This window comes from Cavia porcellus, unplaced genomic scaffold (assembly GCF_034190915.1).
Source record: "Cavia porcellus strain 051 isolate PalLab524CR breed Dunkin Hartley unplaced genomic scaffold, mCavPor4.1 scaffold_6, whole genome shotgun sequence".
Lineage (NCBI taxonomy): Eukaryota > Metazoa > Chordata > Mammalia > Rodentia > Caviidae > Cavia > Cavia porcellus.
The window spans coordinates 967,764-1,039,611 of record NW_026947489.1 but is presented as its reverse complement, the minus strand read 5'-3'; the positions used below and the strand labels follow the sequence as shown (position 1 = coordinate 1,039,611).

Below are 71,848 nucleotides of genomic sequence, written 5' to 3'. Positions count from 1 at the left end.
ATCGGACTGGGGACCCCCCAGCACATTTTACAGAGAGCCTCCCCTTTGCCTTATGAAGGACCAGACCAACAAAAGGGTTTCTTTTTGCCTTAGGTGGCACCTATTCCAGTTAACTTGTGGGGAAGAGATGTATTACAAAAATGGAAATTAGCTCTGACTAATGATTCTGATTTTAAAGCTGAACAAAAGAGTTCCAATTTGGAAACTGAACCAATGGATTCAAATCCTAAAATTATGAAAATGATGATTAAAATGGGTTATCAAAAAGACAAAGGACTAAAAAAAAACTTACAGGGAATCAAAGAGCCTGTTAAGATTACACCAAAAGATGACAGGCAAGGTATTGGATATCAGCAGGTGCTTGACAAGGGCCACTGATGCTTCTCCCCTCAAAATAGCTCTGCTTTTATAGTGGAAAACTAAGGAGCCTGTTTGGGTAGATCAATGGCCCCTTAAAAAGAGAAGCTAACTCAATTACACAAATTAGTTAAAGAGCAATTACAACAAGGCCATTTAGAAAGCTCAGTTAGCCTTTGGAATACTCTTGTCTTTGTTATTCCAAAGAAGTCAGGCAAATGGAGGTTGTTATAGGATTTAAGAGCAGTAAATGCCTGCTTACTTCCTATAGGGGCCTCTACAGACAAGACTGCCAAATCCAACAGCAGTTCCTAGAGACTGGCCTCTCATCATAATTGATTTAAAAGACTGTTTCTTTAACACTCTTATTTTTCCCACAGATAGACCAAGTTTTGCCTTTTTCAGGTTTAATTTAAACTTTAAAAGATCAATACAGCTAATAATGTAGAAGCGAGGTTATGCTTATGTCTTAACAGGTGAAAGATCCACAAGATATACACAGCATTGGTGGGAGACACAACCAATGCTGAGGACAGCCTTAGGTGATGGCTCCATGAACCTGGGCCCAGGGAGACCTGCCAATCAGCCAGAAAATCAGTTTCCAGCTCCCCCAAGAGACAAAACAAAAAAGACAAGTGATCCAATGAAATGATATTTAAGCCATGATCTGTGAGGTAAGAGATATAGTCACCAAAAGGAGAATTCCACAACCCCTGAAAATCTTTTGGTTGCCTTAATGGCCCTGCTGGCAATATCTGTATATATGACACCTGTCTCAGTAGTACAGTCATGGACTTATGTCCCTAATCCACCTTTTTCTAAGGCTCCCCAAGGCCTTGATTCCCTCCTGGCATCTATCTTTTTCACACACTGCCCCACTTGGGATGATGTTCAGTAGCTGTTACAGGTACTGTTTACCATAGAGGAGAGAGAGCACATTTGTACCTTGGGATGAAAAGCTGTGCGATCCAGATAGAAACTCGTCCTCTGATCCCAAACACCTGAACTGTGTTTTCCCTTTATCCCACCCCGATTGGAATCCTAACAGGACTGGAGGTAAAGAGGCTCTTGAGTGGTATCCCCAGTTGTTTTTAGAAGCCCTTACGGATGTCACCAGAAAACCCACCAATTCGTCCAAGGTTTCAGAGGTAAGACAATTGGCTAATGAATCGCCCTCGGGGTTTCTGGAAAGATTGCAAGAGGTCTATCACATTAATACACCCATAGCACCTAAAGATGGAAGGACTTTTAATATTGCCTTTGTAACCCAGATGGCCCCTGATATTAAGTGAAAATTGCAGAAGCTTGAGGGATTTGAAGGAATGCCCCATAGCCATTTATAAGAGATTGCTCACAAGGTATTCGACAACCATGAAGATTTGAAAGATCAGAAGCTGACAAAAGAATTAGAGGTTCTGACTGAGAAAGTTTCCAAGCCAGGTACAAAGTCTTGCCCGCCCCTAGATAAAAATCAATGTGCTTATTGCAAAGAGAAGGGGCATTTGTGAAAGGACTGTCCCAAGCTCTTCTGTGGGCCTTAGAGGAGCTGAGCTATAAGGTCTCTGCTAAAAGGCCCAACTATGCCAAAAGCATGTGACCTACTTAGGCTACCAAGTCCATGAAGGAAAGCGGACTCTTTCTTCCCAGTGGGTGCAAGCCATCCAACAGATTCCAGTCCCTGTGACTAAAAAAAAGCAGGTGCAAGAATTTCTAGGAGCCATGGGATATTATAGGCTTTAGATTATTAATTTTGCTGAGATAGCTCAGCCTCTTTATGACTCATTAAGGGGAGTCACTCAGGACCCTCTAGAGTGGATAGATTCTCAAGACCAGGCTTTTAAACAGCTGAAGCTGGCCTAACTGAGGCTCCTGCCTTGGTGCCACCAGACCTTCAAAAACCTTTTCCCCTCTACATCGATGAGAGGCAAGGGATAGCAAAAGGAGTACTGACCCAGAGTTTGGGACCATGGCAGAGGCCTGTTGCCTATCTTTCCAAGAGGCTTGGTAATGTGGCAGCGGGATGGCCACCTTGTCTACAGATGATTGCCTCAGTGGCCCTAACAGTAAGGGAGGCTCAAAAGTCAGCGGCATAAGTGCCTGCCTTGTAAGCAGGCAGTCGTGAGTTCGATCCCTGGTACCAATAAAAACGAAAAAGACAAAAAAAAAAGTTGACTTTTGGACAAAAACTCTTAATTGTCTCCTCCCATTTGCTGGAGACCCTCATCAAGGCTCTGCCAGACTGGTGGCTGTCCAACTCTCGAGTCATGCACTATCAGGCACTACTTCTGGATCCGACTACCATCAGTTTCAAAGAAATAGCAGCTTTAAATTCTGTTACTCTGCTGCCTGGTGATGACCCCTCTTTGCCTCTCCATGAGATCACCTCAGGGGGCTCTGACCGAACCTGACAGATGAGCCCCTATCTGAAGTTTTATCATACTTCTCCGATGAGAGCAGTTACATCTATCAAGGCCCTCCAGCCAGTTCTGACTTCCATCCACTGGTTATTCCGACAATAACATCCTCCACCTGCAGCCCACCCTAAGGATGAATGCCCTGCAGCGAAACCAGGAACACTAGTCATCAAAAGACATCACCGAGAGACTCTCAAACCACAGTGTGAAGGCCCCTACACTGTGGTCCTCAGCACTCCAACCACCATCAAAGTCACTGGAAAATCTGCTTGGGTTCATCATTCCCACTTCAAACTGGTCCTGGCCTCCAACGGCGATCAACCTCCAGATAAGTGGACTGTTGTCTCCTCCAAGAACCTCTTAAAGCTTAAGATTGCCAAATGTACTAATAGTTTTGTTCTTATGGGTATTCCCTTATGGAGACTTCAGGGGCCCTTCTCATAATCCTCAATTTGGGACTTGGAAGATAACTGATTACAATACTGGTGAGAAGTTGGCAACCAATGCCACTGTCCATGGGATAATTAAACTAGATTTATATGCTCTGTTAAATAAGATCCCAGTAAAAATTATACAAAAGAGGATAAAAATAGAACAGTATGCTATACAGCACGTCCAGAAGATTAAAGGAAGATTAAACTGGGCCTTGCAGAGACCTAAATAGTCAAAAGAAGTTACAGTCCATTGGCTGGGATCTCTGCCTCCAGATACAACAATCAACTACTGACCTTGCCCATATTGGAGTATCTAGAGATTATCATACCTGGAGGTGTTCACAGTCCTTAGAGACAGAATGCTTTTGTAGATGTTGGGGTGGGGGATCAATAGGTTTAGGAGTGTCCAGCTTTTAATAATTGGAGACCAAAATTATAGGCACCTGAGTGCACTTATCAACCAAGATCTAGCCACTCTCAGTGACTCTGTCTGCAGGCTGGAAGATTCCTTGAGCTCCCTGACTGAGATGGTTTTATAAAACTGACGGGGAGTAGATCTCCTGTTCTTAAAAGAGGGAAGTCTGTGTTTGGTTTTAGGAGAAAACTGCTGCCTGTACGCCAACCATTCTGGGGTAATCAGACAGAACATGGCAAGCCTTAAAAAGTGGTTGCAAGAATGGGAACAAGCCATGCAGGTCGAACAAAACTGATTTGAGCACTGGTTCTCTTTTTCCTGCTGGTTAACAACTCTGATAACAGCAGTCACAGGGCCTTTGTTAGTCCTCCTGGTCTGTGTAACTATCGGGCCTTGCATTATAAACAAATTAGTAAACTATGTCAAAGACCGAGTTCAAACTCTTAAATTAATGACCCTAAGTACACAAGGCTATGAAGAGACACCCCTAACTGAAGCCCCTTCCATGAGTCGATGATTTGACTCATGGACAAAAATCAATGGGTGATGTTGTAACCTAATTAAAGCGCCGCTAGCCTGTTCTGTAAGCATCATCCAGCTAGAATATGTTGGGGGAAACTAGCAATTCTGGTTCCGGCTAGCTAAACCGGACTCCAAAATGGGTCCCGGCCAATTGCTCCCCCCTGCAACAGGACCCAGTCCTCTGCATTCACCAGCAGCCAGCGCAGTCTTCCAGGCCGGCTGCCTCCCTCCACTGCCGAGTCTCTCCACAGAGGCGCTGGGGTCACCAGCCACCACAGTCACCATGAGCTCGTGTCCCCAGGTTCCAGCAGCTCCCCTCACATAGGCAGTCTGCTCCAGGTGAAGGTGCCGACAGCCACCACTGCCTTCTTCGCTGAAGTTTATCTTTCTACTCTCTGTGGGCTTCAATTCAGAGTTCAGACTCTTCCTGGGTCCAAGGGGCCCACTTCCTTCCTCCTTCCTTTCTCAAGATGGTGTATTCCTGTGTCTAGATGGTGCCTCTCAGGGGCCAGTTTTCTTACTGCTCCACCATCATCCCTGAAGTCCCTGTGAACTGAAACTGGCTAATATTTTTCTTGACTGTCAATGTATGGTTTTAAAATAAAGCTCCAGAGATTCTTGAAAAAGAGATACATTTTCTGTTTTCAAAGTACAGAGTTTATTTCATTATTCATAATCAGTGCCTATTTGGTGTAAGCAGATCAACTAAATTTAGTATAAGGTTATCTTTCTTATTCATTTTTATTTGTTTCCCTTTTGTGCACCTTTTTTAGTTTTTGTTTTATGCTGAGGGCTTTTCACTGTGTACTTTAAGCTTTAGAAGAGCTATATATTCTTTGAAAATTGTAAATTCTATCTTTGTGATGTATTTTTCTTTGTAAATTTTTATGGCATAATTTCTGGAATTGTTTGAAATTTCCCAATATGAAGCTACCAGTTCTTTCAAACGAGTTTTTGTAAACAGCATATAGCTGGGTTTTCCATTAGCTGTTACATGTTTTTCACATGCCGGTAAATGCAGAATGGGGAAAGGAAACACAAGGTTTCCCCTCCTGCCCCAGGTCCCCCACCCAGCCCCACTGACATCCTTGTGGGTCCCACGTGGCAGCAGAGCGCTGTGCCCTGTGCACAGGGGACATCACAGCCTTCATCCACCCGCTCAGGCCACAGCTGTGACGCCCAAGGAATCTCGGCGACGTGGAACATTGCCTTGGGACAGGACCACCCGTGTAAAAGAATATTCCACATTCTCTTCATGGGCTCTCCCTGTGCCTAGTGGGGGGTCAGAGCGAGCTGCAGGCATAGGGGAGGCCTCGAGGCTGTGGAGAGAGCCCTGCCCTGACTTCTAGAAGCTCTCACTGCTGAGGAGCCTCCCGGATTCTCTGGGGAAGGCGGCTGCCTTCGGTTATTTGGACACTGCCCATGCTTGCTTGCCGGTGTGACTCTCGTTTTCACAAAGCTCCATTCTGCCTCACCTCCTTCCCACAGCTGTCTGCATGCTTGGATGCTCCGAGTTCTCTTCAGTGCACGTCTGACACAGAGATGTCAGGCTACAGGGAGGTTATAATTAAATCCACAGTCAACTCTGATCAGACGGCATTAAACAGAGAAACATGAGATGGGGAGCAGTGTTCTCAAAAGGGAGAAATATTTTTACATGAATATTTTGGTATTTCGTAATGTGCCTGAGTGGAGAGAGATGAGTAGGAGGTGCTGAATAGAAATCCAGTTTGTAGTGATTATTTCCAATGAAGATTAGCACAGAAACCTTTCAGGAGTGGGAGGGAAAGTCTGCTGTTCCAGCGAGAAGAGTATCTTAGGTGTAGATGGGGAAAAATGAGAAAACTGAATGTGAATGTTCCTGCAACAGAAATTGCCAGAGAGCGTGCATTGTGCTAGGAGGCGGCCCGGGCCCAGTGTGGCAATGGAGGCCAGGCCCAGGTGCTGGTCCTGGCAGCCTCTGCTGAGTGCGTGTGATCACCGCAGCTTGCATGGACCTCTGAGTCCTTAGTCCCTGAGGTAAAATGAGTGCACACAGCTGTGATGGGATTCTACATAGAAGAAGAGATTTAATAAACTGTAAGTGCAGTGAGCTCTTATTCATCCCACAGTGTTTGTAAAGTGCCTGGTGGGCTTCATAGAACTTACAAAGTGAAGGTAGAAGTTCCATGTCCTGTGCCATCAGCAGGTTCACAGGTTGCTACAGTTGGTGGGAGGAAAACTCCAGCCACACCCTCTATCCCATGGAGATGTCACCGCTCTTCAAAGAAGGGGCACCTGGTACTGTGCAGACAGGAGGGGGAAGTCAAAGAAGGCTTCCTGGAGGAATTAAAACCAAGCCAGTTCTGAATAAAAGTGAAGCAATGACCTGGTGCGGGTTGGAGGTGTCTCTGGTAGAGGAGTCCACGTGAGCACAGAAATGGCGTGTGGGTGCAGTTTGTTATCCCCGAATCAACAGGTGCAGAAGGATTGTGGTCATGCTTGCCGTCTAACCCTGGATGCTGTCTCACAGTCCTCAGCACACGTGCTGGTGGTGGGGCCTCGCCCACCACACCCTCTCTGCTGTGTCGTCGTCTCCTGCAGTTTCTGGAACTAGGATCACTGCCCTGGTTTTCCCCCTCAGCAATTGCTCTGACTCAGTCGGCTCATCAGATCCTTCTCCACTTCTGCCCTCCAAATATTCACTTATCCCAGAGGTTAGCCTCTGGCCTGCTCCTCTTTTATCTTCACAACTACTTGCCATGGCTTTCACTACTATGTCCCAAGTTTGGATCAGACCTTCACACCCCACCACTCACAGGAGGCTTTACGTGGATTCCCATTTCTCTGCCCCAAAGAATGTTTGCCACCATCCACCAAGAATTCAAACCATGTGCATCTAAGTTTGTCACCTTGTCTAGTCTCTGCAATCTTGTAAAACAAGAAGCTTATCCGACAACTTTGTTATCCTTGCCATAACCTCAGCTTAGACAGCAAGCTCCGTAACTGTTGAACACAAATGGCAAATGTTGCAATGTTGCAAGGGTAGATCACTGTTATCAGTGATCTACAAGAACAGGGTGACAGATGATGCTCACTGAGCCCCTTCTTTGAGCCAGGCACACTGTTATGGAATTCATATTCTTGATCCTATTCCATCCTTCCCAAAAAAGTACAAGATGGGTATTGTTAGTGTGCCCATTTACACAGAAAGAAACTTTGGCACAGAGAATTAAGTAATCTGCCTGAGGCCACCCTGCTACTAAGCAGTAGCCCCATTAATCAGATAAAGACTATGGCCCAGGAAATGTGACGCCAGTTCTCCAAATTCTGAGCTGTGCATGAGATCTGCATGTAGCAGGGACTTTAGGAGGTTATTAGGAATCAGAAAGAGTTCATGAAGAGTGAGTGGTGCCCAGTCAACCTTGTCTCCCTGCTGGTCATTTATTCTGCCCCAGCTCCCTGCAAACGCCTTCGTCAATGGCTATGTATCCAAATCTTGCTCCATGCCTACTGTCCAGGCTCCAGCCAAGTCTCACACCTCCCTTCTTTGTAGGCATTTATTTTCAAGGAACCAGAGGTGTCATCAAAGCTTCTCTGTCTCCCCTCCTCCAAGGAGGCTGGCCTCTCTCTGCAGAGCGCCCATCACCCCAACCCAGCAGACGCACCTGTCCTGGAAACAGGAGGTCCCACTCCTCTGATCATGTGCAGAGTGCCAGCCATAACCCCAGACCAGCCCAGGCTGGCCTGCTGCCTTGCCTCTGCTGGCCTCCAGGTTTCTCTGCCTGTCAGTAAACCCGCTGCTGCCTGTGGCTTGGCCACCACCTCCCGCTGTCCTTCCCTCTCAGGTGAAAGGATGCTTCAGAAAGTCAGGAACAAAGTGCAAATGTGGGTTTAAAACTCCTGTAGTTCAATAACAAAAAATAACCTGATTTTAAAATTGGCAAAGGACTTGAATAGACACTTCTTAACGAAAATAAACAAATGGCAAACACATGTGTTTAAAGATGCTAAACATCACTGATCATCAGGGAAATGCAAAACCACAAACAGTTGTCGCCTCATGCCAGTTAAGACAATGGCCCCTATAAAAATGACTAATGACCAGTGTGGCCAAAAATGTAGGGAACCTAGAACCCTGTGCCCTTCTTGTAGGAATGTAGAAAGGTGCACCCATACAGAGTTCTCTCAAAAAGTTAAAAGTAAGCCTCCAAATGATCCAGCAATCCCACTGGGGAGTATTTATCTAAAAGAATTAGAGACAGGATCCCAACAAGACTGCCACGCTCTCATGTTCTCTGAAGCATTGTTCCCAGAAGCCATGAGGTGGAAACACTCAGATGCCTGTTGCTGGTGAGTTTACCGTCACAGGCAAAGCCCATGGTGCAGTCCTAAAAGACAGAAGTGCTGCCTCAGACCCTGAACGGTAAACCTGAAACACATGATGCTACACACCGGGACAAGTGCTGCTCAGTGTCACTTACATAGGGCATCCAGAGCGCCTGACCCATGGGTAGGCAGCCACTGTGTGAGGGCACAGTGTCCGCTACAGAACACCACTCACGGGAAACTACCGTGACTTACACGTGTAAAGGGAGATGTTTCACATTACTGATTCTTCACTAGATTTTTAAAAAAGTGAAAACATGAAACAAATCCAGAATCAGCAATAAGCATCTTTTGTCCTTAACCGTATGGATTTTAGACCTGATGACCAGGCCGGGAGGGGTGAAAGCACACCAGATCTTGTTTTCCTCTAGATCTGCCCCTCCCAGCGTCTGTCTGCCTCACAGCTCTGGGAGGACTTGGATAATCAGACTTGAGTTAAGCTGCACTCTTGAGAGCGGTGTACTTTAGTGGATGGATAAATGTTGTACTTCAAGAAAAATGTAAATCAAAAGATAAAAAGTAGTCCAGTGCTTAGAGCAATGGGTCAGCCATGTGTGGGCATCTCCTGTGGCCCATGGGAGCTGTGGAATAGCCAAGCAGGGAGCTCCTGCGGGAGCTGAGCTGGCCTGTGCAGCCCCACACACTGGTGGTGACTGTGTGCCCCTGCACAGAGCTCTCAACACGGCCCCATGTGGTGCCAGGCGTATCACTCACTGGCACCTCACTGGCTGACTGATAGGGATCCTGGCACTGCTGGCACGAATGGGAAATCAAAGGAGACAGCAGGCTGCTGCTCCAACCAGGCAGAATCCACAGGCAGTCTGCTGTGCTGCGTGCATTGCCATAAAACCGAGCCTGGAGAAGTTACTGGGGCCAAAATGTTCCTAATGTGTCCACCTGGGAGAAAAGCTTCACTGGATAGTGTCTTTAGAAGCCCTGGCTGCCATTTCTTAATTTCAGGTTTCACCCAGAGACTCTTTTGTATAGCCTGTCAAGGCGGGTTCTAGCAGTTTCCACCAGGAATCTAGTGAACACATTACTTTTAGGGCTAAAACAATCTCTTGTTGCCATGACAACCGTGCAGCTCCTTAAAGAGATGATACTCAGGGCTGCAGGGCCCCCACAGGGGCTAGAGGTGGAAGGAACCACGGCCCAAGAAGGGGACCAGACTGAAGGCCACAGTGCCCTGGCACCTCCCCAGATGTAGCCTGGAGATGCAACATATTTGCAAGGAACGGTAGAACTTAGGACCAGCAGCATTTGCAGAGGGGGTTCAGAAGAACATTGTGAATGAGGGCTAATTCAGGGGGTTTCCTGGCAGGGTCTGGGGCCTGACCCTGCAGACGGTTGGAAGCACAACCGCAGAGCAGTCATGGAATGCTAGTGCACACAGGACCTCCAGCATGTACCCTCTGGACATCAGGGGGAAGAAAGGGGAATAGAGGAGACAGAAGGGCCATGGCAGGCCTTCTGCAGCTGGGATGGCCTGTCACCTGGCACCCCACCAAACACAGTGAGGTCAGAAACCCTGGGACAACACAGAGCAGAGTGAGAGAGCGTCTGAGACAGGCTTAGAGGTGAAAGCTTTCCTGAACTCTTTGGCATCAGTGACCACTTCCTTCCTGTTTGGGACCTTTCCTCTATCACCATGACAACCATATCTCATAATCAGCCAGACTTCATCAGGAGGGATCAGCAAAGAGAACCACAAAGATAATTTGCTGCCGGTTCAGAAGGAGTTATCCGTGGGGCTCCCCACACTCAGCAACTGGAAAACCTTGCACAGGACCCCAACAGGACACAGAACCCTTCCCGGTACAAGCAGAGATGAACAGATCTCGACACTCCACGGCTCTGCTGGCACTGTGGACACTGTGGAGGCTCTGACAGCAGCTGATCACAGGAGACTACAGGGCATTCAACAAGATGCCACAAAGAATCCTTGTGGATATGAACTTCCATGGGACAAGGCAAGGATAGTCCTATGACCACACAGGGCAGGGGCATGCAGATCAGGCTGCAGGCCCAACTCAGAATACTCACTGCATGCTTGGTCTCACTGAGCTGTGATGCCTGCCCAGCCAAAGCCTCTGCAGCCCCGCCAGCCACTGCAGCAACCTCAAGGGCAGATGGCCTTCTTCTCCAGAGGTGGCCTGCCGTTGGTATCCCAGAGTCCACATGAAGAAGAGAGCTGAGGCTGTAAGCCTGGAAACTTGGCAGTCTGGGGCTAAATATCTGGGGTGAGGGCACAGAAAGGATGAGCCCGGAACATTCAACCCCAGTGTTCTGTGCATGAATGGTGGAGGGCAGGGACAAACAGGCCCCAGTGACAAGAGAGCCTGGCCTGCAGCAGGGGCCAGGCCAGGCCAAGGGAGCTGCAGCTGAGAGGAGGAAGACAAGACTAAAGCTGGATGTCTAGGGGCCTTGGGACTTCGGTTACAGCTCTCTGGAAATCATCCAGCTCCATATGTTCATTATATAGGAAAACAGAGACCTTGGGACCATACGGATCCTTGCCAGCGCAGGAAGAAATAAGGACCAAGATTCCACAGCCAAGAGCCTTCAGGATATCCACAAGGTCTTCGTGCAGCTTGGGCAGCACATTAATGCTCCTTGATTCTACTCCAGCCCTTAGAGGCCCACAGTGTCCAGCGGTCTTAGTGCTGTCCACGGCATCACCCACCTGGCTTTGAGACACAGGAGTGACAGAGCTGCATGTGATCTCCTCCCCTACCCTCCTAGTGGGAACACAGCCTCCCCTCTATTAACATGTGGGCAAATGTCTTGAGAACGGTGATTTAGTGTCACACTTCCAGGCCAGAGCTGCCTGCCTGCCCCTGGGCACCAAGATGGCTCAGAAGGACAAGAGTGTGGGGAAGACTTGGACTTGGGAGGCCTACAACAGTCCCCACTCCTTCCTGGGGGTTTGTGAGCATCAGGACAAGGTGCTGAGTCTGGGTTTTCTTTTTACCCTAAAATGACAGCTCCAGCCCACTGCTGATGTTCCAAGGCGATACTGTAGCAGAAGCTGTCTCCCCCTCAGCCAGTACACTTCAGCTGTTAGTTGCCCAGGGAACAGTTCTGGTTATAGTCCCTGTTACTTTTGTTTCTTTCAAACAGCTGGTCACTGTGATGTACAGTGTAAGAGCCAGCCCCCAACTGACAAGCCATTGTGCCTCTGTTCTTCCTGCCTGCTTATCCACTTATGGTCTAGACCACCAGAGATCAAGGCCAGATATTTTGTGAATGATCCGTTCAGTGCCTGTCAACATAAAAATAAATCTGCTTTCAAATGCTGGGCATTGTTTCAGTATTTATGTTTACTATTGCAATGACAGCCCACATTGGAGGCCAGAGGCCTCTGAAACTGGCTTGGTCACGTGGTAGCAGACCCAGCTGGAGATGCCAGCCTAAGCACCAGGCCCCACAATGCTCCCTTGTGGAACAAGGGGACAGGCATGGTGACTGGTGCTGTTTAAGGGATGAACTACTTGTGACAATTTCATCCTGTCCTCCCAGCAGGCATGGGAAAGGAGTTTCTTCTTGCCCACCCCCAAGGGAAGAAAGGAGATCTCAAGAGTTCATATTAATTTTAGGGCTGTTTTCAAAATGAAAAAGTAGGATTTGGCTCCTCAGTTACACATCTGCTTGGTCTCCAAACTTTTATCTATGCTGGCATAACCTGACCTTGGAGAGATGTCTGACAGAGGAGGTATCAGGACCACACCAGGGGAGAAAAGAGGTCCAGGTCACCCCTCTGACCACAAGTCTTTTAGAGGGAACCAAATGGATCCCTGAGGTTGTAGCTGGTGACTTAGCAGCATTAACCATAGAGAAAGCAACTGGAATCAGGAAGTAAAGACAACTAGTATCCTCTCCTGGGTCCTCTCCATTTACCCCAGAGGAGATGGGACAGAAGGACGGGGACCCTGCTTCTCACCCTAACCAGCTTCCAGACTGTACCCCAGACCACCAGTTCTCTGTCTCACCTACTCTGGGGAAAGAAGGAAGTGGTCTAAGGAGATCCGAGATCAAGAAAGCAGCCAGAGCCATGTGCTTTATCATGCCAAGCGGCAGAAATCTCCCAAGGTAGACTGTGCCACCCTGGGGACTGCTAAAAATAAAAACAGGACAGGCTTTAGTGCAGCTGCTTAGCAGACCAGTTGTGCTAATGAAATGTGTTAAACTTGGAGGCAGGAAACTCACATTCAGGGACCACAGCTAGCCAGAGAGTAAACCGCACTGCAGAGCAGCCAGAGGCCCTGCACTGGGGATACATTTTGAGAGGCAGGAACACTGGTGAGGGCTGGGGTTGGCATTTAGATAGCAGGGATCCAGGGCCTGCAAAGTGTGGCCTTCTGCAGAAACTAAGATATGAAACTGTCACAGCCGGACAAACTATCTTTGTTCTCCTGCCCACCCACGAGATCACCATGCCAAAGACCAGCCCCCTTGATCAAATATATGAAAGCTGAAACTTGTTCTTTGTCCTTTGCTCAGCCAACTTGGATTCATCGCTGAGCTAAGTGTGCACCTAAAATACAAGTCCCCCGTTGTGCCTGCTCTGTGCCCCAGGGGCTGGGCCACGATGTGGAATCTGTGGGAAGGTCTGTAAACAAGGTAACCCCATATCACGATACCCTGGGTGCAGCCACCACTGTGCACCCAGAGCCCTTTCTGAGCTCACACAGTCCAGAGCGGTCCTCTGCCACAGCAGATACCACACTGCACGTGCACTGAGTGCGTAAGGAACATCTCGCCTTCCAGACTGTAAAGTTCTCATCAAATAAGAGGAGGGCTTTAATCATTCCTCTCTCCCCTGCTTCCAGCAAAGAGCAGTTCATGCAGCTCTTCAGTGAATGTTTCTTGAATGAATGGCTGGGTGCATAACAGAGTGGCTTGGTGGATGGATGGGTGGGTGGATGGAAGGACGAACGTTTTAGAAAATAAGCATCACTTTCCTGTCTTGTTCTCCCACAGTGCAAAGGGGCCCGGAGCCCTCAGAGCACAGCAGATATCTTTACTGTGAAATGTCTTTTATTCAGCAGTGAAAGACTAAGACCAAAATATATGGTGCCCTCCAGATTCATCACAGAAATAAGCTCTAAGTGTCCACCTTCTAGTGTCCAATGGCCATACTGCACCTCTGCTTTTTACCTTGTGCAGGCCGAGCTGCTTCCTAGGCAGGGCTTTGTGAATTAGGGCCAGGAGGATCTGAGCTGGAGTCATTCCCCTTTTCTGTCCCTGGAGGGAAGGATGCTTATTGTGCACGTCCTATGTCCCTGGCAAGGAGAATTCTATGGCTTCACTGGTGCTTTCAGAGTGACAGTCGTTCCGAGCATATGCACTCAAATTACGGAGATTCTTTTCAAAAATAGAAAAGTTGACTGGATTCAAAATTCACTCACATTATCCAAAGAAAGTTCAATTTTATCAGTACTGAAAGGGAAAAAAAGAATGCATGATTTTTTATAAGTAGTGTTTCAGCTAGAAAAATTATTTTTAATGTTTTATCATTTTCTTGAGCAGGGAAATTTCCAGTCACTATGTGTTGGAGACCAAGAATTGCAAATCAGCACAGTATCTGTCCTAGGCTCTCCTTACCCTGCCTGTCTTGTGGGCTGGTTTTGGAATGCGGAAATCACCTTCCTCTTGAGATTGAGACCCAGGTGTGGGATGGATCTCGGTTGGTTTCCTTTATGATGTGAAAGTCACCCATTCTGCCACAGCCTGTGTGCTGCTACAGGCAAAGGACCCTATCCCCCCCCCCACCTCTGCACTGGCTGATAAATAGTAGCTGGCATGGAGAGTCCTGGTGTCTGTCTACCCCGAAGCATTGACCTCCCAGCCCCCGTCATGTAGTACTAAATGTGCCTGTTTCCTATTCCATCCTTTTGCCATACCCCTCATACAGGCTGTTGGGCATCTTGGCCAGGTCCCTAATAACTATGTATTGAGCTTAACAATCTTTTAAAAAAATTTTTATTTAAAGAGGAAAAAAAGCAAAACAGAAAAAAGGGTAGAAATAATGCAGAATTTCAAAAAAATAAACACTAAGAAATCACTAGTTGATAAATTACATGCTGTCATCTTAGAAATTGTTGTTCAAGTTACAAAACTAAAGCATAAAAAGTAGACATTCAAACAGTGAGACGGCAACCAATTCTGTTCAATGATCCAACAAAGTCTTAGTAGTATGGCTATCTATCTTAGACACTTAAACATACATGCAGTTATATCCTTTAGAGCATTTTCTTATCCTCTTTTTTACAATAACAATTACACCTTTTGGGTTTTATTACTCTTACAGTTCTTATTAATTTTTATACTAGAGACACAATGTGATATTTACAAATATGATTCTTGTTTACATAACTTATGAGGATAGTCTCGTGTTACCTCCATTTACCTATGAAAGCCTCAAGATCATCCTTTTTTTATAGCTGAGTAACATTCCATTGTTCAAAAATACCACATCTTTTTCATCCATTCGGCAGTTGATGGGCATTTTGGTTGTTTCCAAGATTTAACTGTTACAAATTGTGCTGCTTTGAACATGTCAGGAGTTACATGTTGATATTTCAGGTATGAAATCTATATTTTTTAAAGGAAATGCAAATTCAAGCATCTTATGAAGAAATTTTTAAATATTTTATTGATAAACTCTATGTAAAATCAATATTTAGCAATTTCCCTAATAATTTATATTGTTTTATTCATTCTAATTACATACTGTATACCTATAATACAATTTTTCAACTACCTGCATAAACATTGCTCGATGCAAGACAAACGGTATTTTCTCTGTGTGCTGTGGTATGAAAAATGTGGGAAAATTCTTGGAGGGAGGACTCCTTTTCGAACTAAGAACTGCTAAAATTCTTAAAATTTTGGTTAAAAACATGACATTCTGGCAGAGGTGTCCTATCCCTGTAATCCCAGCACTTGGAAAGAGATAGGAGACTTTCAAGTTTGATCTCAGCCTGGGCAATTTAGCAAGACCCTATCTCGAAACAAAAAATAAAAATGTCTAGAGATGTAATTCAGTGAGTTTAATCCCCAGGACTGCATCCAAAAGTAAAAAAGATATGTTCCACAGTGTTGGCTGAGTCAAAGATAAACACCATTTCAGTTGTAATAATTTCCCACGAAGCCCACAGTTACAGCTGTCCCTGCCAGTGCTGTGGGACTTCCGCTGGGGACCACAGGAGCAGCCCCGCAGAGGTACGGTCACTGATTTCACCACACTCAGCATTTCCCTGATGCCCAGAATGCTTGAGCAGTCATTTACAGTTCTTTTTATTTCCTTTATTTGTTTATTCCTGCAGGGTGGTTGATCTCCTCATCAATTTGCAGGCATTTGTTTACAGAAGTATTTCTCTATTTTCCCTCAGGCTGGGAGAAGTGCTCAGTAGCTCCCCAAGACCAGAGGTCATCCTGCTGGACAGTGCAGAAAAGGGGGTGTGGGTTAGGCCTGGGCAGCACTGCACTCTGCCACCTGCCCTGAAGCTCTGTGGCTCCTCCAAAATACCTCATTTGCAATCACCATCTAGTTAAATCTTAGCATCTTTTTCCTTATGGCTACTAAGGATGTGTTTCTTTATTAAGCAAGCCAACCCTGCCCCAAAGTTATGTTTTAAAGTTTCTATTTTTATTTCTAACATTTCGTGCTATTTTTATTAGATCTTTAATTTCTAGAGATTACAGGTGCCCATGGCAGGGCTATGAACCTGGCCTGGGCGAAGGATGTGCCCTTGGCGAACACCCATCCCTCCTGGTGCCTTTGTGTCTGCCTTTGAGTCTGCTGTTCACTTGGGTTTTGTTTAATGAGTCACACATTGTACCCATGGTAGAGAACCCCACCCACCACCACCTGGTGAGGGTGAGCCCTGGGGTGCATTCTCACCCAAGGATTCAGGGCCTGAATACTTAAAAATGAGAAAAGCATGTTCTGGGAGTAGTCGGCCAGGGACCTGAGGGGACATGAGCAGAGACAAAGGGACACACCTCAGCAGTGAGACCCCTGCTGAGGGCAGCCCACCACCCCAGCGGGAGGCTTTTGTACCTCTGCACTCACCTGTCCACCCATCCCCAGCTGAGCTGTAGAAACACAGAGCTGGATGCTCAGGATACCACAGCTGACTCGGGGAAGTCCCAGCAGAGAGGCCACCTTCAGAGAGAGGACCAGCTGCCTAACCTGAGGGCTCAGTGGAAATGAAAATGCCAGTTCCCTAACTGAAAATCAGAAAGTGTTTCAAGACGGCGACAGCAGAGTTCTAAGGCTTCTAGGCCCAGGGACCTGCAAGCCCCCATCAAGCTGCATCCACATTCAAGGAAGCCCCTGCATCCCCTGGCCCCCAGCAGCAGGGTTTGGCACTGCCCTGTTCTCCCAGAACAGCCTAAGCCATGCCTGGATGACTTCTCCTAGTGTAAAAACTTCCACTCAGCAGAGGCCCAGACCTCACCCATCTGACCCCAGGACATCTGAGTTGTGGCCAAAGGGTGTGACCCATAGGGCTGCTAAACAGGGCTGTTTTTCCCTGCAAAACAACCAGGAAGCTGGCTCCAGGCTGTGGGTTGGACAGACCTTGTGCTATGCAACCAGACAGACCCAGGGTCAAATTCCAATCCACCTCACACCATCTACACAACTGAGGGTCATTTGGGGACACTGAGAGGCACTTCAGGAGCCACCAAGAGTATTAATCGAGGTGAGGCCCAAAACTGGTATAGAGCAGAGACCAATGAATAGGCATCTTTAATGACAGGCAGTGTATTCCAGTAGTAAGAGCTGCACTTGAAACGATCTATCCTGCTTTTTGCCCGTGGAGCATCAGACCCAAAGTTCTCTGGATCCTTTCCTTAGAGAGGACAGGCAGCTGGCACTGACGAGCCATCCCTCCAAGCTAGTTGAGGATGACGCATGTTAGTGTTTGCAGCTCAGCATAGAGCAAGAGCTGGAGGACATGTGCTGTGGAGAGGGTCTAGGTGAACGCTATGTGGTCAGCAGGGTTTGGAGTTAGAGGAGAGGGTGTGAGGTTTCTCTCCACTTCCTCCACTGACTGGAACAAGCCCCTTCATTTATCTGAACTGCAGTTTCCTGGAAGGAAGCAATGATCAGTGCCTAAAGTGTGCAAGAGTCAGACACATCCAGATGGCGAGACGCACAGTCTGGCTGCTGTCATTGGTCACCCTCTGGCTATCAGTCAGCACTTGAGTGTTTGCACAGGTTCGGGCTCTGCTCACAGACAACCTGTGCTCAGAGCCAAGTGTCCAGTGCCGAGGGACTCAATGCTTCTGTCCTCTAGAGGCTCGCACTAGCCTACCAAGGACCAGAATCATCTGGAGAACAGAAGTGCCCCATGGCTGCAGTGCCCACCGTCATGGAGACAAGCGGGGCTTCTGGGCATGGTTATGACTTGAGCAGAAGCCTGACTATGCCTTCAGGACCTGGCTAGGGATGAATGCTTCTATGAGCCTGGGCTCCTCATCTGGAAAGTGGTTAGAGAGTGACTAAGGCATAATATGTGCGAACCATGTGTGCAAGGGAAAGGAACAGCTGTGTGTCTGCTGTGCTCTCCACTGGCCACAAACCTCAAGGTGACAGAGTTCATGAAGAGGTCGCCATGGGCGGAGGCCAGGTCCACGCCGCTGGGCTCTACATACAGGATGAAAGGGATTTCCTGATCTGGCTTTGCTGTCCCTCATTCTTTCCACAAACATGCACCTCTTCCTCCATCCATAAAGATGAAGACATTCTTCTGTGGGATTTGGAGCCAAGGCTGCGTGCCCAGTCCCTGTGAGAACCTCAGCACCCTCCTCCTTTTGAATCTAACCCAGTGCAGTTCTATGCTCTCCAGATGAGCCTGCTTTCCCCTAAAGCTCCTAAAATTGCTTACTCACACCAAAATCCACTGCCTGCGGTTTCCAGTCAGAAATAAGCCTTCTTTTCATGGGCAATGAGGCAGTGGCCCAGGGCAGGAAGGGGCCTGCATGCCTGGCTGGGCCTCTGCAGCCCGTGGCTCATGCCAGCCCAATCCCCCTCCTGACCCTGTGCAGAGATCTGGGAGGAGGTACCTAGGCCAAGAGAGGTCATGCAGGGTCAGAAATAGAGTCCACATCTGAACAATGGGGCCACTGAGGCTGGGCATAGTCCTGGACCTGTTCACCAAACCCGTGTGAGCTGAGGGAGCCCTGTGGACTCTGAAGTGGGGCCTGCAGAGGAAGACACGTTCAGAGGAAAAGGCCAGGGGTAGAAGCACCTCCACAAAGGACTGGTACTCCCCATCCTGAGGAGGTTGTTTGGGGATTTGGATTTCCAAGCAGCTGTATGGGCTGAGTACACAGGCTGTGAGGGAGAGCATTGTGTCTGTGTCTGACCTTTGAGGCACTGATCCAGAAAACATTGATTTCAAGCCTATTGTGTGCCACATCTTGTGCTAGGGTCTAGGGTCAGGGATGAATAGTCAATCAAGCCTGCTTGAGCTTGCCCACACCTGCCTGGTGGCCAGGAAGGAGTCCGGTCTCTTCTCCTCCTTCCTGTCACGGTCATGGGTCCTCTGCTGTTGATAGCACTGAATAGGGTTTCCTTCCCTATGTAATGTGTCATCCCCACAGTCTCCTTCCCAGGACCATCAGGCAGATGCATGGAGGTGTCCTCGTGAGGAGTTTCCTGGATCAGACCTGGTAGCCTTAGATGTTGAGTCCCAATCCTACAGACAGCCAAAATTTGCTCTGGGAAGGACAGCACAGTGGTCATCCACTTTGCCTTCAGAGTCACAGAACTGGCACATCTGGATGCTGTCATCTGCTGTGTGACTATAGCATCTACATAAACTGGGGTGTCACCTACAGCCTGGGGATGTTAACAAAAATACCCAGGTCAGATGGGGAAAGTTGATCAAATGAGACAACGGAAGAGGAGACATTCATGGCAGAGATGATCGAGTAAGTCATAGATAATCATTGAGATTCTTACAATCCAAGGGTAATAGAAGATTGATTTCTGTCTTTCCAAGTATGCCTTCGAAAAATCCAAAGACTCACTCTGCTGAAATGGAGTTACAAGGAACTGTGGAAACAAACCACTAACCCTAATGCTAACCCTAACCTTAACTCCTAACCCTAACTCTCACTCTCCAACCCTTACCTTACCCTAACCATAACTCTACCTCTAATCCTGCAACCTTAGTCCTAACGCCTAGCTCTGACCCTAATCCTCCAACTCTAACCCTAACTCCTAGCTCTGACCCTAGCCCTAACCATCTCTGTGAAATTGGCAGCAAAGAGTCTGTGTTGGCTGCAGCCCTGAGCCCAAGGGATTTGTCCTCACAGCGTCACGGGCCCCAGGGACCTCAGCATCGCTTCATGCAGCCACAGACCCAGGCAGCCTCATCTGTCAGATGGAGGTGACGGACCCTGGCTGTGGCCCCCACCTCCATGCTGCAGAGCTCTACCTGTGGCCCTGTGCACCCCTCGCTCTGCTCAGGCCTGGAGCTGACAGTAAGTGCTGAGCCTCCTGTAACTACAGCCTCTGAGAGCGCTCAGGGGCCATGGCCCTCCTAGAATAGCAAGGACCCACAGAGATATTCACTCCTTGTTGCCTCCAAGTTCCCATTTATATAAAAGGAAACTGAAGCATAAGGAGAGGCAATCGAAGACCACACAGAGGGAGGGAGAGCACTCACCCAGGGCCAGCAGCCCGGCATTCTGGTGCTGGTAGAACCATATGTTCCACCCCACCGAGCACTGGGATCCTGTACCGTCTCTTCCAAGTCCAAGCCGCCACCCTCAGACAGCCAGGCAGGGCAGCACTGCCCTGGGACCTGGAGGCCTGGAGTCTCGCCACGTTGGGTTGTTGCTGCAGAACAGACTTCTGTCCACGCTGAGCCCAGGGACTCTGATGGAGCCTCAACCGGGCTACACTGTATCAACCCAAAGCTACCTGCACTCCCTAGAACTGTAGCAAAGGTAAATTGCTACTTCTCTGGTCAGAGCCATCCACTGTCTGTTCACCCCAGGGGAGAAAAGTGTTGGTAGCACCAGGATTTTCACCTGCAGCTCTTGGTGTTCACCCTCAGGAACAGCTGGAATTTGGTACATGCCACTCATTTGCTGCAATTTGCCAACCTGAGGGAAATTTACTGAATTTCATGTGAAATGAGCAATTATGAGTTATAAAGGATCAATCTGAATCAATAATAAAATACACAGCCATCCTTAGCATAATGTAATATAAGCTGGTGCCACAAAATGTTCTCCTAAGACTCAGAACCTAGACACGGAAAAAGACAAAACATTTAGTGGGAAGAGAATGAGGAAAACGTCCAGGCCAGGACTCCCATGTATCAGATGGGAATTTCCTGGGCTCTCTCTCTTTAAGAAGAATCCCTCTAACTGAAAATCCCTGGAGCTATCTTTTCTGCTCCATCTGCTCAGGAAAAACTCAGGAGCAAGAATTTCCACCCAGCTACAGTCCTCCTCAGGAGATCCCATCTCACCACAGAGAGCACCCTCAAAACAGGCGGCTGGGGTACACTCTGGTGGTACAGCACACCTGATGTGTACAAGGTCTTGGGATTCCCATAAGACAGCAGCAGGAAAACACAACAGAGAAAACCCCTTAGCAGGTAAAGCGTAGCTGCCTCCACCAGTGCAGATCTCGATCAGGTCCCCGCCTCGCCCCGCACTGGCGTTCTCAGCAGGGTGTGCAGGCCAGTGGGCCCTGCCCTTGCTCAGCACATGGCAGGAATGGCAGGCTGTTCCATTGCAACTGCAGGACCTGGGCTCCCACGCTGTGAGTGTCAGCCACCCACCCTTATCAGTTCTCCGTCCAACACTGACAATCACAAAGCTGGGCTGGAAAAGTGATAAGGGGACATGGCTGACCAGCACGGCATCACGCTTTGCAGGATGGGATGGCACTGACTCCTGACACCTGCTGACCCTTGTCCACCCCTCCCAGCCAAATCCCACTGTGCTCCAGCCTTTCTCCAATCTCCCTCAGACCCCAGCTGAGGGAAAGCTCTTCTGTGCCTGGACACAGAAACCAAGAACAGTTGTGGAGAGTGAAGAATTCTTCACAACTTTTAAAAAGTCAATTAAAAGTTATTTTAAATTTTAAAATTATCAAATGACCCAAACCAAGTGAAGTCTTTACCCAGTGGCGCTGGTGGTTTTGAGGCCAAGGGCCCAGCAGCTCCTGCTCCTCCCGGGTCTGTGCTGAGCCAGCGCCCACCTGCCATTCATAAAGTCCCCAGCAAGTCTCCTCCTCCAGCGAGGATTGGTCCTCCACGGTTGGCCCCAGGCCAGGCCCAGCAGTGCAGGCCTCAGCTGGATGTGTCCCTGCACTGCTAGCCCTGATGTGATTAGGCCAGGGTGGAGCCAGCCTGGCAGAGAGTGGTTCTCAAGCCCTGTGCTTACTGCCTGCCCATCCAATTCCTCTTCCTGCTTGGCCTTCAGGACCAACTCAAGTTCAGAACCTTTGAAAGCATGGAACCCCTGAGTGCAGAGACAGCATGAGACTGTGTATCGGGATGAAATAAAGCATTTTGCAGATTTTAGGAACAGACTTCCTCTTGTTGCCGCCTCCTAATCATGTAGCCTCCCAGACTGAGTTGTCTAAGCAGAGACTTCCTGACCTGTGAGGCAGAGACAAGTGTCCCTTGTGATCTGGGAGATGCAACAGCTCAGATCTGCAGTCCCTTGCGCAAATGGCACAGTGCTTGCTCACAATCCAAGCACACTATCCCTGGGTGACTTCAAACACCAAAACCAGTGAAATGCTCTGTAAGTTGTTGTTACACTGTACTGATTTAGGAAGTATCAGAGAAAGGTCTGCACATGTTCAGAACAGATGCAAGTGGTTCTCTAAATATTTCAGTCCACACTGGCTGAATCCTGAGTGGACCCCAAGGATATGGAAGAAGGACTCTTCTGCCCAATGCCCAAGATTGCTATAAGGATTAGAGGAGAAATCAGTGGGAAGAGCTAAGCTCCCATTCCAGTCAGCTGCCTCCTGGTTTTGCAGCAAGTCTCTCGAACATTCCAAATCTCAGTTTGTTACTCTGCATTGTAATAGGTTATAATAGCTACCTCAAAGGATGTTGGGTTAGGGTCAAGAGCTCGGTCTTTGCCCTGAAGCTGACCTGGTTTTAGATCTCCATCATCACTGACTGGCTCTGAGTCTCTCAGACGCTCACTATCTCACTGTCTGCGTTGGCCAAACACCTGTGACATGGAGCTCAGGGTGTGGGGAGCTGGGACACCAAGCACCTTAGCACTGAGAGTTTATGTCACCAGCAGGATTTCCAGGCTCTGTCACCATGGATGGTGGCCTTGGCACAGGAGGAGAAGCCCACCAAGGGGATGTGGTTCCAACTGTCCAGCGATTATTCCTGGGGCCCCACAGGTGGCCCCACTCCCCAGGAGGCCCCAGCTGTGCACCTGCATCCCGGGCAGGACTGAGAGGTAACATGGCCACAGCTGATGACCCTGGTAGGTGAGGTCCCCAGAACACAGGGTGCCACCAGGCCAATCCTGAACATGGGAAGTGAATGCTTTAATGGAAGAAGGGTTTGGGTGAATGATGTAAAGCTGACTTGCTTTGGTGTGAGACCCCTCCTAGGTCCACAGGGCCAGCCTCATGGGCTCCAACAGCAATGATATCTGTGGTCAACCCCTTTGATGTACAGATGAGAAACCCGGAGTTCCCCGGATTGTAGGGTGCAGGGTGCAGCTCCCCCTGACCCTCTCCCCACACACACTCCTGACACACAGCAGATTTCAGGTGCTTTTGTGGGGGGGAGGTGCCTTGTGAACAGTGGGAGGAGAGGAAGCTTGTGTTCAACCAGGGAGGTTGCCAGGCCCAAACTGTGCCGGGGGAGAACATTGAATGGCTCCTTCCTTTTCCTATTAAAGAGTGAGAAACTGCAACTGTCTTTTCTATGAAAAGACACAATCAGAAGAGCCTCCATCTTAGACTATAGTCACCCTAGGTGGCCCCACCCCTACACTGAAATCACTGGAAACAGCTACATGTTGGAAGCATAACTGCAGACCAAAAATAGCTCATCATTAGCCCAGGACTTTCTGTCCCCCACTCTCCCTGTCGACTCTTCAGAGTCTCACGCAGCTCAAACTAGCCAATTGGGGTGGACTGCGCACCTTCACCCCAGCCAGTGGGGAAAGGCCAACTGCTTCCCGCGCGTTAGGGTTCAAACCCTCTTCGTGCCACTCCGCATATCCACAGCCTCCTGCCCGAGGGAACCTGTACCCCTCTGCAGAAGTAAACTCCAAACTTTGCCTTGCAGAGTCCTCTTGTTCCCTCAGTGCATCCTTTCCAACAGTGTGAATCTGGGAACTCATTTCTAACAAAAGCAGTGTCCTACTTCAGGACTCCTAGAACGTAGCATCCACAACACTGGCCTCAGTCTCCATAAATTCTAGTAGGCGTGAAAACACTGGCAGGCGTCCTGGGGGTCCAGGGCTAGGATGCCCAGCAGGGCAGCTCCTGGTGCCTCTGCATATCTGAGAGAAGAAGGGAGCAGCTGTGTTTCTAAGGCCCTCCCATCCTCTTACTTCCCTGGGACAAATAAGGATCTCATTTGGTGTCTGAATAAGATGGATTGCTTTATAAGTACACTTCTTACAACCACTCCATAGAATCGACTTGCACTGGCTTTTTAAATTCAATTTTATTCATCCAACAAGGCAAGGATAAGACCACCTACTGCCCTTTTTACTTTTTATTTTGAGAAATGTTCTCAATACATTACCCAGGTTGTCTCTGAACTGGCCATTCCTTTGCCTCAGCATCTCAAGGAGCTGTGATTACAGCAGTGTGCACCATGCCCAGCTCAGAATGGCCCTTTGATTTGCTCCCCAACACTCACCTCATCATCGCTGCCCCCAACACTCTTTCAAAACCACTGAATCAAGCCTCCTTCATGGCCACACTCTGACTTGGACTTATGGTATTAGCAGGGGGCTTTTGCTCCTCAGCAACAGAGGGACCCCACCCCAGGCACCTCCCGAGAGCGCCTTTGTCACAGCCGGACCCACTGCTCTGTGTGTCAGACATCTGTCAGCTACTTGGTTCACAAACTGTGGCACCCTCCAGCCTTCCTTCTCTTTTTGTTATATATTCATGGCTGTTCACTAAAATATGGTCCAAACCAACGAGAAAGTACGAAGTATCATTGTACTTGAATTTTCTCACGTCCAATACAAAACACCTTTTTAGGGAGCAGTGCTGCTCAAGGTGTCACCAGCCCCTTTTCACAGAGTAGAAAACATTCAGAGGCCCCGCACAAGGGCAGATTGCTGGAATCTCAGCACTCAGAAGGCCAAAGCAGGAGGATCACCATGAGTCTGAGGTGAGCCTGAGCTGTATAGTGAGATTCCTGTCTCAGAGAGAGAGAGAGAGACAGACAGACAGAAAGACAGGAAAACAAAGAGAGAAAGAAAGAAAGAAAGAAAGAAAGAAAGAAAGAAAGAAAGAAAGAAAAAAAGAGAGAGAAAGATTAGAGTTGGGAGAGGGAAGAGGAAGAGAAAGCACAAGTAAAGGACAGAGGAGGGGTGAGGGAGGGCAGGAGAGAGCCTGGGGGAGGCGGGGAGATCCTAGGGCTGCTTGCTTGCTCAAGGCTTCACAACCCGCGGGATTAGAATCCAGGTGTCTGTCTCTTCCCGATTTCTGTCTGCCCTTCCCTTTCCCAGTGCACAACAGGGAATGAGAATAACCTTCAACACTTCTCAGAGATTTCAAGTCCTGCCCGTCTTTCAAAGCCAGTTCCCACGCATTAGCCCCCAAAGTAAAAGGCAGTTTCTGCAGAATAACCACTGCGTGCATGCGTGCGTGCTGAGCCAGGCCCAGCCCATCCTCGGGCACAGGCACCTGGTCACCCTGCCTGCCCTGTGCTTCCCCCACTCTCCCAACTCCTCTGGGAGAGGAGGGCAAGGGCGTGGGCGGTGAGACCTCTCCCTCCCAGCTGGCTCTCGGCTGGGTGGCCTGTCACATTAGCTTTGCGTCTTCCCTAATCCTCTCTGCCAGCTGACTGGTTCCACACACACACACACACACACACACACACACACACACACACACATGCAGGCAGCCCTCAGCTAGCCTATTCCTTCTGATCACTTGGTCAAACCTCATCTCCAGAGCTGGCCCAGAATGTTCAGCCCTGTCTGGGGGCATCAGGCCGGGCCATGGAGAGGTCCATAGCAGGCAGAGGAAGTATGGCTGGTGAGCCCCCTCCGGCAGGTTCTGCAACTGGGCCTGGGCCCCTGCCTCCGCCCAGGGCTCCACTGGGCTGGGCTCCCTTCCCCAGTTAATGAGTTCAGGAATGCACCCAGGGTTGGGCTTCCTCTTTGAGCCGAATGGTGCCCCAGGCTCTGTCTCGCCTGCAGACCTGCGTGTTCCTCCTCAGACTGCATCCAGCAGCAAAGGTAAGCTGGCCTGCACAGTTCTGTTATGAAACAGGATGAACATCTGCCAGCCTGCCATGCAGAAAGCTGCAGACCGAGGCTGGAGTTTGCTTCTGGCCCTGCTCTCAGTCCACCATGCTGTGTCCACCTCAGAGCTGAGGCACAGGTCAGAATAACCGCATCCTCTCAAGTCCTGCTTGGTTCCAAGGGTCCCTCTGAGCCCCAGCTTGGGCAGGTGGGCTGGGGCTCAGGACCTGAATCTAGTATGAAGCTGACGGGGCCCTGACTCCTGGCTCCTCCTTGCTCCTTTGTGTCCACCACACACTCTCTGTGACAGCTGCCTTCCGGTCTGAAGCAACAGAACCCTGCACGCACCCCCCAAAACCGGGAGCCATGGTGCCTTGTGAGTTGAGTACCTTGGATATTTTGTCACAGTACTTCAGAGCTGAGTAGCACAGGCATCCAAGCCCCACACAAGTCCTCACCTCTATACCTGGGCTCTGTCCACAACCTCCTCCCAACCTCTGTAACCCCATTCACTGTCGTGTGATTTCTTTTTTACTGGTTAATTGATGGATTGTGCTGGGGATTGAAGGCAGGCCTTTGTACTGAACTACATCCTTAGCCTTTTAAATTTTTTTTTTAGGCAGGGTCTCTAACTTGCTAAGTTGCCCAGGCTAGGTTTGAACTTGTGATCCTCCTGTCTCAGCTTCCCAGAGTGCTGGGATTACAGACATGCTATTATACTTCGCTGTCATATGTTTTCAACACAGTCAGATCTTCATGTGTATTTCTCATACCTCTGGCACCTTGTTGAATAAAACATTTCCTTTTAAGCCAATATGGTCTCTGTTTTCCTGACAATAACATTAAAGCACTGCTAAATGAACTTAGCACGAACAGAATCCCTCACAGGATACATTCCCTGTGCTCCCATAGCACAATAAACAACGAAAACAGAATTCCAGGTTGCGCCGGAAAGAGCAGATGCTGTCAAAGCCTCTAGTCACATCCTCCTGCATCATCCATCATGCACTCAATAATCCCTTGCAGCATTCCAGCCTCAGCTTCTCTTTGGCTCATGGAGGGAGTGTGGGTATGGGGTGTGGGGGTATGGAGATGCTGGAGAGTTAACTCTCCTGGGGAGTACACCCTGTAACAGCTCTGGGGTCTCTTTAAGGGGTCTCCCGCTGGACTGAGTAGAAAGATACTGGCTGACATACCCTGCTCTAGAGACCAGCACGCAGAGAATGCACATGCCATTATCATAAGAGAGGGCTGGCCAATTGGCTTATGGCACCAGATGCTGCATGGTCTCCTGGAAACTAGAGAGACCAGGAAACTAGCCCAAGAAGCTGAAAGCCTTAGCACAAGAGGGACAGGGATGCAGCCCTAGGCCAAAGGTGAACATCTCAAAGCTCCCTGAAGACTCATGGTTGCAAGTCCACAATCAAAGATTGAAGTTTGGCATCTGATGTCTTCAGGCAAAGGTGGCGGCAAAAGCAAAATCAAACAAGCTCCATGCATTCAAGAAGGGCCCAGCAGCACTTCCTTCCCTCTCTGTCTGTTCTTTGTTCCTTCTAGGCCTCCAGTGTTACACAGTGAACCCCATTTTTAGGGAGGTCACTGACCCAGCCAGTCATCCATGGACACAGCCACGCTCGGGTGTCTTTCAGACCCTGCCACAAGGCCACCCAGATTAGCAGCCCAGCTGGCCTCTTCTCTCTAGTGCCGCTCTGCACTTGAGCTCCCTGTCATCCACTGTGCTTGAGCCTTTGTCAAAGGATTTGCTTCTCGGAGATCTTGCCATTTAAACCCCTATTTGGGCCAAATACATGTGATACCTTCCTAAAATTCACCCTCTGAAACTTTACCTCTCACAGTGAAGGTGTGAAAGAGTGGACAGGGCACAACCAGGATCTGCACCCTGATACGGGAGACCCCAGGGAGAGATCACATTTGAATCTTCCACAGCAAGACGCTCCCTGTGGGGGAGAGGGCAGAGCCCTGACATCCATGTTTCCTGCAGCCTCTAGAGCTTGAGAAATGAACTTCTGTGCATGTAAACTACCCAGCTTGTGATGTTTTATTATAGCTGCCCACATGGAGGAGGCCACACTGTTTGCCAAGAATCTGGCACACAGTCTCCTCATTTATATCTGGAAAGGGAAGGAAAACAACGGGCTGGTTTTCTCTATTTGTATCAGTCCATGTTTGCAGTCCAAAGGGTTGCACTCACTGGAGGGCGTTGGTCAAGGCGCGCTTCTAGATTCATTGTCTACACTAGATCATGATACCTTTGCTCTGCATCCACATGTATCTCTATAGCTCTATAATCTATATCTGTATCATTTTAAGACAACAGAGTCTTAGAGTAAAGACCCTAAAGATATCTGTCACAGCACCAGATTCAGAGCTGTGACACCTTGCAGGACTGGTCATGTTCTGTTCCATATTGCTTATGGGTCATCTAAAGACATTAAAACAGAAATCCTTTCCTGAAGCTACCCATCGGCTGAGTGACAGAGCAGAGCAGACTCTAGGCCAGTAACTCTCAAGTTCTAGTTGGACCCTCCATTGCCAGGTTGCTGTGAAAGGGTTTAAGAAGATGACACATTCCAGTGGAGCCACCAGTTACCTCCAAAAGGAGAACCAATCAGGGCAGTCTCCCTTGAACCTTGTGAGAACTTGGAGTCGAAAGCACACAGCCTGTTTTAGAGTCAGGTGTTATTCAGCTTTGAAGCTCATGTCCAGTGGCAGTCGATTCTAGAAGCAATAATCTAAGCGATTCAGTCCCAGGGGACTTTGCCACAATTACAGTCACCCAAATAGGAGCCACACCTCCAGATCACCTCAGAGTCTCGCTCAAGGACAGTCAGGGCGTTTTTGCAGAAAATGGAAAGTATTAACTTCAGTTGAGCAGTCCCTTATTTAGGAAGGGTCACATGCAGCTCAAAAAGCTCCACCCTGAATGTCATATATTTTCTGTAACACTTGGCACAAAGCAATGTGACTTTCAGGGACATCAAGACATAAGTAGGGCTGTTGAGAGTGGGTATGGGCTTCTCTCACACGCAAAGGGGCCCATGCAGATGCATGGCCCTAACCAAGCCCAGCCCTCCGTGTGCCCTGCAGGCCCCTCTGCTTTGCCCTGTGGGTGCAGACACATCAGAGCAATAAGAAAGCACCCTTCCCTGCAGAGCAGGAAGCTGTTTTTAGAGCTGTGAATCTATCTGCATTCAAGCGAAAGCATTTTGATTATGCATTGTGAAGGTGAAATGGAAGCAAGTGAAAATAACCTTTAGTGCAGGTCCCAAACACCTCCACAGGTGATATGGGTCTGCACATGCAGAGAGGTGTGGGGTGTGAACCGAGAACCTGAATGGCTTGGCAGGCTTCTTGGTGGAACTGAAGAGTGGGCTGGAAGCTCCTTCTCTTCAATCCTGCAGTTCCCCTCCCTGCCATCCCCTCGCCAGGCAGAAAGCGAACAACAGGCACAAAGACTTTCCCTTCACCACTATGTATGTGACTAAACACCGGGAGCGATTGAGTTGGATAGATCATGGCGCATCCATCCTGTGGGAAGGGACCTGTCCTGAACCAGTTCCTGAATGAATTGGGTTTGAAAATGGCCGCAAATTCTCAGACATTTACCTCATCCAAAGGTGGTGTGTTCTCTTCCTGGGATAGAGGGACCTCCTGTTTTTAGGGTTTCCAAGCCTTCAACTTGGAGGCTGAGGGAGAGAAGGCAGCACAGCCTCTGTGGGTCTCTCCTAGAATGCTTGTGTGCTATGTGAACAGGGGCTGGGAGACAGCAATGCCCAGGAAGCCCAGCTCTTTGAATAAACCCAGCCCAGACCTCATCAAGCAGCCCAGTGCCAGCCCCTCCCTGAGGAGCCCTGAGTGAGCCCTGAGGAGCCTGCCAGGCAAGGCTGCTCAGCTCACGCCAGAGGGGACTGCATTCTTGGGCTGGCCTGAACATCCTTTGGGGGTGAGTGTTAGATGTCGGTACACAGAGAAGGCAGAGCCAAAGCAGTTTAGAACTTTTTTCAAGGTCGCAGCAGTAAGGAAAACCTGACCTAGGGACCTCAGAGCAGGGCTTCTATTCTGCATTCTCAGAATGAGTTGTGACTGTGTTCTCAGGGTGTGGCCCTCACTGTGACTTTGGGGTCCGGCTGTGAGAAGCCCGGAGTCTTTCCCTTCACTACATGGAACCCCTCGCATGGACTGCTGCACCGTCATCCACCTTCGCACAGCACTTGGGTCCCTGGAGTTAGATCAGGATCACGCAGCAGAGGCTGCCGAAGACGGGAGTGTGGGGCTTCACAGCTCAACAGACCCCTCTCCTGGCTGCCTGCCACCTGGCTCTCAGGGAAGTAGCCACCTTCCCCTCTCCCCAGTGGCTGTGTCTCCACCTCCAAGACTGCACCCCTGCTGTGTTGGGTCTGAAGGGCTGCACCCTGGCACCTGCCCACAGACACAGCCCTTGGTCCCCATGACCCAACACACGGTCTGGCTCCCCCACCTGCCTGGCCTCTGTCTTTACCTGAGCAGATAAGATAATGCCCAGTCCTAACCCTCAGCATCTGTGAATGTGACACTGTTTGGGCAAATAGAGTTTTTTCAAATATAATTAAGGCTCTTGAGATAGACCTATTGGCTTTAGGAGGGGCCTGGTGCTTTTAGAAGGGTGAAGAGAGGGAGATGTGAGACACAGTGGTGGAGACCACATGCAGAGGGAGGCAGAGATGGGCGCAGCATTGCCACCAGCATAAGGCACGTGGAAGACGCCAGGAGTGGCCTGGTGATGCTGGGGGCCTCTAGAAGGAACCAGCTACAGAAACCCTTTGCCACTGAGCCTCTGGCTCCAGAACAATGAAGATTTGTTTCTGCACTTAAACTACCTTCCTGTAGGCACATGTGCCACACAGTGTGCGTGGGGAAAGTTCACTCCACCTCGTCTCAGGGGTAGCAAGGTGACAGCTGCAGGATAGTCCAGGGCAGGAGGTCCCCAGGGAGGGAACTTGGAGACTGATGTCTTAGTCAGCTCCCCAGGCTGCATGCCTGGTCCTCTTTTCAACTCTCAGGAGAGCCTTCTGGCAGTGGCGTCCATCCTGCTGTACCTGGGAATCAAGGACAGAGTCTGAGGAACAGGCCCTGAGTGCCTCTCTCCTGATACTGGGGCAGCCAGAAGGGCTGGGCCTGCAGACGGCTTGGGGTCATGGCATCGAGGTGGCTCAGGACAGAGGGAAAAGGGGCACGGCCTTGAGCAAGGCTTTCCAAACACACACAGGCTGCACCCCAAGAAATCCTGTGAAAGCAGAGTAGCTGTTTGAGTAGTTAAAAAAGAACATGAACTTATTCTGTAACTACAGGCTAGTGAAGCCCAAGAAATGCAAGACAGTGAATATGTCTGCAAGGTCCACAAATAGCTAAGAAGCAGCATCCCAAAATAGCCACGAGGGTCATGCCGGGAGCTCAGTGTCGGGGACAGCCGCAGCCGCCCTTCCATCTCCTGCTCCCCCACCCCTCCTTTCTCCCCAACCTGCCACCCCCTCTCCTCCCTCCCCTTCCCTCAGTTTTTTCTCATCTCCTCTGTCTCTCCCTCTATTTCCAGACCCCCTGGATCCTCTGCAGGCCGAGGCCCCTTCAGGTGCATCTCCCAGGGTCCTGTAGCAGCAGCCGCAATAATGAATGGGATTCCTGCAAGCTGTGGTTCCCACCACCAAGGTCGTACTGCTGGCAGAGCTGGGTGACTCGAACTCACCGTCTAGCCTGGCATACTTCTGAGAGTAGTGGCTTCACAGGGCAGGACGTGGGAGCCACGACCATCCCCTGAGGGCCAAGACATTTGGTCGCCCAGCTCTGAAAATTGCTGAGAGTCTCATTAGGCAGAAGAGAAAGTCACATGGTCAGCAGGAAAAGATGGGGTGTGCTGCATAACTGGGGAGATACTTGCTGTCCCACTCAGGGGTAGAGTATCAGCTGAGAGCTCACCGTAAGGTTTTGATATGAAGCCAAAGGACTAGTTTGTATTCCCAATGATTAAAGCATCAATGATTAAAGTATCACATCAACAAGACAAAAAAGAATAGACGCATACAAGGCAGGTGTGATAGTACACATTTGTAATCTCACTAGGGAAGCTGAGGCAGGAAGGTTGCTGCAAGTTTGAGGCCATCCTGGGCTACACAGTAAGTTCAAGGCCAGCCTAAACTACGTAGTGCTACCACGTCTCAAAAAACCAAAACAAATAGAAACACACAATTACATCAACAAGTGGGAAAAGATTTTTCATAAAATCCTGTTACTAATAAAAAAAATGTACTCTATGAGTTAAGATTAGAACAATGTTTTCTTAACATAATTAAGGTGTCTATCTCAAAATACTAATCACAACATTAAATTTAATGAGCATTAGGATAGTTACCATTAAAATGAGAACCAAGGAGCTCTTCTGTCCCTTTGTAATGAACCACTGTTCTGGAGGTCCTAGTTCATGCAGTAAAGAAAACAAGACAAAATTATGAGAGAGCACAAAGTTACACTCATTGTTCAGGCAGTACCATTTCCCACCTGGAGGAGAGACATTAGGTTTTATAATAGAGAACTATTATAAAATGAACATATAAATATCAACAACATCTTTAATTATTATCTATAGGCAGTTAGAAAATATGATGGAAATATATATATTTGATATGAATATATTTGTATACATAAACACACATTTGTGGATGTATTCTTATTTGAAAATGGGCATTAATAAAACTATATTTTTTTAAAAGAAGAAGTTATAAAAAGACATCCTGACTTCAGTAATAAGTAAAGACATAAAAATGTGATCCAAACACATCAGATTTGATGACCTCCCAAATTACATTATAAATTTGATGATTTCAAATTTGGAAGCTTCTTTATTTTAAAGAATCTTACTGTGTAGCCCAGGATGGCCTCAAACTTGCAGCAACTTTTCTGCCTCAGCTTCCCTAGAAATATCTTGCTTCTTAATAAATAAAAGTAATCTGACAAAAAAATATACAAGACCTTTAAGAAAAAAAGCTAATATTCATTGAAAAACCTAAAAGAAGACTTTAATAATCACAAATATGGGGCATTTTCTTCTGGAGGCAGAAGCTGATTTTGCAAAGATTTTCTTAACCTCACAAGAAATGACTACACTTTACAACAATTGATTTTTCTACTGGAAGGTTTTGTGAAGGAACACAGGCAAGTGAAGATGCGGGAAGAGGCGAGTCAGGCCACTCCTCAGAGCCCAGCGCAGTGGCTGTGAGCCTCCCTAGTGGGGCTGCAGCTCTCAAGGCCCTGCTCGCCCACCTGAGCTTCCCACTGAGCCCTAATTACTCGCCAGAGATAGAGAGACACCAAACTTTGGCACCAACTGCTTTTCAAAGTGGTGGGCACTTGAACCTGACCACTGTTTTTGGGCTGGCTGTTTTTGCCTTCTGATAAAACTTCCCAGATCAACCCCGGAATGAGCAAGAACCCAGCCTGTGCAGGGAACCAGGCTTGCACTGGGCCATGCTGGGCACTGTGGTGAGTGTCGGACCCTGAAGAGCAGGCCAAGGCTAGGGAGGAAACGATGGGCCGCTCTGGCCAGCCCCACACTGGGAGGGCCCCGGCATGACTTTCCAGCTGACCCTCCCCTGCCATGCAACCGAGCAGGCAGTGTCAGAGGCTGCACCGTGGATGTGAAGTCTTTGCCCGTTTCCTGCCAGCTCTGGTGGATGATCAGTCTGTGAGACTGAAAAGCCAGTCGTGGGAAGCCACCACAGTCCTGGAAGCATGAGCCACTGCAGGATGGCCAGGCCCACACTGACCACGCTGCCGGCCACCAGAGTTGCCATTTCATAGTAAGATCAGCAGCAAGATTCCCAGTGGGCCCTGCAAAGCTCCCAACTTTGTTACTCTGAGAGTAGCACAGGTGTCCCTCCTTTTAGTCACACCAGGTGACAGTCCCAGAAGGCATGGCATCGCTGGAAGGTGCAAAGCTGCGTGCTCCGTGGGTGCACCTGCAGCTCATGTTCCAGTGAACATCTGTTTACATTCACGACGGACTCATCTGTTTTGAGCTGCGCACCGCAGCTGATGCTTGAGAAGCTGTTCATGCCTCTCCATGAGGCTGAGATCCAGTGGAAGGCACCCCTTTGGCAGTGTGGAAGCATCTCCAAAATATGCCAGCAAGGCCCCTCACCAAGGGCTCAGCCCGAGAAGCCTCCTGTTCTGCACACAAAGCAGGGCCCCTAGAAGCCAGCACTTCCCACTTTGGAGGGGATGCTGTTTTCTAAGGTTACCTTGGAGCCAGACACCAGGTGGAGTGGGGGGACCATGACGCTGCTGTCACACCCTGCCCTCCTCCTCACTCTCCTTTGCCCCCTGCCACTTCCTAGCCTGGGGAAACTTGTCCTCAGTGTCCTGTCTGCTCTCTACCTGGGGCTCCTCTCCTCTGATCCACTCCAACATGTTGCAGCTCACCCCCCCCACTCAGATGCTACCGTTGCCTTTCCAAAGAAGGGAGGGGGCACCAAGAGGTGGCTGAGATCAGAGAAGGAGGGACCTGGGCCTTCTGTTAACATCTCCACCTCCTGCATGGCGAGGCTTCCAGAAAATTCCCTGGTTTCAGTCCTGCACCTTCTGGATGGTTGCTTTGACATCTATGGCTGTACTGGAGTCTTGCACCAACCACGGATTTGTACTTGGACCAATTATAGGCCTGCAACTGCCATCTAAGCAGCAATCTCCTGCCACTTCTCTGGTTAGTCTAGGAAATTCCCTCCAGCATAGTGACCTCCCTGGTAAAGACTCAATCTGGTGTTCCTGTAAATCTGGTAGTGATTTATTTCTCTGGTAGTGTGGTCCCAAAATTCCATAAAATTTGCTTGAGACTATTATCCTGAGTAGTGTGGGCAGAGCAGTCAGCTCAAAAAAAAGAGCAATAAACACTAAGATCTGTCACACAGAGAAGCTCCAGAAACCAGCAGCCAACACAGGTCAGCAGCTGAGACCACATGCATTGAACACATTATTCACACGAAGCTGTGACTGAAGTTTAAACAGTAACTTCCAGCACTTCTGCAATGAAGAGAGATTTGCCCCGTGAATCAAAAAGAGAGGGACTGTGCGTGCTGCATTTGGGGGCAGTACTCATGAGTCTAGCCAGCATCAGTCCTCACCGGTGGGACCTTGGAACCGGGCTAGGAACAGGTTCCATCTGCCCTGTGGCTTGTGACCTTGCAGTGGGGGAAGGAAGCCACCGTGAGGCTGTGACACACGGTCCCTGGATCTGCTGGGATTTCTCATTGTAAGGGATGATTGTCTCTCTCCTTGGCCATCCACATAACAGAAGGACCAGACCCTGGCAGCTCAAGCGAATGCGTGCTTTGTCTCAGCAGGTTCCTGGGGCACAGTGATGTGTGAACCACATGTTGAACTTCTGAAAATTGATTGTTAACACCCCAAAAATACCCCTAGCTGTTCCCATGTAAACCTGGCTCACTCCAAAACACTTGGAGATCTCAAATAGCCCCACACCATTTGTCTTAACTGTCACTGTGAATGTGATTCTCAGAGGCCACTGCATTCAGAGCTAGCCAAACTACCCATGGCTAACACTGCGTGGCTCTCTGTGCCCCATATGGTGCATGTCATCCGTGGACCTGAGTATCACAGAACTGCAGAACCCATTTCAGCTTCTTCCTCTGCCTCTGCCTCTGGCCTCTGAGCAGCTTACCCAAGGTATATGACTGGAACAAATGGAGACCAAAGCTGGACACAGAGGCTGCTAGACTGCTATTAATCAGGAGTACTAGTGGATGATTAGAGACCCAACTCCCTTCCCTTATTTAGCAAGCTCAGTAAATTAGTTTGAAATTCACTAGAGATACATTTCATCCAGATTCGTTAGGTAATAAAATGACAACCATATGAACATGCTGGAGAAAGGTATAATTACACGATCAGGTTGACTGGAAATAACTCTACAACTCTAACCAAGGACTGCTAACAACATCTGACACCAGGAAGGAGAGAAAGCCACTACACAGACTCCTCTGTGACTTAGAGTAGACAGAAGGGAAGCTCGTCTCCTCTTTGGATGCTCCGAGGCTGACACAGACGGAGGAGCAGATCGAGGCGCGGCACTGAGAATGAGTGCGTGGCTCCGAGCTGAGCCAGGCCCCGGCCACACCACCTGCTAGCAAATTACTTCTGAGAAATCACTTGGGCCCTGACAGTTTGCTCACACACTCAAATCAGTCTTCCTCATTAAAACTACGGGCAGATTATGAGGTGCCATGTCTTCAGAGTGCTGGAGAAGAGTCGGTATTCAGCGCAGCCACCATCACTCAGCGTCAATATCTGTAGCCAGGACATCAGAGTCTTCGACATTTCAGCAGGCAGGAATAGACCGCATGCTTACCCCAGGAGAATCTGAGATGGGTCACTCATTAAGGGGTAGATTTCCAAAGGTGAGGTCAAGCTTCACAGGATGCTAAAGGCAGTGCTGTAACTCAGGGTCCTGACAGCAGAGCTACTTACGCCCGTCAGGACAGGGAATCATGCCTGGGAAGCCACTTACAAGGACAGCCGTGCTGCATGGAGGTAACCCTGGTGGGGAGAGAGGATAAGCTCCCAGCAACCCTGGCTGGACCTGGCAAAAAGCCTGAGGGTCTAGAAGGCTCGCCCTGTGGCAGCTTCAAAAGCAGAAGCAGCACCAAGTGGGAAGGAGGTGACAGTGTCTCAGGCACAGGAAGATGTGAGGCTCAAATGTGTCACCCTGAATGGGGACAAAAGTAAACCCTTGCCTGCAGCTGTCAACTACACACAAGACCACAGGCACTTGTCATAACAGTGGCACCCAGACGCCCCTTTTCAGGGAGTTTGGTCAGCTACAATTCAAGGTCACCTGCTCACATTTCTGGCCAAATGCAGGGACTGTGACTATCTCCAAGGCCACAGCAGCTATACGTATCTAGAGCACAGGAAATGCCTGAGAAGAGGACCTCAGTGGCCTGGGAGACCTGCTCAGTGGACACATGTTGTATGCATGAGCACATTGGCTCACTGAAGCACAAGGTGATGGTGTCACAGATGTGCCAGGGATTGTCTTCAGAGTCCGCTGTTGACAGAGGATAGTTTGGTGGGCAGCAGCAGCATGGGACCCTGTGACAGTGTATGTTGAAGGCTGGAGAGAAGATTAGGAGACCTTGCTGTAGACAAGAATAACCAATGCATCATGTATCATGGGATCCTGGCCCTTCAAGCCAAGTTACCAAGAGAAAGACGACCTTACGGTTCCCAAGAACCCAGGGCATCCCAGGGGCAGAGTGCGGGCAGGGAGGCTGAGAAAAAAGGATAGTGGCAGCCAGCCTTCCCTTGGCATCACTGCTTGTGGCTGGGGACACTGAGGGCAGGTGCATACCAGGTCCTGCCTTGTTCAGGGCAGGGTGCCCCAAGCCATCTTCCCATCTTCCAGAAGGGAGCCACATGGAGGTGTGGGCGAGGGCATGTGTGGATGCTGAGCACAGGAATGCAGTAGAGAAGTATGTGGGCAGGGTGCCTCATGTGAGGGCTCCATCACCAGGGCAGGGGAAATCCACACAGTGGGTGGTGGGCAGTTTGAGGCTGCTGAGTTGACACTGGCAGGCCTGGACTCAGTCCTGCTCCTAACCCACCACGTGGCCACACATCAGCCTCTCAGCCATACGCCACCAGCAACATCTCGGGAAGCAGAAACCTCCGGAAGCTCAGGGGTCACCTTCAGGGAGTCTTCTCCCCATGAGTCCTGCACACTCAGGCGAGTGAGCCCAGTACCCAGCCTGACCTTCAGCAAGCTTTCGAACCAGGGCCAAGTCACTGAACACTTTGAGCCTCTGAGTCTGCGACTGTGGCCTCCTTCCACAGGGTTCTGAGGAGCAAACGAAGTGGCCATGGAGCAGACGTCGGGGTAAGAGTGCCTGTCCTCTTCCTTCTCTATGCCTCTTTGATGCTTTGCAGAGGAGTCGACAGGGGCCACCTCACTCAGCAGCCGCAGGGGCTCTGGCAAGAGAGGCCTGAGTCCAGCTGGGATGACCACCAGGGTCTGACAGCTGGGCGGTGGCCTGGAACCGCCCAGGTCTGAGTCCCCTTTGCGAAGTTCCCTTTGGGTAAGAAAGTCCAGCCAAGCTGTCCCCCACCCCCGGCTGGGCAGCCTCCCTAGAACTCCCTCGTTTCCTTAGGGATTCGAGGACTTCACCGTCCTCAGCCATGACCTGTCTCAGCCCACAGCCCCGGCTCACCTGGAGGCAGACGAGAGAGGCCGCGCACGGGCAGGCGGAGGCGCAGGCACCTTCCGCCCGCATCCCGGGCAGCGCCTCGGCCGGACTCCGCGGACCGGGAGGGAGAGCGACAGCGCGCCCCCTGCGGAGCCCTCGCCCGCCACCAGGGGGCGCCCGCACCCCGCCTTAGCCCGGAACCGCCCTGCGCCCAGGGAACTGGGGCGGGCACCTAATCGGGGGCCGCGGCGGGCTTCCCGGTTGCCCTGGCGACTGGGCTCCTTCTCCGTCCGGTAGCACAGCACAGAGGGGCGACGCTGGCTCCCGGGTGGGTGGGAGTCCTGGGAGCAGACCCGGCCCTGGCCAAGACCCGCGCGTGCGCCTTCGGGCTGGCCCCTTCCCCCGGCGGTGCCGGGCTGTGTGCGAGTGTGCTCCACGCCGGCTCCCTGCGTGTGGGCCCCACAGCTCCTGCCCACTCCCGCCCAACCGTCTCCTAGCGACCGGCTGGAGCCCCTCCCCACAGAAACCCCCTCCACCCAACCCCGGAGAGCTCAGCCTGCAGTGAGCGAGGACGTGGGTGGCGATGGGCATCGCCGCAGCCCGGCTGCTTTCAGCCCTCAGGGTCCCCACAAGGGACACAGCCACCCCAGGCCCCAGTGAAAGTGCATCCTTCTCTCCGGAGCACAGGAGGTGAGGGCCGTGTGAGCCGTGGACTCACACAAGCTCGGGCCAGCGGGTGCACCCTTCCCACAAGCCTCCAGCCCTGCCCTCGCCCAGGGGAGAAGCAAGGGGTTATTAATGATGAGCTTTTGCTGACAATCAGAGGCCAGGGTGCCGGCCAAGCCTGAGGAGTATATGGGTTTGGGAGTCCACGGGAGGGACAGATTGTGTCAGGTCACAGAACAATGGCGTCAGAGACCACCTCGAATGGGCTGCGTGACTGGACCGACCTGGGAACCCAGCCCCCGCCCAGGTGGAGGCTGGCCGCCCAGTCCCCAAGCGAACCAGAAGAGCATAGAGCTTGCCAGTGGCTTTAGGGTGGGGAGGCTTTGTGTGGTCACCTTCTGCTTCTCCTGCTTTTAAGGGGCACATGGACCCAGGGGCTCTTTGGATAGACTGTCAGTCTGTGGGTGGCCAGAGGGTCTCACTCCTAACCAGCTGTCTGGTGGCACTGATGCTGCCCCGGGTTGCAGCCCATGCTCTGGGTCTCGAAGTTTCTCACAGCAGAGTCCACATTCTGCTCTTTTCTGAACCTGAGCACATCAAGAGGACGCTGGGCAGGATGGAGAGGTGATGTGGGCCACATTCCTTCAGAGTGTCCCTGGAGTAGCGTGACCTCACAGCCTCCCGAGACCTTTGATCACATCCCTGTGCTGCTCTCCGTCCCCTGGGGCCGCCCTGGTCCTCAGGAGTTGAGCACAGCTGAAGGCCTTGTGTCACCCGTTGGGAAATTAGTATCTGACAGCCAAAAGCCAGCACTAGATGCTGGGTCCTTCAGCTTCTGGATTTTGTCTTGGTTTTGCCTCTCCTGAGCCCTAAGGCCTTAAGGGAATCTCTGGGAGCATCAGTCTCTTCATTGACAAGTGAGGGTGGTGATCAGCACTGGGTGCTGTCAGGGATGTGGATGCCGCACTGAGAGACCATGTTTAGGGCATGCAAAGTGCTCAGTGCAGGTCAGTTATCATAAGCATTATTCTATCACTATTCAGGATCAGAAGCTATACAAAGCTAACTCTGTAGTAAAACTGCTTTTCCAGCCACCAGGAGCTGCTTCAGAGCCCGGAATTCATTGCACCTCAAAACCTCTTTCTCTCTGGGTGAGTCACCAGCTCACAAACCGTAGGAGATACCAGAGGACTCCTGCCCCCAATCCTCCTTTGTCACCCAAACAAAAACCTCAGGAAGCTTGAGAAGTGAGTCTGAGGTTAAGCGTGTGTGCCACGGCACAGTGACTACGCATTTAAAGAAGAGGCAGTATGGTGGCTTTCCCGGGGCTGCTGTGCAAAGCTCTGCAGACCCAAAGGCTTACAGAAAGAAGTTTATTCTGCCTCCATTCTGGAGGGCAAAAGTCTGGAATCAAGCTGTCAGCAGGGCCAGAGGCCCTGGAAAGAAATCTTTCCTTCCTCTCTCCCAGTGCCTGGTGGCTCCGGGTGTTCCTTGGCTTGCAGCTGTGTAACTCTGGGCTCGGCCTCCATCTTTGCACCCAGGACTTGTCTATGTCTTCTCTTTACAAAGGCAGCAGTCATTAATTCGAGCATCCACCCTAAATATGAGATGATCTCATCTCAAAATCTCTATTTGCCAGTCAGGTCTCATCCTGAAGTTCTGAGTAAATATAGATTATGGGAAGGTGCTATCCAACCTGCCACAGAAACACAGAGTCATCAACAGCCTTGCACCCATGCCTGGGCTATGGTCCAGCACACACTGTCCACACACATGTGGCATGTGTAGGAGAGAGGAGCATATCAGATGGAGAAGCACACCTTCCTTTCCATGACCGAAGAGGGAAGAGGCCTGGAGCAGAAGGAGTCTGGAGGACCTCACTTACCAATCCCCCAGGCTCAGGGGACATCCAGCTGCAAGGGACAAGCTTGGGGTATTGTTCAGGAAAGATGCAATTACTGTCTGCATCCTGATGATGCAGGAGGCAGGAACATCACAGATGCTACAAAAGCAGTGGTAAAGGGACACAGTGTGTGGTTCCATCAAGAGATGTTTCCAAAGGTGCATTCTCTCTACCCACAAGTCCCTGGAGTACAGCAGCTCCCTGAGACTCTGCTCCCAGCCCTGTCCCCATTCATCTCCTTCATCAGAGTACAGGGTGGACACTGGGCTGCCCAGATACAGCAAACAAGCTGGTCAGCAGGAGCAGACTTCCTCCCACCCTTCTTTCCTAGCTCCAGACATCACCATCTGGAGAGCACTTTCCTACCTGCTGTCACAGGGTTGAATGCAAGACCCTTCAGCCCTCAGTTCAGCACCTTCCTGCCCCTTCTCCAGCTGTTTTTCTCTTCTGTCCCACTTGGGCACTATCAACCTTGTGAGCTAAATCAGTAGGGATGAGGCTATGGTACTCATGTTGTTTTTCTTTTTAAGAAAAGAAGATGTTAATGTATGAGCTGTCTTTTCTAAAACCTCAGTATTCAGGTTTAATTATAGAGTTGGTACTTTGCTATAAATAAATCGATTTTGGGTTGCATTTTGGGCACTTGCCTCTAAAGGGTTCAATATCACTGGGCTAAGTCATTCTTGATACTGGTGGGAGGCTATGCTGCAGGTTGTAGAGCGTCTACTAGCTTCTACTTCATTGGCCCTACTCATGAGATGTCAGTGGCAGCTCCCAGTCTCCTGATTTGGGATGGTCAGATGTTATAGCTTTTCCCAGACAGGGCGTGACCCCTCAGGCAGCTACCACTCAAGTCAGAAAGTGCTGAGGAGCCACTGGGCTGGAGGACTGAGTTGAACTCAGTCTGATCCTGTGTTTTGACTAGCTTTTGTTGCTGGGACAAAGTACCTGATACCTACAGTTAAAGAAGAAAAGATTTATTTTGGCTCACAATTTGAGAAGGTTTCAGTCCTGTCAGCTGTCCCAAGGCAGGGGAGCACGGCAGAGAGACATCACAGAGGAGAAACAATCCATGACATAGCAAGCAGGAGCCAGGGGGCCTTCCTTTCTTTCCCAAAAGGGAAATAAAAATTCCCAAAGGGAATAAAAATTCCATCCAAGCTAAAAGCTAGGGTGGGTCTTCCCTCTTCAGGACTATGCTAAACCAGTTAGAGCACTAATTCAGTATCGCACATCCATGATGCACCTATGAGCACCTGAGGCTTTGGGCGACATCTAGATATAAGCCATATTGCCTGTGTGGGTGAGTTTCACCTGGTGACATCTTAAAGTTCTGCTTCACTCCATCACCAAACTAAATCTGAGCCTCTTTGTCCACAAAATAGAAATAATTATAGCATCTACTTCTTAGAACTTTTCAGGGAATTAAATGAAAACACATATAAAGGATCTAGCACTACAGCAGATAAATGTCACTATTACTTATAATATTATGGACAGATCTGGACCCATCAAGATTTTATCACCAGGTGTGCCTTAGGCAGCATGCAGAGATGATGATGTGTGGTTAAGCGTGCTTTCGCCACCATCCCCATTTTACAGAAAGAACTAAGGCTCCAAGCAGGTGATGACTTCCCCCAGGGCCATACAGGTGAGAAGCGAGAGGGCCAGAACTCAGCTGGTCAAGCCTTGTCTTCCTCTCCTGTGTGCTGCTGCATAGACTCTTCACAAACTGAACTGGAACTCCTCTTCTACTTCCTAAGTGAGGAGTGGGCGTGAGTTCACCAGTGAGCTGCTTAATGGTGTAGAAAGAAAAAGAGGAGAGGATTCCTGGTCAACAGCAGCGCCCCCGGCACTGTTTTCCTCTGGAAGACCTTTGGCCTTGTGCATCTTCACGAATGCATTTTACAGCCTGCAGGAGGGAACTGCTCCTGTTGCTCTGAAAGCTTCTAGCCATTCATTTCCATGATTAATTTTCAGATTATCCAGCCCATTGCATGTCTTTGTTCACACGCACTGCAGCCCTAAGGCCAGCAGGTCTGCTCTTGCTGTCACATCTGGTGTCAGGAGAAATAGCTTCCACAGCCCCTTCCATTGGGACAGGTGGAGATAGTGATCTCTTGGAGACACCTAGAGACAGGATGGACCCAGCAGCCAGGCAGGGCACTAGGAGGCCTCAGTCCAGCCTCATGCTCTAGACACTGAGGGTTGGTGAGCTCCAGCTCCTGCTCCTACCTAGCTGCTAGGTGCCAGGACTTAGCATCACTGCCCTCAAGCACAGCCGAGGACCAAGGGAAAAACTAAGTGACTAAGTGCTCATCATAGACTAGATGAGCCACCCACGGCCCCCCCTGAGAAGCAGGGCCTCTGTCCTAACCCTGTATTTTGCTTCTGGCTGTCTTTTTCTGTCTGAGTTCAGCAATACCTCTATTCCATTGTAGCCTCCAGAAGGAAATGTGGACTTGAAGACAGTGCTGGGCCTGTCTGCTGGCTCCCAGACCTGACACTGAGGGACATATGTGACAGGGTAATGCTGTGTGTCTGAGGCTGGCATGAGTGATGGGTACAAACCCCACACCAAGGACCAGTTCTGAGAGGTGCTGGGCATCTTGCATGTCATGTGAGCCCTATACTCTGATAGGCTGGGGTCAGGCATGCAAGGCCACAAGACACACCCAGGTTACTGCAGAGCCAGGGTCTAAGGAAGAGAGGCACAGAGGGCCTGAGAGCCAGCCTCTCGGCTGTGTGGCTGTCCCAAGACCGGGGTCACCTGCGAGCCCTAAGCGGTGTCTTTGCTTGGTCCAGAAGAGACTCAAGATAGCCTGGGAGCTGCAGACATTGGGAGAAGAGGGTGAAGCAGATAGGTTCAGAGCCAGCATTGTCTCAGCCTGAGATACAGCCCAAATTTGTGCCTGGGTCACACGAGCAGTTGAGAAGCCAGCTTGCAGTCATCAGCATCCAGATGGTGGGAGCACATAGGCAGCTTGACCTGCACAAAAGCGAGGTCAGCAGTGATGGGCCAGGGCAGGAGGAGCTAGGGACACCACACCCAGGGGCCTGCAGCCATCAACTCTTTCTGAGTGGGAAAGAAACAGAAACAGCCCAGCTCAGTGCAGGGTCACCGATGGTCACTGTGAGGCCAGCAGCACAGGGAGAACGTGGTCCCAGACCATGCAGAGCTGTCCTGTACCCAGCCCTGACCTAGCCTGATGAATCAAGCCTGCTCCTATCACTCCACATAGACAGCAATGTCTCTGAATCCCTCCGTTCACTGTGTGAAACTTTCCCCGAGGTTGGCCTTCTGGTCATTATTATCAAGGTTAATTATTTGGAGATTCCAGCATACTTGATTGCATTTAATGGAGTCCTCGTCCAACTCTGTAAGGTACTCTGAAGCCCTCTCACACTGATAAGGAGTCCAAGGCTAAGAATGCAGGCAGTTGCTCTGGTCAGCTTTGTGGGTTGGAACAAAATACGTGCAGTAACTCATGGATGCAACTGGGTCTTGGCGCGAAGTCCTGGAGACAGTTGGACTTCTCATGTTTCGAGCCATGATAAAGGCAGCACCTCATGGCAGGCAACACTGCTCACCTCATACCTGGGAAAGCAAGAAAGAGGACAGAAGGCTGCAGTCTCCCCACTGAGGACATGGCCCCTCCACCATAGACCTTGCACCAGCCAGCCCTCCTGACAGCACAGTGGGCTGCAGACCTTTTCAAGCCACAGCAGTTATTTATACAAGGTCACAGTTCATCAATGACAGAGCCATGATCCAAATCTTTACTGAGACCACACTGCAGGAAGTGATTGCATCCTCAACCCCCAGGTAGGGCTGTGGCCACCACATGGTTGCGGCTTCCTCTCTGACCTCAAGAGGCTGTGCAGATGACGCAAGGCAGACTTCAGCCTCCACTTTTGAGACCCGGTGCCCTTTGTCTTCAAGAATCAGTGCCCCCCACTGACATCTGGAGAGAGATGGGCCTCTTGGCTCCAGAGCCACAGCAATGAGTCTGTACTGGCCAGGGATCAGTTCAAATGAGACCATCCCCATCTGGGAGCAGCATCTCACAGCAGTCTGGTCCTCTCCTGTCCCCTGGAATGAGCAGCTGGAGACTCACCCTCGGTAGGGCTGATTCTGGCCTAGGGCCTAGTTTGGACCAGAAGGGTTCACACAGAGCAGTGTCAGATAGATATAGTTCTGCAAGGCGTATTAACACTGTCTTCTTAAACTTTGTCTCCAATTCCAAAGTAACCAGTGCTATTTACCTTTTTAAAATATGTTAAAATCAAGTACAGAGATGCACTCATTCAAAACATAGTAAATGTCTCTGCTAATCCCACAGCTCTGCTTAGTCTCTAAGAATGTGAACCGTTCTTCTGCCACCCCATATCTCTCCCTAGAAGTTTGTACAACCATGAGCTCTTTGGAGGGCAGGGTTTTCCCCACCCTCCATCCACACTTTGCTAAACACAGGAAGAGAAGTGAGAAAGAACAGTGCAGCTGAAGGTGTTCTAAGTGCCTCCTTTATGTATGGAAAGTAAGGCAAAAATTGACATTTTGAAATACAAATTCAGAGAAAAAAACACCCTCCACATGCATGATGGGAGCTGATGCCTGCCCAGGCCGGTCTGTGGGTATCCAGCCCCGAGGGGCAGTACAGCGACTCAGTGTGGCCACTGACCCGGACAGACGGAGGAAGCAAGCAGGAAATGTCAGGAGCATCAGGGATCAGTGCTGATCGATGTGGCATGGGCACCTGCCTCCGGGGAGCTCCGCCAAGTTCTCTGAATTGAGCTGACAGGTCCATTAGCTGCCAGCTCTGGCTGCCTCTCACTGGACAGTGGCCCAGCCCAGGGCCGCTGTAGACACACCCAGGCCTCAGGCCCCTGTGGGAGAGCCGGGAAGTTCAGCCCCCGGACACTCTCAGAAAATACCAGATGCTGACTAGCAGCTCATCTTGGGGAGTTTGGGGCTGTGTTCTGGCTAAGCCCAATACAAGACCCCTGTTATTGACCCCATGTGTAAAGAGAATACTCACAGCTTGAAGAGTGATACCAACCCCACTGTCAGCTTCTGCCACACTCTCTGGTGGTCCAAAGGCACAGGCACCAAATCCTACTCCACAGGTCCCTCTGTAAGGTAGACAGCTTTCTCCTCATGTTACAGGTGAGGAAACTGAGGCCCAGCATGGTCCCCCAAGGCATCTCCTCCCCTCCAAGCCCAGTGTGGGGGTAGCACTGTGGAAACCCAGTGTTATGCAGGTTGCATAACATCCTCATTCTCCAGCAAAAGCTGCAAACACCCACTTTCTCATTCACGGATCTGAGCAAGGAGTGGTGGGAGTCAGGGAAGGATATTTTAAAAAAAGTCTTCAGTCGGGGAATTTCACAGTATAATTATATACTGAGGACACCAAATTAGCAGAAAGAGGCACTGTCAGATGCAGCAGCTGCCCGGCCCCGCGCACATCCTCGTGGTGGATCCCACATGCACATGGCCCCCTGGTAGGAGGACCCTGCCTGCAAGATCCACACATACAGTGATCCCAGCCCCTCACTAACAGGCAGGGACAATGAGATCCCCACCCAGCTCTGTGAGAAGGCCCAGGACCAAGGGCCAGAGTCCCAATTCCAGCCACACCAGAGTTTTCAGAAGCCAGGAAACGGAAATAAACTGGGCTTGGGCTTCTAGCATCCAAAATAGATGCACGCACAGCTCTTTGCATTGTTACCATGGTTATAGATGACAAGGGCTGTGGCAGAGCTCAGCAAATTAGTTAATGATGAAAGAAAAACTTCCAACAGTGACATGTTCTACATGAGCAAACCACCCTCCCACTTCAGTAGCCAGCTGGTTCTGGTGGCAGGCAGGTGCGGCAACAGCTGGCCCAGTGACGGGTGCTGTTGGCAACTCTTGGAGAGCGAGGCAGTGGGGTGCAGTAGGCTAGGCTGCCTCCCTCCTCCCTGCACCCTAAAGGTAGAACCTGAGCACTAAGGGCTCAAGGGTCAGTTCAGCCTGGCCCTAGGCCAGCACAAAAGGCTACCGGGGAGGGTGCAGCTGGGCCCTGCTGGTGACGTTTACTCTGAGAGCTTGGGTGACAAGGCTACACACATGTGGGTCCCATGTGACCCTGCTTGGTCACTCAAGAACTCTTCTGTCTGTGCTCAAGCTTCTAAGGCTCCAGGCCTTCCTGTGGTGATGATGTGAAACCGGCTACAATGCTGCTTCCCGAAAAGGTAACTTTGCTCTGGAAAGTAAATCTCCCTCCCTGAGATGGCACTGCTCTTTGGGTCTGTTTTGAGCAATGGACTTTGCAGCCAGGCCTAAGTACACACATTCTTTCTTTCAAAGGTCTCTGTCTTCTGTTGGTGTCCCTGGCAGGTACACAGGCCAACAGTTGGGCCTGTAAGCAGAGAGCGATCAGGTCCTGGTTCCCACACAAGCCAGACACACACTGTGTGAGGCCCACAGCAGCCTCTGTTCCCTCTTCAGGCCCAGACATTCCCAGAAATCTGGTGTTTTAGTCTCTGACTCCTCAGATCAGTGTCAGTGCAGATCTTCTGGGAAGCAGACATCAAGGCCAAGGTGGGATTCATCTTGCAAGACTTTGGCTAGGGGGACAGCACTGGGTGAGCAGAAATAGTAGGGCCAGGGATGGCTTGTTGCAGTGGAATGACAGTGAGCTTCTGGCCCCAGAGGAAGGAGGAGGCAGAAGTGCAGCCCAAGGAGCCAGCAGAACCTTGGGGAGCCCTTGGCCATCCCGGGCGGAGGAGGCAGTCCTGAGCCCTCCAAGAGTGTTGAGAGAACAGGCAGCAGCCAGTGGCTGCAAAGCAGAGTCACAGTGGCCTCCACTCAGCTCTGCTCCCCATCACAAGAGGGCTGAAGACTCGCCCTCAGGACCACATAAGCTAGAGAATAGAGCAAGTCCCTTAGCTCCGCTGCTGACTGTCGTTCTTCCCAACTTTGCACATTTTAATTGCACTAATTACACACTGACCATAGAACTACTTGCTAATTGTTTCCTCTCTTCCTATTAAAAGATAAAATTCATGGCAGCAGAAATTTTTGACTGTTTCATTCACTGTTGTTTCCCTATCACACCGAACAGTGGCTGACTCTCCAAAAAGAAATGAAAAACCGAAAACCAAAACCAAAACAAAACAAAACAAAAAGCCTGTGAATGGATGAAGGAAGAAAGGAAGGAAAAACAATTTCCTGGTAGGTACTGAAAAGCCACTTTCAAATCGTGCACACCCTGGACTACGGGCTAAATATTTGTGCCCTCCTCCAGATTCATGTTTTAAAGCTTTAACATGTCCCATGAGAGGTGTATGGAAATGGGCTTGGAAACAAGCATAGTTACACAAGGCTTTCAGGATGGGTTCTTTCCGGTGGGATTTTATTCTGAATAGAGAGGAGGTCAGGCCACATGGACACATAGGGAGAAGGGGCCACCAGCAAGCCAGTAGAGTCCCCAGCAGGACTAAGGGACTTCCCACGTCAAAAGCTCTGGCAGACATATGCCCGTCATGCAAGCAGCCAGTGCTACACCGTGTGTTGTTTTGGCAGCTATGCACCAAGTCCAGTGTGGGCGCCTCCCATCGAGCACTGCACCAAATGGTGCTCCGGGTCACTGTGGTATACTGAGTCCAGAGGTCAACAGGAAGAGGATCACCAGTTGGAAGCTGCTGCTAGTTGACAAGGAGACAGGAAATTGCCTGTTTGGGGCTGGTGGGAGCACGTATATATGAGAGGACACAGGGGCTGACCTCCTGGGCCAGCTCTCTATTTTCCTATCCACTCAGATTTCCTGTCTCAGACAATGCAGACACAACATGGCAGTGCCTGGGAGACACAGAGGATGGAGAGCTTGCTGGCCCTGTGGGCTGAGCAGCCCCTGAGCTCCAGGCAGTTTTCTCTACCTCGTTGCTATGGCAACAGAATCCAGCAGGCCAGTGCCCACCTGTCACCAGTGCTGGGCCAGACTCTGATGGTATCTGCATTTGCCTGTCATGTGGGGAAGGAGGAGGCAGCTGCAAAAAGGCCGTGTGTAGCCTCGGGAAACTGTAGGTGGCAGAAGCGAAATGAGTCCAGGTGCCTGTGGAGGACACTGTGTGCTTGGATGCGTCCACAAGCCCGGGGCTGCTCTCTGCTCAGGCCTCCACAGGCAGGTGCCGTGGAGCAGGGTCGAGGATCCCTGTGCGCTCCCCTCCTGCCACCTCCCACATCCCTTGCTCCAGCCAGAAAGCCATGACTCACCTCAACCCTGCACAGCTCCCCGAGCTGACTCTTGTCCCCAGCTCTCCTGTCCTGCTCCTGGCTGCCACCAGCATGCCCTTCCTACCCACCCCTCCTCCACACCAGCTCCAGTGGCATCCACAAGGAGATAAAGTCACCGAGGTGTCATTGTCTACCTACAAAGCAGGGCGCACAGGCTCCCAGGACCACTGTCACCACTGAGTCTCAGTCAGCTCATCTCCCGTCTCCCAGGAGACTTACACAGTTACCTTCACTGTCCACAGGCACCTATCTGTGTCAGCCACATTCCCTTTGCACTGAGACCAGCACAGTGGCCTCCTCTCCCACTCTGCACTACTGGGGCGCAGGGTCCCAGCACCTCTCCCACAGCCCAACTCCTCCCACTCCCACCAGCTCTCCCCAGCAGGATTCCCGCCTGCTTCCTGACGGAGAACCAGTGGCGAGTGCTGGGGAAGACTGGGCCATGCAGTGATACCCTTCTTCTACCCCATTGGCCCACTCGGCAGTGCCATGTCTGGTCAGCGCTGCCCTCTCTAGCTCACACGTTAGTGAGGAACGGCCCTGGGTAGTCAGCACCCCAGCATGAGGTACACCATGCCATGGCTTTGCTTGTGGGCATCCCGGCATATCTGGAGACATTGTCATTTTTAGCAGTGGCATAGCTCCTGGCTGCAGAGCTGCACATATTGGTTGTCTCATGCTGTAACCGAGGTGGGGCAATTTTAGGTCCAGGCAGTTCAGCAGTGCAATATTGTCAGGGACCTATGTTCTTTCCTGCCTCCGTTCTGCCCTCATCAACTTGAAAGGGGAGTCACCTCCCCTCATGGTCTCAAAATGTCAGGAGCAGTTCTGGAAATCCCATGCAATAAAAGGGTACAGTAGAGAAGAACTCATTATCTCTCTCCTTTTCAGAGAGAAAAAATATTTCCTAGAATTCCCTGGGTAACTTCCCTTCATATCTCATCCCCTCAAATTGTGACCCCAGCCCCTTCCTAACTTACAGGGACATTAAACTGCTGTATCTGGTTTAACCCAAAAAAGAATCACATCTTGTGGGCCAGAGAAGGAGCTGGCTGGCTGACAGCAAATGAAGCCAAGTTTCCATTGGTCAGAATGTGGAGGGTGGCTGCCTGTCTGGCTCCAACCAGATGCATGCCTCAAGGGCAGGCCAGGGCGCAGCACTGAAGGGGAGCCAGCGCAAGGGAAGAGCTGTGGCAAGTGGTCCCTGAGGACACTCTGCACTTCCACGTGGGTGGGATGACCACAGAGAGAGAAGTGGCCATGCCGAGGGAAGAGCAAAGCAGACGGGTGCAAGAGAAGACCGAAGCCGGGTGAGAGAGGACTTGGGGTGCTTCTGCAGGGCATCTCTGAGGATGGTGGGCACAGGTGTTGCTCCAAGGGGCGCATATTTCCTGGCAATGGAAGAGGCCTTAAGCATATGCACAAGACCTGACGTCCTAGTGGTTTCCCAAGCCCTGTGTCACCTGCTCCTCAGATCAGCCCTGCAGAACTGGCCAAGTGGGCAGAGGAGGACAGGGCCACAGACCAGGCCAGTGTGTCTGGTGGACTGGGCTGGGATCTCCATGCAGCTGTCCCACCTGGCAAGGGAGGCCGAGCTCTATTTTCTGGCTTCAAAAGCTTGGCCCTCCCTTTTCCTGTGTTTTACATTAGAAGCTTAATCACTGGTCAGTCTCAAAAGTCTGGTTTCCTTGTATTATATTTGATATTTTTTGAAGCATAATGATTGGAAATGTTTACTATTTCTCATAAAAGGGAAGGACTTTCTAAGGATGACAAACTTAGAGCTGAGAAAGAGAAAAGGGGAGGAGAGAGAGAAAGGAAAACATTAATAAATTTGACTTTGAGGAAATAAGCATTGTAAAGACCCCCATAAACCAAACAAGATCCAATCAAAGAAAAATGAAATATTTGCAATTCATATTGTAGACAAAAGGTTGATTATCTTAGTGGATGATGCAATCCCATATCAATCTGGAGAAGAAAAGACCAAGAAGCAAATAAGAAGGTGGGTAAAGGATATGAACAGACAGATTTTAGGAAAGAAAATACATATGAACCTATAAAAATATACTCAACCTCCAGTTAAATGCACTATTTTTCACCTGAAAGTTTGTTGAGAAGGAAAATGTTTGCTATAGCTTGGTGACAAAAATAGAATCATTGGCAGAAGAATGCGAGTTTTATATAGGAGAAGTGATAACACTTTTATACAGATGTATACCCCATTACCCTGAAATCCTACTCCTAGAAATCTCTCCTTCAGAAATACACTTGTGTAGCATTACAAATGTCCAAAATTAAGTGACAGTACTGTTCACAAAAACAGAAGGCTGAATACCACTCTATTTCCGTCAGTTAGAGGTGTGTTATTAAATTATGATCCTTCCATCTAGAAAAGAAAGAACTTTGATGCTCCTGATATGGAACAGCTTCAAGACTATGAAATGAAAACCGCGGAGCACAGCGTCATAGTCTGGTGCTGTTTACACACAATAAAAATATGTAAAGTGGGATTTGTATGTGAACATGTAGAATGTCCTCAAAGAATAAACAAGAATATGGTACCACAGATTGTCCCAGGAGGGAAACTGAGTAACTGAAAAGGAAAAGGAACAAGAAAACACTTTTTCAGTAAACCCTTTCATAGTTCTAATTTCAGTACTATAATAGTTAAGTATGAAACAAAATAGAAATGAAAACACACCCAAAAGGAGAAAACAATAGCACCTGCTGATGGTAGAGTGCAGGCCCCTTCTGATGCCACTCTGCTTGTTACAATCTGTCAAAGCCCACAACTGGGTGGTGGGGGGATTGCACATTCTGCACCCTGAGGTGGTTGGGGCACAGCAGGCTGGAGGTTGAGCTGGTGGGGGGAGTTGCCTCAGGAACAAGAGCCACCCCCATGCAGCCCTCTGAGTGAGAGGCTCTCTTCTCCAGACCCCCCTGGCCAGCTCTGGTCTAGGGCAGGGGACTCCACCCAGGAGTGACCCCAGGAACTACAGAATGCAAGTGGGGCATCTGGTTTTCATGGTGACAGGAGGTGCCTTGTGTGGAGACAACAAACACTTTGGGCTCTCTGAGATAGGGACTGGGGTCTGTGGACACTCCAAGATCTTCCAGCACAAATCCCAGAGCCCTTGCCTCGGAGGCCTGTTCTCCCATGCCAAGAAACCAGGGCTTCTTCAGCTCTAGGGTTGCACCCCATCTCCAGGACTCAGCAGCCACTCCCTGCACTCCAGGGTGCTCAGGGTAAACTCAGCACTGATCTCCTCTGGGAGTCCTCAGTAGTCTCATGTGTCAGCTCCTCGGTGGCTCCAACTATGCACTTTACTAACCGCTAAGAGTCACACACATGTGAGTGTGTCACCTGCGTCCCTGACCTGACTGGTCACCATAAACCAGAGTTTTGCTACCACCTGAGGCCCCAGGCCAGCAAGAAATTCAAAGCAAAGGATTCAAAGCCACGCCCAAGGTTGCGGCCTGTCCCTCTTTTCCTGTTTCTCAGTGTCCCAGGTTGTGTGGACATCATGCAATGCTAGTAGCTTGTGGAACTCGGACTCTAGCATCTGTCTATCCCTGGAAGACAGCCCTCTTAGGGCTCAGAATCCCCTCCACAAGCTGAGCAGCCTCCAGGGGAAAAGGATGCCCTCCACAGAGGGCAGAAGCCTCAACTTGGAGCCTCAGGATCTATGGAGCCCTCCTGGGCTTAACTTCTTTCTGTCTACCCCAGTCCTCCCCAGAGCCACATCAGCGCCTGCTTGCTTACCTTCAGGATGGTGAGCTCACTGAGCAAGGGCAGCCTGTGCCAGGTAAACCTTGGCTTCCTCCCCCAGGGGACATCACTAAGCCAGGACACTAGGAGAAATTTCTGGGCAGAGAGATTTTTGCAAAGTAATTATGGAAAAACAGCATCATAGAGTAAGAAAGCACATCTGCTTACACCCTTTCCTGGTGGGTCACCAACGCTGTCAATTCCTGCTGCTGTAACAGAGCGCCAGAGGCTGGGAAATCGACACAAGACAGAGAAGCACTGCTCATGGTGCCGGAGGCAGGGGAGAGGCCCTCACTGTGTCCTTCAGGGCTGACAGCAGAAGGCAAGGGGCAGGCGCTGAGGAAGCCTCTCTCATGAGGGCCTCACAGCAGTCTGAAGAGAGGAGACTTCAGGAGACAGCACCTCCAAAACACCCACCTCGCCACACCAGCACACTGGCCACTGAGTCCAGAACTTGGATTAGCAGGACACGTTCAAGCACACCATCCAGGGTCCCAGGGCAGTGCCCACAATGACACCGCATGACTTCAGGGCCCACTCTGTTTTCGTTGTGACTGCTCCTGACCTCACTCTACCCCACCTCAGGAGATGCCGCCCCAGGAGATCCTTCTCCCTCCCCTTTCCTTTATGTGCTCTCTAGCACCTTCCAGCCCCCAGTTCTGCATCAGCTCTTCTGTAAGTGCAACTTCCAGCCTTGAATTAGCCCCTCCCACTCCACTCTGGGCCTCTGTCTCTGTCTCTGTTTCTCTCTCTCTCTCTCTCTCTCTCTCTCTCTCTCTCTCTCTCTCTCTCCCACCAGGAACTGAACTCAAGTCTTTGTGCTTGCCAGGTAGGTGCTTGTGCTGCTGAGCTGTATCCTCCGCCCTCCTGGGTATCTCAAAAGAATTAAGTGGCTTCCAGGTACCAAGCACCAAATATTTATAACAAGTTAAGAGCTTCCAGATACAGAGTACCTGAACTCATGCTGGGTCCTGTGGAAGCACCAGCTCTAGCTTTAGTCACAGCCTTTCTAGAAAACATTTTTGTCCATTTTAAAAATAGTCACAGCCTTTCTAGAAAACATTTTTGTCCATTTTAAAAATAGGGGCTGGAGAGAGATAGAGACCAAAATGCTGCGTGGGTCAGGTCCCCATGGCTGGTCGTAGGTGAGGGTTCAAATCTAGGCCTCTCTTCTCCTGCCACCACTGTGGCTCCTTTGTATTAGAATAGTTCCTTGGCCTCTTTGGTCCTTCAGACAGACATGTTCGATGACAGTCTAGTGCTTACCAGTGATACAGCAGCATCCCGATGCTGAACTTTCAGACTCTGGTCATTTTCTTAAGTGCTGGTTGTCATCTATACAACTGATCTTATAACCACTAGTGAGGGGACTCCTGGTCTTAATGCCCTTCCTGAATAGGTGGTCCCTGGGTCCCCAGCCTAGCCTTTGCACACAGTGTCAACAAACAGGCCCAGGACCCCCAGGCGGAGTCACTTTTCCTGGTGCTCAGTTGCCCTGAGAGCACTCCGAGTTAGGCAGAAACATGATAAAGACTGGGCATGGCAAGAGTTAGGGCCTGCAGTGGTAGCCATGCAGCCCTGGCTGGGGACAGAGAACTGAGTGGGGACAGGTAAGGCTTCCTATGCTGCCCACAGCAGTGACACATGCCAGCCAGGCAACTGTGGGCATGTGAGTTTCTTCCACCCTGGATTTCACCTCTGATTCAACACAGACTGAGCTCACAAGAAACTGGGCTCTAAATTTAGCACTAAACTCTGGGAAACTGGTACATTTATACCCACACTGACTGGGAAGTGGGCCTTGAGGTCACTGTTTTATTTCTCCCACTCTGACAGGCTGGCCTGACACCCAGGGATCCTAACAAGTCACGTAGGACCCAGGTTGGGCAGGTAGGGCAGGGAGCCAGTGGTGGTCTGATACCACCTGCCACTGTAGTGCTCTGCACAGCCTGTGCCCCATCCCGATGGTGCTCTGTGGGGAGCCCTGGGGCACCACCTCCGCTCTACCTCCTGTTCCTGGGCTGGTGATGATGGCTCCTTTACCTCCATCCAACTCCCCAAAGCTCCCATAAAGCCAGGTACTAGACACAGTTCTGAGTCATGGGCTGGGCTCTTGAGTCACTGGGTCATCACCCTTACACCCCCCTCACAAGCCCTGTGAGGGGGGACTGTGATGAGGCCATCTCACATGGTGACAGAATGAGATGGAAGAGGTTCACTTCCTTGTGGGTTCTGTGCATGCTCAGCTTCCGAGGCCTCCACTCTATACCTTCTCCAGCTCTGGCCACTGTATCTGGACTCCCCCCTGCTCCTGCAGTCACCAACCACCCTGCCTCAGCTTGCAAGATAGCCTGGGCTGAGAGGAGGCTCAGGGACCTCATAGGCTGTGTGGTCCTGGACCAGCTAAATAGGCTCTGTGAGTTCCAGCTTTCCCATCTGCAGTACAGGAGGGCTTCTGGATCCACCAGCTGAGTCAGGTGACTTCTCTCTGATCAGGCTCCTCCATGCCTCACACAGAATGGATTTGGATCTCAGGGAAGGGAGAGTGAAACCTGCAGCTGCTGTTACCTTCAATGTCCTTGGTTCCTGGGCCAATGCTGCATTTGGCTCTGCAGCAGGGAAATGTCTTCTCCTGCAGGACAATGACCCTGTCCAGGTTGAAGGCAGCTGAAAACTGATGATTTTCAGAGCCTCCCCATGGTTTCCGCTGGGACCACCACCTCAGCCCAGCTGCCTGATTAAAACTGCAAGTCCTGACTCCCAGGAACCTGTCAGTCTTCAGGATGTGTGCACCTGGTCACTCTGTTTTTGTTTATGCTTTGATTTCCAGAAAGTTTTTCTCTCTGCAACTCCCTATTCACCTGCCTTCCCAGCTCCCTGCTCAGATGCAAAGATAGAGCCTATAGTGACTATTCAGCAAACCCCACATGGCAATGAGCAGCCCTGGGAGGGATGGGAGGATGGATAGACAGATAATGAGTGGATGGATGGACAGACAGACAGGTGGACTAGAGAGGCACCACCAGTGATGATGGTTTGCCTCGTCGTGAACATTCAGTGAGGTATATGTAAGCCCAGTGCTTCCTGGGAGGATGCAATTGATTTGTAGCAGATGCTGTCCCTGTAACTTGCAAGGGTCACACACTCCTTGTGGGGTTACAACAGGGATGGCACAGTGGACCCTCTGATCCTCAAAGCCACATGTTGTAGGTGAAGCTGATCTAGGATGCAGTGATTGTCTTTGAATAGAGTTATGATTGGAGAGAGCCTGCTGGTCTCCTGGCCACATTACACATCTTGATGACATGGTGGCTGCATGGGTGCAGACACACAGAAAATTCCACTGAGCTGTACATAGAAGACATACATGACTGACTGTAACATGTCACTCCTCAGCAGAACAGTCCATTTTTTAAAATGTTGTAGTGGGAAAGCCAGGGAAATCTTTGATATCTAAAATTACCTAATTCCTCTTAGTCATCAGTTTGCATTATGGCCTTATGGAGTTTAGGCCACAGTGACCACAAACCGTGCCAAAAAACCTGACCCACATCATTCCTTTGCCACCAGACTCTGAATCCTTCTTTCAAAACACACAATGGCACAGAGCTGGCTTGCAAGGAGGGCTGATGAGGAACAGAGGCTGGAGGCCATCAGCTGGCACTGTGCTCACTGGGAGGCCTGGTGCTTGCTTTCCTGGCCCTTGCCCAGGACTAGCACAGTTACAAATGTCTGTCGTCACAAGAGGTGCCAGTGAGCATTCTCAGAAAGACCATATGCAAGAGATTTGTGGACCTGTTAGGTGTGCACGCCTGGGCTGGCAGCTGTCACCAGGGGCTAGAGGGGAACGGTGTCCCCACAGCCTTACCACTCCCTCAGGAAAAGACCAAAAGTGGCCATGATTGTAGACCCACTGAGTGCCCAGCACCCACAGTACCCCTGTACCACCTCCTTTTACCCAGCATAACTAATGTGTAGTTGTTAAAATGACAGAGATGCATGAACTTAAGATCATGCATTTTTCATTCCTTCTAATATTTTACTATATATGGCAAAAAACTGTAGAAATTACAAATTGAAAAACATACAATTGTCAAAGAAGCCATTTTTCTCTCTGTGGGAAGGGGCAACAGTTCTGAATTTGGGAACCAGCTGAACATAACCCTAAATCATCCTAAATTAAGGCAAAGTCAGGCATGATTGCACCCTCTAGTAATTGTGATGGTTCTAATTGTCGCGTGTGTGATTTCAACTTTGATTAACTGAAAACAGGTTTGATTGGGAGCAGGAATGCGGGCACTGCTGGACCCTGGTGCCATAGCAACCACACAGCAAAGCTATTTGGTGGTTAATTCATGAGAGAAAAGCCAGGATGAAAATCAGTGCAAAGTTAGGGCGCAATTTGAACTGTGCTTACTTAACCTCCGCTGCATGCTCAGTGTGTACCAGCTAGTGGCCCCTATGCCCACACCCCTTGGCCAGAAGCAGTATCTGAGTAAGCCATTCCTAAGATAAAGATCATCAAACTTTGTGGCACACAGCACCTTGGGGACTTGGCTCAGGTGCACAGTGGCTCGGGCAGCAGGTCGAGGGGCCCCAGGAGCTCTGATTCTGAGCTCTCCCTGTGGGACCTGAGCCACAGGTTCAGAATGATTTTCAAAGAGGCAATGCCTTCCGGAGGGCAGGGTCTGCAGGTGTGTCCTGCAGAGCTGGCCTGGCACCTGATGCAGAGGTGTAGAGGAGAACAGGAAGGGCTGGGCACATGTTCTGTGGGTGACAGAGTGGATTAGATCCACTCATGTGCTTTTATGCTGGCCATGGCTCACTAAGAAGTCAGAAATGCCTTTGGGTCACATTTTGAGAGAGTGGTGCTTCCTTCCTCTTTGAGCTTTGGGTCTTCTTTTAGCAGGTATTTACTTGGGTTTTTTATTTTAATCCTTCTAGAAATTATTGTTGATATAAATCATTTTTCCTGGGGGAATTGGGAGCACATTATGGCCATTACTCAACGTCTCATTGCTTATTTCTCCTATTATGTATTTTGGAGATCACTGTGGTGTGAATGTCAGTGACCAGAATTCTTATGTTGAAACCTAATATCCAAGATAGGGCTTGGAGGATGATGGAATCTAGGGCTGGGCCCCAATGAATGAGATTAGTGCCCTGATAAAGGAGGCTTGGGAGCTTGCTAGATGCCCTGCTTTCCTACCACATGGGGTCACATGGAAAGTGCCGACAAGGGGGAATGACCCTCATCAGACTCTGACTCTGCCAGGCCCTGGCCTTGGACTTCCCAGCCTTCAGAACTGTGAGTGGTAATGTTCTGCTGTTTATGAATTACCCACTCTTGGGTATTTTGTTATAGCACCAAGAATGGACTAAGACATAGCTTTCCCCAATCTGCCCATCCAGATGCACTTTACTCCTTTCATCAACCATATTGCAGTGCACACAAACCCATGTAATCATCCATTTTTATTCTTCTTTCCTGATTTTACAAAGCATGTGGAATATGATTTTGTGAACATGAAGTCTGCTAGGTTAATTCTTGAATGTGAAATATCTGAATCAAAAGCCACATGTTTTTTTGAGATGTTAGATGATGTTCAATTGGTCACCAAAGAAGTCACATGAACTTTTACTCTTTTTAACAGTTTTTGACTCACTTCTCTTACCATTTCTGGTCACTTTTCCAGTTGGTTTCTTGGGACTTATAGCTACATGGGCATAACATTTAGAAATGATAATTTTTCTCTAGCTTTATACTTTTTGTTCTTCTCCTTAAATTTATTACAATAAAAACAACTTAAACATTTGTCTTATCAAACTTCTAAGTGTACAGTTCAGTGTACTTGACCATAAGCACAATGCTGAATGCTGTCTCCAGAACTTTCTATCTCTGTCCGCTGAACAATCCCTTTCATTTGTCCTGTCTGGCCCCAGGCAACTGCCATTCTGCTTTCTGTTTCTGTGATCTTTAGTCCTTCAACTGCCTCAGGTAAGCACAGTGGGGCCATCTTGGTCCCTCTGCAGCTGGCTTGTTTGCTTTAAGTGTGACGGCTTCAGGTTGGCCCACATTCTTGCATGGGGCAGCATTCCCTTCTTTTTAAAGATTGCATACTATTCCAGTTTGTGTGTACACACGTGTGTGCATGTGTGTGTGTGGCACGTTTTCTTTACCTTTCCATCCATCGATCGACACTTAACTGCTTCCACACATTAGCTTACACCTGAATACCCTTGCTACTTTCCTTCTAGTACTCTAGAAAAACTACCCTAAGACAGCAATGAGAGCTGGTTTGCTTCCATTCTTTCTGATTCTAACAGTGTTAATAAGTTCTCCTCATAAAGAATTACTCTGACTTTAATTTGATGTATGTTCTTGTTGCATTAATGGAAAACCTGCTTCTTTAAACTTTTAAATCAAGACTGATAATAGATTTATAGGAAATATTTCCTTGCACAGACCCATCTTTCACTCCCAGAATGAGGTGCATTTGTCTCTGGCCCTGTCTTTTGCGTTAATATCTTGCTGGCTCCCAATTCTCATTATTTTATTAGGATTTTACATTGATCTTCACAAGTGAAGCTCATCTCTATTATGCCTTTTAAAGCTTCACAGGATTTGAAATCTGTATCCTGCTGGCTTAAAGCAAAATCTATAATGTTTCTTTTGAAGGTCTCTTGTTAAATAGTTGTGCAATTCTCCTTCCTTCAAGCTTGATAGACTTCAATTTTGTTTGAAATTTTGCTTAAAAGACTTTTAAAGTCATAAATGGGCAGTGAGTGGATGTGTTTGGAACATAGTATTGTGCAGTTGTGAACTGCCTGTGGGCCAGGTAGGAAGCAAGCTAGCCTATCGAACTGTAAAACAGCCAAATTTGCAAATTAACATCTTCCTAAAAGGTAATACAAGTGTTTCTAATTTATTTACATAAAAATAAGTATTTTTTAAAAATTTACTTTAAAGAGAATAAAACCAATCAAAATAAAACCAATCAAAACAAGACAGTGTGACTCAGGGTTTTAAAACAAGATAATAGGAAATCAACAGTGGTTACCACAATGCCTCTTGTCTTCAAAATAGCTACCCATACCTTTAGACGTAGTAAAATCAAACAAAACAGAACACAACAGAGCCAATGAAAACAAAACAGTGAAGGCAATACAGGACTTAAAATAAGACAATAGTAAATCCAAAATGGCTACCGTAATATATTTTATCTTTGAAATAGCTGCCCATGCCATCAGATATAACAAAATCAAACAAGATAAAATAGGATAAAACCCAACCAAAAAAATCAATGAGAATTATACAGGATTTTGAAACAAGATAACAGGAGATTAACAATGGCTACCCCCTTCAGAAGGAGATCCCCCATAGATGCTACACTGTGTATAGTTATTCTCTTAATAGATGATCAGACTACTGGCTTTCCGCCTGCATACACTAAACGCTACATGCATTAAGTAATACTTTACTTCATTAGCTGTCATCATAATTTGTGTTTCCCCAGATCAGCTGATTGCTTATGGGTTGGGGTCGGGGGAATGTTGGCTCTCCCTGCCCACACACCAGATGGGGCTGGCATCTGGTTCTCCCCCAGTCAAGCTAGTGCATGGCATCACCTCACAGGAGGTCTTCACTTCTGGTTGACTTCTTGGTCTCCTCTTCTGCAGTCCGCACGTGCTGCTGAGTCCCAGGAGAGGGAAGATATGTATTCTTAAAACTCATTTATTTTTTAATGATTACTTTTCATTCTCATTTCAAATTTTGTATGTTTGTGCTTTCTTCTTTTTTGTCTTGAAGGCTACTAGTGCTTTACCTCTTTCATTGTGTACATTTTTACATTAATTCATCTAGCTCTTGGATTTCTATTCTAGTCTTATATTTTCCTCAGTCAGTAATTTGCTTGTATTTTATAAATCCTTCCATTTGCTTTAATTACATTTGATTTTTGCTATTTTTACAAATTGTGGGCAGTATTAGCTATTTATTAATTTCAGTCCCTTGTGTTTAGCCATTACTAACACTTAAATCTTTGTGCCCCCCCAAAATTTATACATTAAAAATCTCTCCCTAACAGTGATGGTACTGGGAAGGGTGCATTTGTGAAGTGACCAGTTCCCGAGCAGAGCCCTTGTGAATGAGATTCATGTCCTTGCAGAAGACCCAGAAAGCCAGAGCTCTCAGGAGGCTCAGGTGTGAGCCAGGAAACCAGCAATTGCCAGACACCGATCTTGGACTTGCGCTCACCTGTTGGATCTCATGGCCACAGGATATAATATACACTCACACAGGGCAGAGTCCCACAGCTGTAAGTCGCAAAACTCAACTCACACTCATGTAAGCCTCCCAATCTGGGGGTACTGTGGGCTTCATTTCTCTCCAACTTGTGATATTTTTTTTGTTTCTTCCAATTATAGCACCAGGAGAATTTCTCCATCTCTCTCCTGTTTCTTTCTGTCTACCTGAATTCTCTCTGCTCAGCTTGGCCCATTGCCCTAGCATCCTCAGAGTCAAGGTTTAAGTGTGAATCCTGTTCCTCTGTGGTTGCAAGCAGCTACTGTTAACTCCTCTGTGCTTCAGTGTCCTCGTCTCTCAAAGCCTCTGTCACAGAGGAGCTACAGTGGTCAGATGAGATAAGGCATGCCTAGCCACAGTGCCTGGCATATGTGTGTTCTCTCTGTGTTGTGTGTTATTTGACCACCAGCAGTCTCAGGTTCACCCTGCTAACTTTGCATTCCCACTAGGGAAAGAGCATCTCTATGAGAACTCCAGTTAACCACTTCTGGGTCAGTTGCTGATTACTCTTTGCTTTGTTTACTTTTCTCTCATTGCTGAGACAAAATACCTGATGCTCAAAATTAGAGAAGGAAATGTTTATTTAGCTTGCAGTTTTCGGAGGTTTCAGTTCATACTCAGCTGGCTCCAAGGCAGGAGTCATGGCACAGGGGCAGACATTCATGGCAGCAGCAGGTACCAAAGGCAACAAGAGCAAAAAGGCAAAAGGATAAAGCATGCCCCTTTCCCTCCTTTATATTATATTCTGGCTACCCACACCTAGATGGGTGCAGCACTCACACCACCAAATGCTAGACAATGAACCAATCGCAAATGCTAGACTCAGCCACCTTTGAGAGACCCACACCCTATGTGCACATGAAGCTTTGGGGGGACATTTAAACACAAATCATAACATTTCACCCCTGACCCCCAAAGATTCATGCACATCCCTTATGCAAAAGAAATTTAGTACATCTCCAAGAGTTGCCAAAGTCTTAACAGTTTCAGCATTGCTGAAATGTCCAGGTCATAAATTTCCTCCGAGATCTAAGGCAAACTCCTAACTGTATTCAAATGAAAACAAAGTTAAACATTTTAAACATTCAGTGTCAGATAAACATTACCATTCCAAAGGGTACAAATGGGGACATAAAAGAATAATATCAAAGGAATTCCAAAATCCAGCAGAGCAAACATTTTCTGAAGTTCCATGTTCAATGTCTGAAGCAATCTCGTTGTGAACTCCAAAGGGCTTGAGTGATTCCACCCCTAAAGCACTTCTGCTGGTTATAGCTCTCCCAGCTTCTCTCTTGGGGTGGCTTTGCTACCTTCTTGCAGGTTTTCTTAGACAATCTATACTCCTGGCTGTTCCAAACTTCTGTGTTCCCCACTGCACCTTTGGCTTCACACTCATGGCTTCACATTGCCCTCTCATGGCACACTGCCTGGCCTCCCAGGCCTTCTGTAATCAGGGTGGAAGCCTTTTCAACCTCATAACTCTTGCGTTCTGTAGTGCACCTAAAACCAGCCCCATGTGGATGATGCTGAGGTCTGCTGATAGCGGGAGCAGTAGCTCGGCTTTCCTCTCTCTTGGCTGTAGGGGTTGAGTGGCTGGATCTCTCAGTACTCTGAACCTGTTTCTGGGGAACAGATTCTCTATGCCACTGCCATTTAGAACCTGGTGTAGCTGCCACCATTTTGGAACCTCATGTAGCTGCTATCATTCTGGATATGGCACTCTGCGGGTTTCTCCTTCAAGCAAAGCCTTTTATTTTTGCAGTTTTGAGACTGCAGAGTGTGGAGACACACTGCCACTTCCCATGCTGCCCCCAGGTTGTCGTTTACATTCTCCCGTTCCTTCTCAGCAATTGGGATCTCCTCAGCTGTATCTTTGCAGTCCACAGTTTTACTAGAGCTTCCTTTCTGGCTAAACTCACAATGTTTTAAATCATTCTGCTGGGCTCTTTGCTGTTGATTTGCAACATAAATCTGGGGCTAAAAGTCCCCAACAATAGCCATGTCACTGCCTCAACCTTTGATTGCCTTGAAATTTCTTTTGCCAGATCAATTAGTCTGCTCCCCTTAATCTCAGTCTTAGCAAAGTCTCTGGACAGGAGCAAACTGAAGACAAACTTTCTGCCAAGCCATTATACACATCTTCTTGAGTCCAACAACCAATGTAGTCCTTCTTCTTGGGATAAACTTCCTTATCCTGGTCTTTACTGGAAGGATTCTTATCAGCTTTCTAGTCTTCTGAACTCTGATTGGAATCTCCCATACAGAACAGCCTAAGGCGGTCCAGCTGTACTCCCTCAGGCATCATCTCTGAACTCTTCCAAACTCTTCCCACAGCCATTCTGAAAGGCTCTTGAATCACATGATCGGGTGTAGTCACGGCAACAACTCCGATTCTCTGATACCAAATTTTGTCTTGGTCACTTGTCTCTCATTGATGAGACAAAATTTTCGATGCCCAAAATGAAGGCAGGAAAGGTTTATTTAGCTCACAGTTTGTGGAGCTTTCAGTCCAAACTCAGCTGGCTCCAGGGCAGGGTGGCGTGGCACAGGGGCAGCTGTTTATGGAGGCCATAAGTGATAAGAGCAAAAAGGACAAAAAGAGGAAAAGCATACCTACCTCCTTCCCTTATATGCTGGCTGCCCGCCCTGGGCGGGTGCAGCACTCACATCACACTAATCACAAAGTCTAGACTCAGCCACCTTTGAAAGGCCTGTCCTCCATGAGTGCGTGAGGCTTTGGGGGACATTTAAACACAAACCATAATACTCTTCATTGTCCAGGCCTGGGTCCTGTGTCTCACTTCTGTGACCAAAGTAAGATTATTGTTATAGACAGGGGTTGTGTAGAGAACAATTACATACAAAACACAGAATTTATAATACTATTTTATGATAGTAACCCAGAGCTAAATACAAGAAAGTGTAGGAAATCTGTCCACAACACTAAAGACTCAGAATATTCAGCCAAAGGCTTGGACCCCATAGCATTGTCTTGCATGAGTCCAATTGGAGGCCCAGATCCCATGACAAGGACTCATGCCAGTCTGTTTTATGGATCTGCTGGGAAGGCCAAAGGTCAGCAGTGGAAACTATGCCAGCGGGATGAAGGAGCTGTGCTAGTAGGCTGAGGGTTCTACAGTGGAGCCAAGAAGTCACGCTCAAGATAAGGACTCAGGCTGCCCTGAAAAGTGTCACAGCCATCCTTAGCAACAATGAAGTCCTGAGCTCCTCTGACGATGAGAACAGGCGAGTACATGCTAAGAAGCCAGTATGACAAGCTTCTTCTGGAGATTAAACAGCACACATCTTCCCCTCCGGAGGCAGGAAGTGATGCTCAACATAAGGACCAGGGATCCCCCAAAGTGAATGGGAGCCACTCTCAGCAACGAGGTCCTGAGCTTCTCCAATAATAATGGTCAGATTCATATTGGGGAAGCTAGGCATGAAAAGCTTCTCCAGGAGAAGCAACAGCTTAAAACAGCAACACTTAAGAGAATCCACAACACCCTGCTCTTCTTCTCCGTCTCTGTTTATGCTGGCAACTTTGCCCAGGTGGGTGACTTATACTTAGCACCATGCTGATTTAATTCAGCTGGTGCTAAGTTGACCACCATTTTTTAATCCGTAACAATTATCAACCATGTCAAAACAACAAAGGTCCATCCGGGAATATCTTTCCAAAGAAAGAGTGAGTTACTTTTACCAGAAAGAGGATAGGAATAACTGTGCTGAATGCTACAGTGAGTGCAGTCTCCTACACCCCAACTCTGAATAATCAACATGCACATGCATGTGTGGACGTACTCACACACTTGTACACACATGCACTTGGCAAAATACTCACTAACCAAACATAACTATTCCACATGCATCAAAAATATAGAAACACTCATTGTCAGAAGACAACTCAAAATTTGCATCCAATTACTGGACCCAGCTCCAAATCCAGGATCCCCAAGTTCTACAAATTTCTCTCAACCATATCTGAATTTGGCTCTTAATTGTGACACAGCCTATGACCAAATGATGCATTTGACCACCCCAAAGACACCCAACATATGGTGATCAAGGAAAAAGGGCATGATGCATACCCATAACCATACATACCCATAACCATACCTGGTGAGAAAACAGAACAAAAGAACAAGCATAGATTCTAATCAATAAAATGAGCCACAATCTGCTCCACAGGAGCAAAAGAGACTTGGTTACCTGCCTCCAGGGTGAATTTCTTGTCAGTCCCCACAGATGCCCCAACTTTTCACACTGAGGAAATCTCCTTTGCCCATTTTCTTTGTGAGCATGCATTAGATGGCTTCACAAAAAGCTCCCTTTCTGGAACTCATGCAGCCCTGGAAGAAAGTATTCTGTTAACAAAATGAGGAGACTGGGCTTTTCTTTGGGTTTGGGAAACCACATGCCCAATTCTCCCATTGGTGGGTATGAGATTATACAATTCCTTTAAAACTCTGGTCTTGTATCAGAAAACTATTTTCTGATGTTGCCTTCACACAGTAGAAATCCTTGCCAATGGTCTTTGAATCTGAACCCTTCTGTTGTCAATTATATCTCTTAAAAATAAATTTTCCAGAAATTTGGGGTGGAACTGACTTTTGGTAGATAAATGTTATGTGATTTTCCATATTGAATCTGAATTTTTCCTAAAAATTTTAAAGAACAACCTGATTTAAGTATAGTTGAAAGTAACACAATGGAAACATTTTCTAAGATATCCAAACCTTAGTTCCTTCACAATAGCACACAGGCAGAAAAACCCACCCACTCTCCAGAAGTTCAGTGGGGAATAATACTTTTTGTGCAATAAAGATGAATGATAGACACAATCATAATTACATTGTCAGACATTTCTGCCATTATAATTCAAAGTTAGCTAGTACCCTGAAAACCGAATAAAATGTCAATGTATCTAACTTTGGAATCCTGTCTCTAACATTGAAGTTGGAACATCATTCAAATCTGTAAGGGACCTATTGCCCAGTAATCAGGTAAGGGTTCTGTACAGAATGAATAAATGCATCAGTGCATACATTAACTGTTTGTCCCTTGGATGCATGTCCCATATGAGTGCATGTTCCAGCAGCTATGTGACCCTTCCCCTCTGCACATGGCACTGCCACGTCAGGATTCCTGGCTGAAGACACAAGGACTGAGCTTAGTGATCAAGACAGAAAAGACTTGTCACAGGAGAATGCTCTGTCCTGAACTACTGGCAGGGCCAGGGCCAGAGTCAGAGTTTGGGCTAATGTCAAAGCCAAGCCACTGTCTTGCTACTGTCTCTCTCGGTGCCACCCCACTATCCCTGGCTTTCTACCTTGAAGATGCTCTGTCTGTGATAACCAGATGCCTGTGTAACACAGGCATCTGCAACAAGGATTCCACTCAGAGCTTTGCCCTCCTGTCTCTGTCTTTCAAATCTGAGTCTCCAGTAAGTGAGCCTGACTACCAGAGGTGAGGTTGTGGAGCTAGATCCCAGATGCCGAACAAAGCTGGGGAGATGAATCGTCAGAGTTCTTCCCCATCGAAGAAGATGGGACCAAAAAGGCTGGAAAATCTCTAGTAGTAGTAGTGTGGCTCCAAAGATTCTAAGTACCCATAAAATTTGGTCAATGCTCAGTTAAATCATCCAGTTTTGTATTTCAGCCCTGAAATCCACATTTCAATGTTTGCACTGGATAACTAAAAGTTCCATATCTTTAGGTGTTGTAGACATCAGCTCCCAGAAGTCTATAGATTATCATGTGGATGAAATGCAGTCAGGAGCAAAAAACATCATTTTCCCTTCCTTCCAGAGTCCTTCCTAAACTGTTCTTAAAGACCTCATTGCTGAGCGAAGCCCATGAACGATGAACAAATGTGGCTCAGATGGATCCTCCAGGCAGACTGTGACCTGTCTCTAGGACAGGGCATCCTGTGTGTGCCTGGTGTTTATCGCTGGTGTTTCTCAATGTTATCAGTCACCTCTTCTGATTAAATGAGCTATATTTCTGCCTTTTCCCCTTTTGAGTACCAAGAGCTGCAGTCCGATGCCAGTCTTGCTGCCCATATTCAATTTGATGGAGTGATTTTTCTTTAGCATCTGGACTGATTTCTAGTACTCTCACCAAGATGGTGGCAGGTAATTTATCAAGACTTTTGTACGGGTCACTACCCAGGCTGTCATTCAAGGGAACATTGCCTCATAGCTGTTCCCAGCTGCCTACCAGCTCCCTCAACTGAAAGTACATTACACTGAGAGCATACTAGAGAACATTTGTCAATCCTCCTACAGAGGCAGGATTCAATAGGAAAGAAAGATGCTATTTGAAAAAGAGTGGGTCTTCGTTTGCATATCAGGATCCCTGGAGGGACCCATGCTGGCTGTGGGCTGACAGAGAACAGGCCCGTTCTGCTTTCTGCCTCCCCCACCTCAGTGTCACAGACATAAGATAAGGACAGTGGATTCAGTCACATAAGCTGGTGACTGGGCCATATCAGTCTACTTCTCTATTTGTCTTTTATGCCCCTAAAGGTAATCCTAAAACACATAGTTAACAAAAGCACAATCTGCTCTTTCCTCTTCCCAATTCTGCATCTTTAGCTGATGTGCCATCCACTTCCCTAACAGAACATCAGGCTTTACCTCTATTGCTTGATTTATTAAGCTGATTTGATATTGTTGGATGACTTATTGTACTGGATGAGAATGTCAGTTCTAAAACTGTTTCCTTCCCTCCCCTGTCTCCAGTGTCCCAGTCCAGTCATAGAACTAGTCAGGGTTCATTGTTTGATTAGCCTTGAAAATACAGTGTGAGCCAAAAACTAATATGTCATTTCTTGTTCTGTCAAATATTTTTCTCTTTGCAAAATGAGAAGCTCAGAAGCCCTGATACTCTTCAGCTATTTCTCTCCCCTTCTCCATTTCTGTCTCTGTCAATCATACTTTCACTTTTGCCTAAAATTCACATTCTTTTGCATAACAAAAGTTAAATTGGCTTCATTTTATCCATAGATTAAAATGACATGCTGAAATGCAATAAGCAATGTTTGCATCATCGTGACTATGAGGGACTCATTCACTGGAAAGCTAGTAGCGAAGGGCTGCTATGCACCGCTGCACAGCTGCTGCTTTCCCTGAAGTTGTAATTATGCTCTATTTCTACAATCAGGATGATCAGGATTTCGGTTCTCCTCACCTGCTCCACAATATGACCAGTTCTATGAAGTCCAGTTTCCCTCAAGTGCCTCTTCCTTCCCGTTCTCTGCTGCGCAGACCCTCCTTGGCCTTCCCCACAGTGATTCTGAGGCTAATTCCTCGGTTTCCTGAACCTCAGGCCACTGTCCTGGGCTGCTCCTCTGCTTGGTGTGGTGCATTCTCATATAGTTTTCCTTAGGAAGTGGATGGATGTAGCAGGTGTGGTCCCAGCACATCTGAAAATATCTCACACCTTATACTTTCTGGCTCCAGCATTACAACATTCTGGGTGACAATCTCGCCTTTCACCTCCTCATCTTATTATAGCAGGCTGAACCCAGAAGCAGAAATGAGGCTCCAGCTCTCCTCTGTGAAACCAGACACAGTTTCCCAAAAATAGCTTTGCTCATTAAAATGTTAATGTCAGTCAGGCATGGTGCTGCAGGCCTATAATCCTGACACTTGGAAGGCTGAGGCAGGAGGATTGCCAAAAGTTGGATCCCAGCCGAGGCTACACAGTGAGCCTGAATTACAGAGTGAGATCCTGTCTCAAACTTCCCTTCAAAAAGCATTAACATTGGGTGTTAGGATTTAGCTCAGTGGCATAAGTGCCTGCCTGGCAAGTGCGAGGTTATGAGTTCCATCCCTGGTACAAAAAAAAAAAAAAAAAAAAAAAAAAGCATTAGTGGCATTGTGTAATGGGTTTATTAATATTTTAGTAGATTAATACATTTTCTTAATTTGTAAAAAGTGTTTTCTCCAAGCACAGAAAATGTGCTGCTGTCCAGCAGCGCCTGGGCGGGAGAGCTGCCGCTCCCACCGTGCTGCCGCCCTTCCCCACTGTCCCCACAGGCGTGTCCTCCCCAGCCCGGTGCTGATATCTCAGGGCCTCGAGGGTCTCTGTGCTGGCTCTCAGCTCTCCCTGTTCCCTCTTAATAAAAGCACTGAAGTGACCCCGTGCTTTGTGTATATAACTTCTGTTTCCTGCTGGTTTTCTACTCTAAACTTTTGAAATCGTGATTGCTCAGTTGTTTACCCTCCTTAATTATCTGTGACCCTCACTGTTGGGTTCTTTCATCGTTTTCAGTTTTCTGTGGGTTTTATTTAACTTCCTAAAGTATTTCTTCAAATTTATCTTCTCACTCTCCTCTTGAACTTAGTGACACCTTTGTTTTTTCAATACTGGGCAAGGTATTGTTACATCTCCAGTTTATTAATTAATCAATTTATTTATTTATTTAAGATGGGATTTCACTAAGCCATCATGTTGCCCAGAATAGGCTCAAACTTGCATGTGATCCTCCTGCCTCAGCCTCCTAAACTGCTAGACAATGTCATTCATAGTGCCTAAGTGCTTTGACTTTCTGCTTTCTGTTATGTTTGCATGGTATCTTTTTTACAGCTAATGAAAGTATTGTGGGTTCTCTTTGTGGATACTAATTAGTTATTTTATTTTTTTTAAGTTCCCTTTTGTTTCTCCATATTATCTATTTTTAGGAGTTTTTTGTTTATTTTTGTTTTGGGGAGAGTACCAAGAATTGAACTCAGGACCTCACGTTTGCCAGGCAGGTGCTGTGCTCCTGAGCTGCATTCCCGGCCCCTTTATTTTTAGAGATCTTCTTTTAGTTCAGTTTGTATCTCTGTTTCAGGCTAGAAGATTTCTTGAATTGCTAAGCAACTTTTGACTTCTTCATATGCAGGAGTGAAACAACAGGTCTGTCTGTGTGTGCAGGTGCCTCGTTAGCCTAAGGCGACAGTAGGGACCAGGTCCCAAAGAGGGTGCATGGAGACAAGGACGTCTTCAGCACACACCCACTGGGGAATCCTCCTCCCCGGAGGATACTTGTGTCCAGCGCTTGCCCCTCTGGGAGGCTGCAGAGTGCAGGGTCATCCCTGTGGCAGGCAAAGCTCTCCCCACAGCGGGCCCTCTGCACAGGGCCTCCTGCCCCTGCTCCCCGCGGGGAGGGCTTTACCCCTCTGCTGGGACGTGTGCTCTGACAGATGGGCCACTCCTGCTACGCAGTCCCTGCTTCAGACAGCTCCCACTGGCGGGTACTGACTCGGGGAAAGGAAAACAGGTTGTTCTGCTCCCTCTGCACATTGTTTTTTGCCCTGTATTCTGCTCCTCCTCACCCTCTGTTCCTTCGTTTCCAGCTAGATGCTGGCCAGGGGCACTGGGTGACATTCACTTCATCCTTTCTTGGGCCTTTGAAGATTGCAAGCAGTAAACCTCTCATTGCTGCTGACAGTGACACTCACGTGTGACAATACGTCTGGTGGTACCGATACATCGGCTCTCCCACGGCCACCAGAACCAAGGACTTGAGCACATAGAGGTGGCTGTCTCAGTCACTTCTCAGAAGGAAGCACGGTTCAGGGAGTGGGGATATTAAAACCCCCAGGGCCACGGCCTGATGAACTTCTCCGGCTGCCGGCTGTGAGCTGTGACAATTTCTTCTGCTTGGGGATGAATCTGGATGGTGATTAGTGTTCAGATGTCCTTGTCACTCTCCTCCGACCCCAGCTGTCCTGTTTCTGGGTCTGGCTGTCTCTGCCTTGGCCCATAGGTACCACTTTGTGCCAAAATGACCTTAGGCATCAGGGAGACCCCAAGGGTTTGTGGCTCTGCCGAGTTATTCTGGTGACCCTCTTGGCACATTTACTCAATGTGATGCCCACAGAATGGACATGGGTCCCCCGCTCTGGGCCCTCGAGGCCCCTCTGTCTTTTGTTTCAATGCCAGTGGCCAGGAGGAGTGTGGTTCTCACATATCCTTCAGGGAAAAGCTTCATGGGCTGAGTTCCTGGTCCTGTGTGGGGCCATCTGCCTCTCAACAAACCCTTCCAGTGAAATGTGGTCAGGCCACCCAAGGGCTGAGAAAAGATGTGCCCACCAGGAGATGGCAGGCAAGTAAAAACTAGAAGAACTGGACACGTAACTCCATGGATGAGGCTTTTTAAACAACTCAAAGTAATTCTTTGTACATGAGGATGGACTGAGAGCTCAATGCACTGAACTCTCCGAGGGGCATGGAGACAAGATAGGATGCTGCATGCACAGTCAGAGACACAGAGTGTCCTTCGGAGCTCTGTGATGACCATACCAGCGCCCGGCCATAATAGGAGCTTCAGCATCCTTGCTGAAGGCCTGGATTCCACCACTGCCCTGGTGGCCTGAGGCCCAGGAGAGGAAGAAGGAAAAAACAGAGAAAACCATTAATGTGATAAACCATGCCCAAAGCATTTAACATAGAGAATTGAACTGAGTGGTTGTGCTGATTCACTCTTCATGTTTGGGGATAGTCTTCCTAGGAGGAGAAGCCTGAATGACAGAAGGGACACAATGGCAGTGAGGCCACATCCTCCAGAGACGCACTGGGCCAGGTGGTCCTGGGTGCCTGCTGCCCCCTCTTCGCAGATGAAGAAATGGGGTCACTGAGAGTTTAAGACCTCTGACTCCCAGCCACCCAGTGCTGCCGTTTGATCTGGAACGTCCCCCCACATCCCCTTCACAAAGT

The 71,848-nt window shown here is 48.9% G+C and overlaps 1 long non-coding RNA gene across 1 annotated transcript; it reads right to left on the bottom strand.

Annotated features, from left to right (window-relative positions):
• Positions 1–29,971: 29,971 nt before the first annotated feature.
• On the bottom strand, positions 29,972–38,659 carry LOC134476340 (uncharacterized). Its single transcript, XR_010047881.1, has 3 exons — positions 38,237–38,659; positions 32,371–32,432; positions 29,972–31,063 (listed from the first exon to the last, which is right to left on the bottom strand). It is a non-coding gene; the product is annotated as an uncharacterized LOC134476340 (long non-coding RNA).
• Between the last annotated feature and the right edge of the window lie 33,189 nt (positions 38,660–71,848).